The sequence below is a fragment of the Nipponia nippon genome, unplaced genomic scaffold, assembly GCF_047370975.1.
Source record: "Nipponia nippon isolate SJK-2023a ecotype South Korea unplaced genomic scaffold, ASM4737097v1 scaffold_3, whole genome shotgun sequence".
Classification (NCBI taxonomy): Eukaryota; Metazoa; Chordata; class Aves; order Pelecaniformes; family Threskiornithidae; genus Nipponia; species Nipponia nippon.
The window spans coordinates 35,340,039-35,412,127 of NW_028262347.1; the positions used below are offsets into that span (position 1 = coordinate 35,340,039).

The following is a 72,089-nucleotide window of genomic DNA, read 5'->3' on the forward strand; positions in this document are numbered from 1 at the left end:
GCCTAAAAACACATTGGGCAACACATACGGTTGTCCCCAGCACATTGCCAGTTTTCTGATGCTCTTCTTTCTCTGTTATCAGAGATAGATGTGGGAATCTGCCCTGGGAATGTGGACTTTGTGCTACAACACAAGTGGAGACCTCAGTGATTTTCCTAAGAAAATTATTTAACAGGTTATCCAGCAGAGGACCACCATAATCTGGTAGTTTGGGATTTGACCATCCAGACTGGATATCTCCCTGGAAGCTGCTGTATGTTCCTTTTCCTCTGAATCTGGGTTTTATTTCCACAGGAGGAAGGAGTGAGATGGGAGGAAAAGAAAGTGTGATACACACCCAAGCCAGAAAGCCAGCATGCACACCAAGATCAGCTGCTGCAGGTACAGCTAATATTGGGCAAGGGGATGTTCTGCAGATAACATCATGGTTTGTTTTCCATCAGGAGCCTCAGTTTTAGCACAGGACTTTACACATGATACGTGGTCCACGTGCCGGAGACTGCTGCTGTAGCAATCAATACAATATTTATGCAGTTATGAACTAGTTATGAAACTTGTTCTCAGCAGCTGGAGAGAGATCAAGTTTTGTATCTTTGTATTCTACCATGTTGTTCCACATCTTTTCAAAATAGACAATGATCCATGCCCTGCAAGTGCTTGAGGTGACTGGTAGTCCTATCTTCTTGTAAATCTTAATTGTAATGCACAATTTCCCCATGCAGACAGTATTTTCTGTGTTGTCTATTAGATGAGTGTATGTGTCTGTGTCCTGTCTGGGCAGCAAGAGAAGAGAAACTTCTCAAACAATTATTAAAAAGTGTAGAAAAAGACACATCTTAAGCTCCACTTCCTTGAAGACAGCACCACCTAACACTTCACTTGGTTGTGATTCCTGTCTCTGCCTGGGATTTACAATCAATAGTTTCCTGCTAATGCTCAGTGCCTTTAAAACACCTTTATAGGGGTTCTTTCTCATTCTAAAAAGATGTCAGGGTAGGACATCTTCTGTTTGACATAGTAAATAAGCCAAGTCAGGGCAAACATACCGGGGATGGTATAAAGCTGAATTCAGGTTTTCCATCTGCCCAAGTTTACACTTTTCTGCTGTACCCCACCAGACTGTATAGTAATCTTCAGGTGGCAGGAGGAGAAACATGTCTCCAACAGTACTGCCTATTGAAGGTGCTGCCCTTTGTATGGCAAAAATGTGAGTAAGAGGAATTCCTTTTACCAAATGGTAAAGAGGAGATTTGGGGCATTTCATTTCCCATTTTAATATAAACCAGGAATTTTATCGTAAAACATGACCTCTAATTAGGTAATGCAAAGTGGAATTTTCAGAGGGATTTAGGACCCATTGTCCCAGGATGTTCTAGGGCACTGATTTGTGCTATAAGGAAGGAGAAAGGAACTTGAACCAGGATTTCCCATTTCGATGCCATCCAGTGTGATCTTAGGGAGTGCATAGGGGCATCAAGTTTTCCCTTGGGGTATGGTTAAACTAAAGGATCAGGCTCTATTGGTAGGGGAGATGATAAAGAAATATCCCAAACTGGTTTCAGCATCACATAAGTGTTGTGCAACTCCATCCTGCCCAGGTTTTAGTGGTCTGAATGTACGCACTGTGAGGAACTTAAGATGACTGAAAATTCAGTAGCAGAAATTGATGTGCTGAAGAAACCTTACCTTGTAGGGGGGAAGAGAAGAAGAGGATCTGATACAGTTATTTGGGTCCCAAATCCTCTTTCAGTTGTTAGACCTCCAAAAAACCTCTCTCGCCATCATTGTTTTATGTGGAAGAGCCAACATGACTGATGACTGTTTATGTTTCCTCTGCTGCTAGGAATACGCATGTATCACACCCTTCAAATCACCAACATGCTGCTGCACTCACTGAATATAGATTGCAATCATTTCAATAATCAAACCACAGAACTATTAAATGACTTGAGAGATTCCAGCAGGAATATTGGAATTTTAATGCCTTAGGATAAAAAGCTCTCTTAAATAAGAAAGTAAAATAGCAATAGTTGTGCTCACAAGTGCAAGTTGTACAAGTCGAGAAGGCTGAGTGTAGAACAGTTTGAAAAGGAAAAAGCCAGACTTTGTTTTTATCCTAATTTACTTTCAAAGCTTGGACTTTTGGGCACACTGCATTGTGCCCAGTCTGATTTACTTTTATTATTTTTGTTGCTGTTTTCGCTATGCCAGTTTTTACATGGGTGCTTTTTTTCCTTTTTTTTTTTAATAATGCTTTTTGTATATTTCTTGTTCTTAAAGATTATTTAGAAAAAAATTACAGGCTACAAATGTAATCATGAGGCTGGCAGTCAGGTTATTCTGACTAGATATTCCTCCCTGTGTGTTTCTTTTCTAAATCAGGTTTAATGCTGGCTTTGTAGCACAGCCTATCAATCAAACAGAAAGTCAGAGTGTGCTTTTTGGTGTGATCACACACTCTTAACATCGTCTTTCTTTTTTTCTTTGGCATCAAGACCCCTTTGGTGGAAGCTATTCTGTAAAGCTATTTATTGCTTTGCTTTTCTTCCATTTATGTTCACAGATAAAAGAGCATTATGGGAAAAATCAGTGTTGCTCTAACCTTGTTTTGCTTCGTGTCGTGAATGGGACTGTAGTGTAAAGTCCAAAGAAGCACCGAAGAATCATAAAAGATTCACATCTGTCATGTTTTCACAAGGTGAATTTAACTGAGGAAAAACGATTTTGAAACCACAGAAGGGAAATATGTGTGTTGCATATGTTATTGGATACTCTCAGCTGGTGAGGGGAATGTGTGGCATACAGCTCTCTGCCTGAAAGCAATGTTTTTCATTCACTCTTTGTGTTTAACAAACTCGCCTTTCCAGAGGAAGAATTGCTGTGATTTCAACAAGCAGGGGTACAAAAAGTCAGACACTGGTCTGACAGCCAAAGAGGGCGTCCTGTTCTCCTTTATATCCCAGCTCTTCCATTCCCTCCGTGCTCCTGCACGGTACAGCCACTGCTCTCCATACAGAAGAGCGAGCTCAGCCTGAGAGATGCTGTTTCTGGGTTTTTTCCAGGTCCTGTTCTGTGGGCAAAATAGAAGAAATGGAGAAATTTAGGAAAGGCATTTTTCAGCCCCATGCAGCTTCATTCTTGCAGTTTTCACTCAACCCATGCCTATTTTACATAACATTCATTCTTGCTGCATGTCTCATTTAGCCTCTGGGCTAAATGGAGTGCATAATACTTCAAGCCAGTTGAAGATTGTTCCTTCATGCAATAAAACTGCATTTGCTTCATTTGCCCTGAATGATAAGCAGGAACTTCTGCAAATCAAACATCCTTTCTTTTTTCTGATACACAATGATTCATAACAACAATTTCATTTGGTATTATATTAAAAAATTTTAATTTCTCCAAATGGAAGTCCATTTCTATTCTCTCTTTCCCATTACTTGTATTTATGCTAACACTGTAAAGACAGTCCCACATGGGACCTTTGATCAAAAATGCATAAAAAATAAGGAAACAGGGTGAATCAGATGATTTCTTCCCAGTGCCATTTTTTGGCTCTTATGTTGCAGAATGTAAAAGCTCTGAAGAGCTATTTTGTTTTTGACTCTGCCTGCAAAAGAAGGGATGGAAATACAGACCCACGTCACTTGCTGCTAGTATGGAGGCAGTAAATCAACCCATTTTGCCTTTTCCCAGAAAGGACTAATCCTTCCTCTCCATTTAAAGTCTCCCTCATCTGAAGGCACTCCCATGCACCTCCAATTACACTAACTCCACATATTCCTGTTGAGCTGGCTCTTCCCTGCATCATTTTCCTTTCACTTTGTCCTCAGACATTTTTCTTTTTTCTTGAATGTGGTGTATTTTCAGGCAAGGTCAGAGGACGAGGTCGTGAGTCGGAGTTGGCGCAGCATCAGCAGACTCCCGGGAAGTGCTTCTCCTCCTGGCACGCTCTCGCCTGTGTAGCTCACAGCAAGGCACTCACCCCCTCACTGCTGCCACCGCTGAGCACCGATGCTCTTGCTGCTTGCAGGCTTTCTTTTAATTGCGCAGCGTCGACAGCTCTCCAAAAGGCTGTTAAACGGAGCTGCTCTCTCCCTGTCTGGCCGGCATGAGGAGATGTGCTGGGTTTGGCTCAGCTGGAAGCGGTTCTTTCCATGTCTTTTGAGGTATTTTCACAAAGCCTATGGCTTGTTCATTAGGAAAGTGTTACAGCTCGTAGGCACAGTTAATTAGCACTTATGAATAAAAGAAAAGTAGGAAGGAAAATTAGAGGAGTAGGAACAACAAAAATGAACTGGAAGAAAAACAATATAAGTCTATAAGAGCAAAGCATTCAAAAAATTAATAAAAAATACATTGATGCTCTAGGTTTTATAGTGATTTTTCATTCCCAGTCCGTCCAACGTAAAGCAAATACTATGAGGCGTGAAGCCCAGCTGAACCAGCACACACACAGATATGTCTGTCTGTCATATAGGTGCCTCTCTGGTGCCATACAGCCAGGAAACAGAAGAGTACTTCAATAGGGAGAACAGAGTAACTGTGTGTATGGGTGTCATCAATGCTATCGTGAAATTTTTAACAACCATCTGAACAAGAGCCACTAGTCTCATTTCACTTTCCTCCCTGTGGCTGCAACTCATTGTTAGATTTTTTTGCACAATTGTATTATGAAAAGCTTAAAAGCATGAACTGTGCTGCAGAAGTGACAGGTTGCCCTCTCGACAGCTAAATACAGGCACCAAAAATCTTCCTGGAAAAAAGCTGTAGTTTTTCAAAGAATCCATTGACTACAGGAGGATAAACGCATTCTGAGCCTTGCTGCTAGAAGGTAAGAAATTGGGTGTAGCATATAATTAAAAATTATACCATGGTATGAAAAATTCACAAATGGGCTGAATAAAGGCTAAGTACCACTTTGGGCATGACTGCCATTTTGGGCCTTTTGAGTGCTTGACTTTGCAATTCTACTCGTACTCTGTTAAGAAAGAGCGTTGTTTCCATGATTGTGTACAAGGATGACCCAGTAGGCTCAGGACAGACAGTGCATCCTATTTATCCGTTAATCAACACACACGCTTTACATCTTCTGAGAATGAATCAGTAATCAGAAGAAATCTGCATCAGCTGTTGTGGCATCTCAATGATTCTATGATAAATCAGGGCAGAAACAGCAAGGAGTTGTGGCAAACTTTGCTCTTCCTGTTGGAGCAGAAGGTTGTGGCTCTCTTCTAACTTTTTTTATTTCCTTGGACTTGCTGAATAGTGCCAGCGAGTCATTTCAGGGAAGAAAACCTGTCCATGAGCCAAGGGTTGGCCACTACTGTCTCTTCCTATCTATCTGTTTATGCTGGCGTTCACTCTCCCCGTGTGCTTAACTGTCTTGTGCTACTCTTTAATAGCAACAGTGATGTCCCAAGACATGTTAGCCTGGAAGACCTATTTCCAGTTTGTGCCCTAGCTGTCAGGGGTGATCATTTCCCCCCAGTATTGGATTTTATGGCAATTCTGTGCAGTTCCAAAATTTCTTGTCAAAACACACCTTGTTGGTAGGTTGTCAGATAAGGAGCAGAATTAAGGCTCTCATTTTTAGCATTAGGTTGAAGAGGAAAAAGAAACCATGATCCTGTATGACAAGTCAGATGATCCAGGACTGGGTGATAGGAAACAAACATCAGGCTGGGATTGAAATAATTGAAGAGCCAAAGGTTTTCTTTGCTAGCAGAAATAGTTCAGTGAAGATAAAGGCCTTGTGCTCTCTTTCCCTGCCAGCATTTCTTTGCCCCCAAGCTGGGTCAGGCTCAAAGCATGTCAAATAAATTAAACAAATCAAATAGAGTTTGTAGCTTTCCCTTCACAAAATTCACTTCATAAATAGTCTGTGGATATTCTTGAATCATTATGCCAGCTCTATAATCAGGAAGTGAAAAGGATATTTCATGCAAATTTAATCAAATACGATATTCAATGAGTGGCACTCTTAGCTATAACATGAGCCCAAAAGTTGCTCTGAGGTTTTTCCCTCCTAATTCTCAGTTTTCATCTGGCTCCTACGAGAACCTCCTGCCCCACTGAGAGGTTCAGCACACCTCCCTCTGCCCCGCCTCTCCTGCAGAGAGATGCCTTCCCCATCAGGAGAAAATATGTGTACGTTCTCCTGCCAATGAAGACAGTCTCACCTTTACACTTGGTCAACAGTCTTCCTAATTATCACTGAAAGCCTCGATACTCCACCTCCCATGTACAGCAGAGAATCCAGCTCCACCATTGCATTGCAATTTCACACGCTGACAATTTGTTTCTTAGACAGCAGTGACAGGACATGAGTGAGGGGTACAGGCACGGTGACATGACAGAAGCTTCACATCAGCTTGACACCCTGCCCCAGTCCTCGCTTTGGGAAAGTTTTGATCTTGTTTTATCTTTCTGAGTGCCAGCAGCCTAGGCAAGGAACTTGACCTGGAGAGACTTAAATTTGGGCTTGCACCTAAACAAACGCTTGAGGTCTGTATAAGGAAACTAATTTTATATTTTTTTAAAACCAAGCCCAGTGTCAAATTTGACGTGCTTAAGAAAGGTAAGTGTGTAGGGTGGTGAGAACAAGAGACATCAGGAAGAGGGGGAAAGGAAGCATCCCTCATCTATCATGCAAGTGCACACATGTGCACGGCCTGGGAAATAACCAGGAGGGATGAGCACTCCTGTGAGGTCACAGGGCTGTGGTGTCACTGCAGGACAGGAGAGCTGCTGTGACCACCTGCACGGGTGGATATCAGCTCTGCAAGTAAGACAGGCAGTGAAGAGAAGGAGGGGAGATGCCCTCTGTGTGAAGCAATAGCTCAGAGGTGCAGAGCATTTCCATGGGACGGGTGATGGGCTGGGTGTAGGCTCATGGGTCAGGATCAGGAGAGACTGGTGAGGGTGGCATCACAATGGGAGGGTGCCACCTCACCTGACCAGGGTGAGGGCAAACACAAAGACTTCTTTAAACAACTCAAGCCTCTGTATCACGGACCCTTGTTCTTTGGGACACTTTAACCTCCTTTCATCTGCTGGAAGGGTAACACAGCAGGGCACAAGTGTTGAAGAAGATTTCTGGAGGTGTCAGGGAGAACTTCTTTAGGGACATGGTTTAGAGGTAGACCAGGGAGTTAGGTTAACAGATTGGACTCAATGATCTCAGAGGTCCTTTCCAACCTTAACAGTTCTATGATTCTATACAGGTACTGGGTGGGCTAACCAGGGGCAACGCTCTCCAGCATCTGCTATTCAGCGACAAGGAAGAGCTGGCTGGGGTTGTGATAGTCAGTGGCAGCCACAGCTGTAGTGACCATGCAATAGTGGGGTCCAAGATCCTGTGGGGAAAGAGGAAGGAGCACAGCACAGACCCTGGACTCCAGGCGAGCAGACTGCCTCTTGTTCAGGGAATTGGCAGGTGAATCCCATGGGGCAGCTCTGAAAGATGCTCAGGAGAGCTGGCAAGCCTTGAAGGATAGCACCCTCCAAACACAGGTGAGGCCCACTTTGTTATTCTGGAAGACAGGTGGGTGTATCAGGAAATGGCTTGGCTAAGCAGGAGACTCATGGCAGAGGTCCAGTGGAGAAAGGCAGCATACAGGTGATGGAAGAAGGGACAGGCTAAAAAAGATGACTGATTATGGGAAAGAAAGTATTTATTGGAAATATTATTTCTCTTTTCTCCAGGGAAGAAAGTAATTACAAGAATCTAGAAAGAAACACAAAGTCGTCACATACCAGTCTATCTTCAGTCAGAATTATCTGAAAAATATTTCCTGAGGGAAATCAAGTTCTAAATGTCTCAAGTCATAGATGGCATATGGAAGCTCTTCTAATAATTTTTGTCCTGAGACACTGAGGTGGAATGCTTTCAATAAAAAAAACAAAAAAAACCACACACAAAAAACTAAACAACAACAAACTATCAACATTTGCAGATTAACTCTTTGAGAATGGTTTTATAGTTAGCACAGCAACACAGTCAATTTCTGTTGAGACACCTTCTGTCATGGTGTCTTCTCAATTTTCCACGACTTTCAAACTAATCAAACGTGCTTTGCTCCTTCATGAACCTAACAGTTGAAGGAGCAAAAGCCTGAGCAGAAGGATAAAACAGCACAGCTGTATCTTACCAATAAAGTTGAAAACAAAAAAAAATTCCAAATCTTGAACTTAGGGGATGACAAGTAATTTCTAGGAAGGAACTTGCCTGATGCACGGGGCTATGCACAGAAGTGGGGCAATTCTTAACACCAGACAATTTATTATAATCATGGGAGATTAACAATGGCAGGGCTTGGTCTCATCCCTCACTTCATTGCCTGGCTTCCCTTCTTTTCCCAAGCACTGATTAGTCCAAGTGTCCCTGTGGTCTACAGTAAAGCCGGACCTAGCACAGCTCCCATAGGCTGTATAATGCAGCTGTTTTTTCCTGAGATTCAGAGGCATATGGGCATCTAATTGTCACTTGTGTCTTTGGCAACCTCCCAACAGATGTTCATCAGTTTGGAAATAGCCATCTTGTTAAGTTTTGAAATTTGTCAGTGTGCAGTACTGTACCTCAGGAAATCCTGCACACACAGAGGTCAAATACATTGAGGCACCTGAAAATGTTGCTTTGGTCTATTGTTCTGATTTCATTCAAGCCATTCAAAATGTCCCCCTTGCTCCGACAAACACATAAGCTATATTCAGCCAGGAACTGGCAATGACAGAGAGCACAGGCAGGCTGAAAGATGGCAAGCATCAGCCTGAGTGGGGCAGGGAAGGAATGAAGATTAGAACAAGCTCTGTTTTATGCATTAGGCAACTGGGGATGATAAACAAACTTCCTTTATCAAGCTTTAAGATTTGAGAGTCTTAAGAGCCCTATATTGTTACCCCAGGTAGCTGAACAGGAACAAACAAGACCCCTAGTCAGTCTCTGAACACAGCAGCTGATCCCTATAATGTTATTTTGCATTGACATTACTGTAGCTGGAGAAAGAAGCCTTATGAAATTACTTGAGACTGGAGCTCTGGCAGCATGGTACAGTGGCTTCCTGTTTCTATCAGCACAGACCAGGTAGGAATAGAGCTGAAGGCTCTCTGGGTGTTTTATATGCAGCACGTGGGTATCCTGATCAAGCCAAATTTCTTCTTCGCTTCTGAACCAGCAGAGCTGTTCTGACAAAATCTGATAATGGGAACACTGACCACAGGAATCCGTCCTTAGTACAGCTGGCTTCACATAAACCCAGTACGTGACAGACAAAAGCATGAAAGGACAAAGACAAGGACACAATGTAATTCTGAGAAAGGGAAGCTAGCTGAAGTTACTAAAACAAACCTAGGGCTCAAAAGGGCTAGTTGGGTTTGTTCTGTTCCTAGCTTCTACAAATCTCATGTTAAAAATATTCATTAATGTTTAGATTTTACTGAAGTGGAGAGAAATGTTGAAAACACTGAATATTGAAATTGAGATTGAAATATTGAAAGTCTAAAAGAATACACTGATTTTGAGTCCTTTGAAATGGAAATTCATGTCTCCTGTTCTTCACCCCCCAGTCACTGAGTTCCTGCATTATACTGGGAACGAGCTGGCACTCCCACTGATAAAACACATCCTCCTCTGCATCCCAGATGACGTGATGTGCCAGCTGATGGCCCCGTCTCTGTCACAGCCCAGAGAGATGTATCTCTCGTCCCTCTCAGCTGGGCAGCTGAGTCCTTCCTATTCCCTTTCAGGGAAAATCATCAAGTCAGGTCAGACCACCCACTGAAAGGGTTTTACTGCAAAAAGGGAAGTCTCTCCTCAGCCTCTCCAGGCATTCAGTCCCACATCTCCAACAGTGGAAAGACTATGCTACACATTGTCTATTTAGACTGCAACCCCCTGGAGGAAGGACTTCATGCCAGCATAAGCCAGTGACCCCAAGTCGCTGATACAAGTCCCTGTACAAGACCCACAGGGTGTCTGCCTCACCTGGGGCTCTGTGAAAGCCAGGAGGACAACCAGAAAGTGGAGCCCCAGGGACTTCCAAAACACACAACGCAGTTACAGTTTGAACAAAGCAGGCAAACAGTTAATCAAGCTGCAAAGCATCTGTTTTATCCAGATATCATCTTTGAAATTTAAGACAGAAATGAAGTAGGGGTTGTTCCTCAGCTCCTCAAAAAGGCTCCAGCCATGTAAGACCCTATTTGCTGTGGTCTGTACCCATTTTCAGGCAGCATCGAGTCACTCGCAGCAGTGTTTCAAGTGCAACTGAGAGTGGGACACAGGACAAGGGCTCTCTCAAGGTCAGAAGATCAAGCCAAAGCTTGACAGTTGCAAACCAGTGCAAGGAGTGAAACTACTTCTCTCTCTTAATTTTAAAGTCTAGGGATAATAAATATTTAAACAAAGATGATGTTCTGCTTAAGCTCAATTAATGCTTGCAGATTTTGGGGTGAGAGATGCCAGCTTTACCAATCAATCAGACAAGCTTGTCCACAGAAGAATAAAACATGAAGCAGAAGAAAATCTCGGAGATCTGGCAAATTCTTAGTATGTATTTCATGTCCTTTCTTTGTTACAGATTGTACAGAAAATATTCCCTAAAATGTTTTTTACCCATCTGTTGAAAACACCACACATTTTCACTTAAATACTGTATTTAATAAGACGTAATCCTGTAATAGTCTTGCTAATTTTCACAACCACCAGAATCCAATCACAAAATGCAAAGAAATCTTAACACCAAGGACAGAATTGGAGTCCTCAAGGCTCATGCACGATATGGTGTTACATACACGCTTCAGCGTACAGCAGTAGCTCATTACTTCTTATTTCAACAATCTGAACTTCAGACTATTTTAGAAAAAGTTGGCAGCATTTCCACTTCCCAAGACTCCAGAGCACACTTTTCTGAAGTCAGCAAAGTGTTCCTGATTTTTCCAAAAGTGATAGCAATTCATTATAAACCAAGTTCAAGCACCACTTGTCAAACTGAGTACTCAGCCTAGTGTAGCCAGAAAGACACCAGATTTAGACTTAAGGAGTCAGATACTATTCTTCCTTCACAATCACAGCCAGACAAATCAACCATTTAATCCTTCTCTGCTTTTTGGTGATATTTGTTCAGACTGCTGATTCTTTAGGTAGGAAGCTGCCTCTGAGTACATGCCCTTGCAACCTGAAGTACAAGCAGTCATTCCTGTAATACATACAAAAGCAAAAAATCTGGATTTGTTTGTTTTTTGGTTTTTGCTTTTGGGTTTTTTTGTTTGTTTGTTTGTTTTTGGGTTTTGGGGGTTTTTTTGTGGGTTTCCTCACTTAAGACTGTGATCTGCTGCTCATCTCTGTGGCAGACCTGTCCAAGTATGTAGCCACAAAACAGGACTTTAATAGTTTATACAGAACATTAATCTGTCCTATCTCATCAAGCATCAGGACAAGGAAAACTTTTGTATACTCAGTTACTGGATAACGTAATCAGTATTTGTGCCTAATGGTACATTTCTTGCTTTAAAACCCACGTAGACTTACTTGGTATGAAGGAACAAGGAATCAAATTTATCTTTTACCCTGTCACCTTAAACTTTATTACTGTAACAACTGCCAGAAGAGAAACTGGAAAGTCTGAAGTTTGAAGATGAAGTCTGGAAAGCAAACACTACTTTCTGCTACTATTAAGAAAGCAAAAGATTCCAGTGTATCCAACCACAACTGAACTCAGCAACCACTTGAATAGGAAGCAAGGAGAAAAAAGAAGAAAAAAAAAAAAAAAGGAATTCCCTTTGTTTCTATGCTGTACTTGCTTCAGTTTATAAAGCCAAACATTAGAGTGGAATATTCCTACAAAATGGAGCCTGAAGAATCAGAGATGTTGGAAGGACCATTCAGAAACAAAGAGTCTTGAGCAGAAATTTTTCAAAAACTAAAAGGAGCCTTCAAATGACACTTTTAGAGGCTGAGCTGCTTGCAACTAATGACAGGAGATGGAAGGCAGTGGAGAATACAGTGTTTTGAACCTGATGGAAAACAGAAAGGGCACAGCAAAAAGGAAGACTGAAATTCAGAGAGAGGGAATTGGCACATGGTGACAGATGTAATAAGAAAGATCTGATACAAATGGTTCATGTGAAATCGTACAAAGAAAAAGGAAGAGACAGATGTATAAAACCCACACAGCTTCACTGCTGCAATCAGGCTGAACTGCATACTTAAGAGATGTGACAACACTGAAAAATACAATTTCACCTTTTATTCCAAAAGTTTTATTTTCCCTAAGCCTAACCAGCAAAGCAGATAAGGTCAGATTAATTGCTAATGCAATTCCAGGTCATTTGGCAGACTTGCACCTGCCAATATTAAATGAAGACTAGATTCAAACTCAGGATGTGTTCCTGAGAGGTCAGGAACTTCCTGCTCTCTCAAGGATAATCAATAACAAGGGATCTTGCAGGGTAATTTTGTCCTCTGAATAACACAACTCTTAGAAATATACCTTAAGGAAGTTACTAAAGCGTCATGCAAAGGCAGCAGTGATACAATGCAGTTCAGAGCATCACTGGCTCTGTAAGATCCAAGAAAGAAAAATACAGTGTGATTGATGGCTGCTATGAAAGAAAAGCTACACAGTGAATCTTATCTGGGGAGAAGTGAAAGTCAACAGACGTGCAGCCCTATGCTTTTAGTAAAGCCCTTCTTGCTATTAATAGAAAAGCACTAATTTGCTCAAAGGAAAAAAAAACCAAACCACCCTAGTGGCAGAAGACTGGCACAGCCTCCTTGGCTTACAGTTGCCATCAGATGGGACATAGGCGGAGGAGAAAAGAGGATGTATATTTAATGCCCCAAATTCTTAGTTTTTAATACTGACAGTAGAGCAATCTCAAGCTGCCTAGACATCACAGCACCTAAATGCAACTTTGAAAGCTTTATGCACTTAGTCTTCTATTTCTTCCTCTGTTCTAACACTGCTCAGTAACGTTTCATGGGAGAAAAATCTAAGGGTGGAAAAGGGTACAGGAGATCTGGCAGTTCCCTTATTACTTATATAAGTAATAGAATCAAGGACAGATTATTTAAGAATTGACAGAAAGAAGAGAAGCAGCAAAAACTTCTTGACCAGAGTCAAGACCATTAATTTTTAATTCTGAAAAATATTTTGGAACAAGTACTCAAACTATACTCATTTATGCTTTCCACAGTAACTGACACAAGTTGGCCAAAACCAAGTTATGTTAAAATCCTTTCTTCCACAGTAGTGTAATGAAAAAGCAGTAGGTGAAGTATCTTTATCTTGACATCTGACTATCACAGGACATTCTTATAAGCAAGACAAACACAGCTCAGATGAAATTATTGCAGTATGAATGCAGAGCTAGCTAGAGTTCTCAGAAAGGAAAAAAAAATAAAATCACAGCCTACTGTCAAAACAGAAAGCTGTAAGGATGTTCTGCAGATGTATGTCCTAGGATTAGTTCCATTGATAATCTAACAACCTACGTGTTGAAATCAATAGACAATATGGAATTTGAGTGTATCCCAGATCTATTGGAGGACAACATACAAATTAAAAAATGATCTTGGCTAGTTAAAAAGTTGTCTAGAAAAATAAAACCTTTAATTCTGAAAAGTAAAGGCATCATTCAAAACTCAAGTCTGAATCAGTCACTGCAGCAAACATGAACTCAGATTTTTGACACCCTGAATGCCATAACATAGCAAAGGGCTATAAAGTATTCCACGCCGTTTAATTGCCTCACACTATTTACCTTAGATTTTTTCCCCCTGACACAATAGCGGTAGAACCATTGAGAAGGTGTTGGATTAAAAAAAAAAAAATTCCCCTTCTTTCCCCAAAAAGAATTCCTGAGTTACTTCAGATCTATGAATCTTCTCCATGTTTCATTAAACTCTTCTATTCAGAGATTTGGCAATGTTAACACTTTAGAAGGGAAAAACACTGCCATCTCCTGGAACAAGTGAAGCTTGCAGTTCTCTGAATGCCTGTGTTCTCTTCTCCATCTTGCATTGTTTTCTATGCACTGAAAAGTAACCTCAGGGACGTAGCAAGTCATCATCAGATGTTGCATTTAGAAATACCAGCAAAAGGCTACGGTAGCATACCACTTGCAAATCTTGGTGGCCTACGTTCAGTAGCAACATGAATCAGGTCCACCCACCCACCCCACTAAATTCTACAAGCTCGAACAGCTTCCTTTCAATCAGCCCTCCTTACCACATACAAATCCTGAACAGAAATCTCTGTAGAAGCAGGAGTGGGACCAGAACCCAAATATAGCAGCTTATTCTCATTAAAAGCATAGCAGACTGGATGAAGCAGAGTTGTAGGTGCCTCCTGGCCTACAGTTTTCAAATCCTTCTGCTATCATCTTACCTTTACTGCCAAGGATCCATATTACAATCACCTGTTTTCATCCAACAGCCTTCAATAAGCAGCTTCTGAGAATGTACCAAACGCTCTGTTAGTATAACCTAGTCAGGCATACACCTCTGTTCTACACTGAACAACTCGTAACAGTCCATAAGATGGTACACCGTATCTACAAAGGTGTATAAAATTATTTTGGTAACTACTCCCCCCCAACTTCTATTAGTTACAGCAGTATCCCTGATACGTTATCAGAAGTGCTTTACAACAAGGGGAAGAAATAGCCAGTTATCGAGTAACTTGGGACACACCTAGTAATAACAGTTCATATTGAAAGTAAGCTGCAAGCAGTGTTATATAAAGGCTCTTCCATTTCCCCAATAACACTGGCTATTCTCCTAGCGCTCAGTTCCAGGGCTAATTGGAAGGTACCTGAGGGATCTAGTGCTCCATTCATGTCAGTTGCTGCCCAGCCCAAGGATGTAGCTCAGTTACTTTTTTTTTTTTTAACTGGATTATATCTGAACTAGGACACTCCGCAGCTGCAAATATTTTAAAATTAGTTTTCTAATACTGACTACATAGGAAAAGGTATGAATGTTATCTTCTATTAATCCATCTTGGAAGTTTGAAGTCTTTTTGAATGCTATAGCTGTTTAATCATTCATCTGAAAAAAGGAACAACTACCAAAACAAAAGCATTAATGTCAGAAGGCTTCCATAGTCAGAGAAGAATCAGTAAAGCACAAGGGTTGAATCAGGATGAAAGGAAACTGACAGAGTATTAGTATCAGCAGGATGAAAGATAGTGGTCAAGCCTAGAGAGACAGCCAAATTTCTAGATGCCACTACCTGGATACTACTCTTAAATCTTACAGTATGCTTGACAAGTGCTGTTATTTCCTTCTTCTGGTCACGTGAACAGTATGAATAGTTTATTATGCCTAATGCTATTTCTTAGCTCATCTAAGAATTTCAGGTGATTTCATGCCTTTGTCTTGTTTGTACTGGAAAAGTATTCTGCTTGGCTTCCTGAGGCTTCTTAAGGGCTTTACCTGGTTAAGGAACAACTGACCCAAGAGATAAGTTTCATCAGATTATTTTAAAAGTACTCTCCAAAGAAGACAAAAAGTATTTTTCCCTATACTTTTAGTTTAATTCTACAGTATTTGGCTTTCTTCTACTCTGTAATTACAGCTGAGGTTCACAAGAGTATCTCAGTTATCAATGCTAAAACTCACTTTTGGGTAAATTCAAGTAAAAGAACTCTGGAATTTTTTGGCCAGCATACCTCAGGTTCGCTTTGCACATTACATGTTCTGATGTGGTGTATCCTTAGAGAAGAATGATTTATGCACCTTAATAAAAAAAAAAAATCCTTAAAAATTATTATCCTCAATTCAACATTGTTTATTTTCTAAAATAAAAAACATGCACATTTGTAATATACACCATTTGATTCTTACCAAAGACATATTTATAAATATTTTTTTTTCCTTTTAATAAAGATCTCTATCTACAGTCCAAATCCTTAATGCCAATCTGCCCAATTGGTTTTTAAGCAGATTCCACTGAAGACAATGTAGATCTGTATTGTTTCAGGTGCTGGAAAGCAAAGGTACCTGCAGAACTAGATAATTATCTCTTCAGGCACTTGCCATTTGGCTAAACCAAGTTTAAGAGTTTCATTACTTATACAAAAGCAACAAAATTCCAGTCTTTATGGGCTTCTTCAGCTGATTTCCATATGAAAGAAATGCAGAAACAGAAATTTACACGTCAGTCATCTCACTAAGAGAAAATGCTGTATTTCTTCTCTAATTCTTCAACAGAAATATCTTTCAATCCCATGTGGTTCACATGATTGAACAATACCTGTGTAACTGTAAAAGAAAATCCCAACATAAACTGTTATTTTTGTGATTCACACTCAAAGTAAATTAGTCCAACTCGTTCCTCAGTTGAGAGTAAGGGTTGGATTATATAGCTGAAATACAAGTAAATTTTTAGAACTACTGAGAGGATGGGAAAAAGTGGCAAAGGGAAGCTCTCACTTTGTTTTGATGCCCAGGAGCTGCCTAACAACATTTCCTCAAACAGGTATATAATTCTGACAACATGAACAGACAGCTTTTATTTTGTTTACTATCTTGGCACTATGCCATTAAATGCAGAAGATAAAAGTTAATGCCAGATGGCAGATAAAGCTTATATCAGGTTAAAGGCGTGAATGCAATTCATAAGTGGAATTTACTTGCACTTCAGTAAGTCAAACAAGGAATTTTATTTTAAGGAGATTCACATACCAAAATTTTGAAAATATAATGGTTATTAGTGAAACTCACTGTAGATAGTAAATTTGATACTATTTGATCCCAGGGAAATGTTCTGCTTGTAAGTGTCTCACTGTTACATAGTGTGTCTGGTGTGCTAAATAAAGAAAATGTCTGAGACAAAAAACACTTATATAAACCATGAACTCAAGCCGAGGTCAAGTGCAAACTGATCTAAGCGATGCCTCAAGAACAGGACAGAGATGAACAGGCTGAGTGCTTTAGAGACATTTGCATTCTTTTTGCCAACAGTAAAGTCAGGATTGCCAAGCAATGGTCGTAAATTGCAGAAAATGTGTAATTTGGATACCTTGCATGTCAGATATAAGATTTCATACAAATTCATAGATTTGTAACATTACCAGCTGCAAACTGAAATGCTAGTGAAGCTTACTTTATCAGACTAAAATGCAGTGATATTACTGATAAAAACAAAAGGATTTAGCTGTAGTTTTCAAGCCTTCACAATTAATAAGGAATCAAAAGACTAAGAACAATTATGTGGCATTCTTATTAACTTCTAAAACAATCAAAAAGCTAGACAACTAACTAACCTTAACTGATTATTAGATGGAATAAACAACAATAGCACTAAATTTTACGTATTTCTTGCTAGATTCTACAGTATCACAAATGAAGTTTAAAAAGATGCTACTGAACTACTTACTTTTTTTCTCTGAGCCTGACATAAACATTACCGCCATATCAAATCTTTTTAATTCAGACAGCCTCTGGAGGATTTCAAGGATGAGCGATGGCTCCTCTTTCCTGAAAAAGATTATTAGAAATATAAAAATAACTACTGTTGATTAGAAAGATTCAGTAGCTGCAAGCAATATGAAAGACTTCAGGAACAAGAAATTAAAGGACAAATGGAACTCCCTTCTCTGTCTGTCTCATATTCCCTGCCTTTCTCATCTTTCCTGCTCATTCTTCCACCCACGAAGCAAAAAGTCAACATGCAGAAATCTTTATGCAAGTATCCTTCTGATACAGAGCAAGAGTGAAGAAACATAACGACCTAGACTGATGCACACTGACTACAGTTCATGTACAGAATAGCTATTGTATGATTTAATGCTTACACCTTGCCATTTTTATGCATTATTGGCGTGTGTGACGGGAAGTAGCACCTGTGGTCACAGAAAGCTCAGCAAAAAGCACCACATTACAGTTGCCACCATTTTCATCCATACAGAAAATTCCTAGATTGTGTTCGTTTTACATTCTTCTGGTCAACAGTAAACAGGCACTGTCTTTGTTACAAAAACTAACAACAAATAGTATTTTTCCTTCATAACTTGCCCTGTCTCCCTCCAGAAGAAATATCTTTTACCTTACTGCAAACAATTTCAACTTGCTAGCCTTTATATGCCATACCACCAAATGTAGGACCATATCTCTTAAGATGTCATATTTCACCAATATGATGGATATTTTCTTTTAAAGAAACCAAGGGAAAGGCTAACATTCATTTAAGTTTGCTTTTCTCCATAAAAAAACCACCCTAAAAACATTCTGAGTGTGTGCTCTCAGGCAGAGTAATTCAGAGAAGCAGCACACTGCCTCTGACTGGCAAAATGAGCTTTAAGACTCAAATGGTAGCATGGATAGAAATTTCAAAAATAATTGTCAGGACCTGTCTTATCCGAACTTCTAGCTCCAATACACATTTCCTACAGGCTACTGTAAAATGCTAGCAGATAATTAAAAATAAAAGTCAGAGTGCATCACAATAAACATTGCACAAAAAATGAAACCCTTTGTATTTCTCAGCTTTAGAAAGTTAATATAGAAAGCTAATATCCTGCAATTATATGTGATAACACAATACACAAGTAATATGAACAAAAATTTTTTCATACAGTCTAATATTCAGTTTCCGATGCTATTTAGCAGAACTGAATTCAACAACATACAATAAAGGCTATTTATTTCTCTACCTCTTTTCTATCTGATTTTTCAAGATATGTTTAATTTCTTAAAGAACAATGGAATCATTCCAGCTATTGCATCATACTCATGGAATGCTGCATGCTGGAAATAATTTTGTAAGCCCAAGGATGGGGCTAGGGAGAAAAAACAAAACAAAACAAACAAACAACAGAGTAGGAATAAGCAATGTAAAACAAAAGGAGGAGTTAAACTTACTCAATGTAGAAATCATGTAGAATTTTCAGTATCTGGTTAAACAAGTCTGGATCTAAGGATTTCTGGAACAGTTTCGGATAAAGTGAAGGCTCTATTTGCTTTGGAAAAATTAAAAAAGTGTTATTTTTAGGAAAAAAAATACAGTTGAGTCATGAGAATTAGAAATGAGTTTTTAGGATGTCTTGGACAACGCTGAAATGCATGAAAGCAAAAAAACCACCCCAAAAAACAAATCACATGCCCTATTTGATGTTGAGCATTAATTTTGGGGTGTTTTGTTTTTTGTGATAATTGCTAACTGTTTTAAAAGCATTCTAAGCAATTTTTGTTGCAAAATAAACAGAAGTACACATTAAGTAGACTGACAAGTTTCAAGAATTTCTTCAGTTTAAAGAGATAAGAATGCTGCTATGCCTAATTACCCTAGAAGCATTCATTTGAAAAATTAGAATTTAACACTGTTACTAATGTATTTAAGTGTTTACAGAATCAGCACCTATGTTTGACAGAAGAGGCCAATTATGCAGAGACTGCACTCAAAGTGAGGTAAGTGAAAAGTCAGGCACAAGAGGCCAAATACTCAAATCCGGATCAAACTACTTAGTATCACGTTAAGGCAATTAAAGAAAGGGACTATTGTACACAGTTAAGACACAACGTAGCTACCCTCTCCACCTAAGTTTGTACTGCTTCAATGTCAGTTGAAGAAACTGTCCAAACATTGTCAATCAATATTATGTTTCATACCTTCAGGTACAAGTACATATTTTCCGGACAGTCTTTCAACTTCCTGAAGTCAGACTCAAGCTGGAAAGAATTTGCAGGAATGGCGGGGACTGGAGAAGCAGATCCAAATGACTTTTTGATTTCTTTTTCTCTCTGTTTGCTCACAGGCAAAGATGGATGCAACACTGATGAGATTTCTTTTACACTAGCAGGAAGCCTGCAGAGAGATTTTGAAACACACAATCAAGAAAACATTTAAGGAAATCCCACACTGAGACCTAACTGGCAATCCTTTAATTCCTTAAAAATCTAAAATACTATCAAGATTTTTAAAAATAATGCATTTTAGTTCAAGTAGGTATCTAAAAAAACCCCTTCAAATTATGGAAGCTTTACACTTGATTCACCTTTTCTAAAAAACAAACAAAAAAAACCCACCAAAAAAACCCATCTGCAAATACTTACAAATATACTCAGTCTTTCTCTATTTTGTTTCTGGAAATAACTGCATTTTATGGTACAGATTTCTACTGTACAGAGCTGCAAAAAAAATATTCTATTTTCCGCAATTTCATGATGCAAAACAATAACCATGTCAAATGAACAAACAGTTTTCAACACTGATTACAGTGGAGCTATTTTTTGTCCTATAATTTGTCAGTTAAGTCCGTTTATTTTTCAGAAGTTATAAAATAACTAAGAAATACACTTTTTTTCTTCAACACTTCACACTAAATCCATCTGACTGAGCTGGAAAAGGTGGGTGTAGGATGGTGTTCCTCACAGAAATTCTTCAATCAGAATTCCATATCAAGTATTTACTATTAACACAATGAGATGGTGTCGATGCATACAGAGCTTCCCTAAGCAGACAACAAGTAGAGTTCTAACACTTAGCAGGGATAGTAGCTTCTATACTTCAGCATAGTCTCAGCCAGCTAGACTTGAGTTTGCCTCGCTAACACAGTGGAACTTGGGAACTCTGAGCAAGCCTGAAGCTATCAGCTGCCTGCTCAGCAGCAGAAAAAGCGATGACGTTCTCATCTGCTCCTTTTCTCTCACACAACTGGTGTGCAAAGAATGTTTGAACTTCGCTCAGCATCTTCTCTAAAACATTACAAATAAAAATCACAGCTAGGGAAGATGAAGTGCACAAGGAAGAGAGTATGGCATACAGGAAAATATTATTAATTTCTTTACATTTGCAATGTAAGAACAAGACTAGTTTTCCATCTGACACTAAATAGATCATACTTGACTCAACCACTACATGATCAAAGAGGCAGACGTGTAAGAACTGAAGTTTCTTTCAATATTTTCTTTTTAATTCAAATTCTCCAGAATATGTTTGATATCTCATCACATGTAGAAACATGAAAATTAAGATTACATTTCAACTGCATTTACCTTTTAAAAAGAGTTTTTATACTTACTGTAATGGTGAGTTATCACTGATTTCTTCTATTTTCAAGTGCTTTGCTTTTGGAATGTCCATTGTAGTCAACTGATCATCCTGATCTAGATTCTCTGTTGTTTCAACACTCATTGAATTCCTCCAGTTATTGACTAAAGAAGCAGTGCTGGGCAAATCACTAGTTGGTGTGTCATCATCAATTTCTTCAATGGCTATTCTTCGCAAAGGCTTCTAAACAGAACGCATACCTCATGTCATCTGTGTAGCCTTAACATCACTGTATATACAGGCCCCAGGTAAATAGCTGTGTTCAATTTTAAATAACCTCATGATAACCAGTTTCATCTGTGGTGGTGCACATGGAAGATACTTTCAATAAAGATAAATGGCAAAAAAGGAAAATTCATGACATTCTATGGGAAGCCTTATATGATCATTTTATTGCTTCACCCTCATAAACCAGTGTATCCTTTCTCTAGAGGATCTCAGAATCTGCAGTCTGTTTTCCCAGTAACAATAAAAAAAAAGTTTTATTTTTTTTCCCCTACTAAGGTTGGACGGGCAATGACTACCGTATATTTTGACCGATGACCTGGTCGAGCTTTGTAATTTAGCTAAACAAGTTAACCATCCAGCAACATAGGCCTTGACCCTCAACTTAAAATTTTGAGATGATAAATATTGGTAACTCAGCCCTGCTGGTTAGCAAGTTACATACGTCATAAGGTAATTAATTCCACCACTAGAGGACATGCTAACCAAAATGCTTCAGCTTGTTTAATCTCTGCATGATCACTGTTATTTTTGACCATCACCTAGCACCACCTTCACAGGTCTTACAAGGAAGAACCACTGGGGGGGCGGGGGGGGAAGAAAAAAAAAATTCATCACCTTTTATTTTTGAATTTCATTTGCTGAACATGAACATAGTGTATACTGCTCTAGAAATACAGGTGAAAATACACACGATTAAACACTCAACAATTTAGACTTCTAGAAATGGCAGATTTCTCTGTCCAACTCTAACACAACACATCATAAGTCTTCACAGCAGTTTGTAACTCATTAATCTGACTATAACCACTGATAATTCATAGTCCAAAACTATCGCTTCTTGAAAACCAATACCCAGCTATGCTACAGTTTATATGGATAAAAATGCAGGCTCAAGGCTCTTGCAGTAGACCTAGGTGACAGCGGCATATGACATGGGTAGGCAACATGTACTGCTACCACTACAGCTGCTATAAAAACTGTAAACAGCAGATGAAAAAGGGAAGTTTACCCAGAGCTTTCTCAAGCCTGCAATCAAATGTGGACACTCAACTGCCTCCCCTTTACTCTCAACTGCAATATTAACTATGGACCCACGTGAGGGTTGTGGGGTTGTCTCCCTATTTAATTTTATAGATATACGCATACACCATGTTTCCTGTGTGTGGTACTGTAGGCTGAATGCTTACACCATGGCTACTGTTACACACACACAGAAATGCTGAAGTTATGTTCCTGAAAAATATCAAACGAGTGAATCTGTAAATTTTGGGCTTTCCACAGGCAGGATGTATCTACCACAAGTTAGTCTACATAAATAACCAAGAAGCGGATTTTAACTTCAAGCTCTATTTTCCCCATCATTATAGAAAGCAATTCACAAAAAAACAACTTACTGTTGATTTCAGGTGTAATGGATTATCAATCAGTTTCACTATATTTTTTATTTCCGTTTCTTTTATCAATACTGCGGGATATTCTTGATGAGTCCACTGTTCTTTCTCAGCTAATTCCTGAAAAAAAATCGTAAATTGTCCAAAAGATGAAAAGTTTGAGAAATAATTGTAAGACATGTTAAAAATTACATAATAAAGAATGAAAACATTCTATTACTATAGGCTTACAAAAAAAAAAAAATCACAATTATACATACATTCCTTATTTTAGTGAGTTCATTTATTGCTTGTTTATTTCCAGGTTCCAACTTCAGAACAGCTTCAAAATCTGAGTGAAAAACAACATACAAAACCTGTAGACATTACAAGTTACAAAGTAACTGGCAAATTTTTAAACCTTCTGTTTTCCTTTCACAGCTCTAAAATAATTAAAGGCAGGTAAGTCATCATAATGCTTTTATTATGACCTAGTTTTAAACACATTTTTCAAACTATTTCTTGTTACTTATCATAAGCAACAATAGCTGTAATTTCACACAAAACTGTCTTCGCATCACATGGATACCAACACAAAAAGTTTTATACATATTCAATGAAACACAACAAAACCTCACCATTCTTAACTTTTGCACTGATAACCTCAATTAGTCAGCAATTGATTTAATTGCTATTAGAAGAGAAAAAAATCAGGAAGTCCTTACACTCATCTCTTACCTATCACACTTAGGCCAATTCAAAGTCCTACCTTGCATAGCTTCTTTTAGCTTTCCAAGAGCAACTCTGGCAGCTCCTCTTCTGGCAAAGGCTTTAGAATAAGAGGCATCCAAGAGCAGGGCTTGTGTACAGTCATTTTCTGCCTCTTCAAACCTCAGGAAGAGAGTAGTACTAAATTAATAATCAGTTTCAAAAGAGGCAGTTTCAACTGAAAAGACAGAGCTACCCAAAACAACACAGACAGACCTTAATTACCTATATACATATAAATACACACCACTGAGCTAAAACATAAAATAAAAGTAAACATATAAAATATGATTTCTCAGCACCTTGAGATTTCAGCCAAATCTTTTGGTATCTCATGATACACTGCTAACTCTCTTTTTATCATCACAGAGAACATCACTTCCTCTGTGAAAATAAATGCTTAAAGCCTGTTAGACCAGAGTCCACTTTAAACATTAAATAGCCTTAAAATGAAAATCAGCATCATAGCTTTGGACTTCTGAAAAACAGAAATACCATTACAAACAAACAAACAAAGTGCAAGAAAGGAGAAGCAAGCATATACGAGAACAAATTTCTCTACATTTGAATTTCTGTGACTTGTCCTTAACTATTTCAGAATGAGAAGTCAGTATATCCTTGCATTAAAGTCATTTGCTTCATTGTAAGATCAAATTTCCTCATCCTAGTTGTATTTAGTTGTATTAGATCATGATTCCACTATGTGCATATTAGGCACTGAGGTCAGATTGACAGGCCTGTAGTTGCCCAGATTATTAAAGTATTTTCATTCATTCCTCTTCTCCTCCTTCAATCTATCATTAAATTTATGGAAACAGTATTTTTTTTTTGCAGTTCTTATCAGTTCTACAAGTTTATAAGAATACCAATAAGCTTCCGTTGCATTGGGTCCTCTTTGAAATGTAAAGCCCCGTGATACACTGATTTATCATACAGAATCAATTTTCTGGCTTGGTCATTCAATTAAAGTATCACTTCCTCTGATTCTCTGAGAACATTATTTGCATTATGATGTCCTCTACAGCTTCAGTACTAAATTACAAATGTTGTGTCAGAAATACTACCCATGCAACCTAGTTTACAATATCATAATTTGAGATGAATTTATTGTCTCTACAGGTTCCCAGCCACATCATGTTAGAACAGATGACTCTCTGCTTCCCATGCTACCAGTTTAAAAGGCTTAAACTACCATACCATCAGGGAGTCAAAAAAAAAAAAAAAAAATCAGACTTCCAAAATGGTCATATGGAATTTCTCTCATTTGCTAGAAAGCATACATTTCCTACTGTTACTGGATTATCTGAATAAAGCTTAATTAAACTAACTATGCATACATGTCTCCCCTAGTGGAGTCACAGAAAAATATTTTAAAAGACGACAATTTCCAGAAAAAGCTCCTATCCAACTCCTTTGAAGTCAGAAGTTATAATCCACTTCTTTTTATAATGCAACATTTAGTAACTAAGTGGGTTTTATAGTCAAAAAAGACATAAAGCTTTGGGCAGGTCCTCTGAGAAAGGTAAGTATCTAGAATTTTACACACATGAAAGAATGAAAATAAAAACTTTAGAAACTATAAGTTCATACTGATGCTATTTTATTCTCTCAGAACTTCTTTCCCATGAAATGCATTGTGTTGTTTTCTCTCCCTTACTGTTTTCAATATGATTTATTCTATACTGAATGCTAGAAAAAATGAGGAGTGACAGTAACCGAGCTTGAGTGAAAATCTACTGGATGATTCTTCTGTCTAATTCACAACAGAGAAAGAAACAGTATAGCACATGCAATACTACTTACTTTTCAATCTTTAGATAGGCCATGGCTCTGTTAGCCGGCAGAAGCGCATTGGTGCCATCTGCTGCCATACCACGGGTATAACATTCTATTGCAGCCTCATACTTTCCTTCTTTGAAATAACCATTACCCTGTAATATTTAGGTTAGAAAAAAACAGCGTTGAGAAAGACCTAGTGCAGTAAGTTTTTTCTTATCCCTTTTAGTAGAGAGGGTCACAATATCAAGAAGATGGATCACAAAGAATACCCACATCAGAGCAGACACTTATGGCATATTTCTTCATATCTAAGCTTGGAGGCAGACCACAAAAAAAAAATCTTAATTTTTTCTAATACTTCAAGGATAAAAAAAAATTGCTACATGCATAGTTTAAATGCAGACTTATAAGTCTATAACTTGTGATTTTTCTTTACTCTTGACGTGCAGGATAAGCCACCCCGTACCTCCTGAATTTAAACACAAGCTAAACCTTTACAATTACCCTTTCAAGATGACTTTCTGTGCTGCACAAATCTGTCTTTATCCTGCTACATCCATGAAACTGTTATCCTCAAATATTACTTGGGCCCAAACGTTGCTGTTATTTTCTAATTAATGCTCCATAAAACAAAATTACATTACTTTTTTTGTTTGTTTCCAAGAGACTAAAATTACCTTTTGCTTCTCAGTACTAACATAAAGCCATATGTTATCTTCTCCGCTACTACTCTACTCACTGGCCAAAAAGCAAAGGCCACAGTTCAGACTTGACAGGATCCGTGTCGCCAGGATCAGGCCCACAGTGAGTCAACTCTGCTGCCAATAAAGTATTGCACTAGACTGAAATGTCTTTCCTGTGACCTCTTCAAACTTTTGTTCCTATTACTTACTTAATGTATGCTTTCATTCTTTTCCTACTAATTACCTCCTACAACCAGTATAGGAACCCTGAATATTGATAAAAAGTCAGAAGTTAAATAGCTAGGTAGGAGAACAGAAAGCAAATTACGTTTTAGTTGATAATGTTATTTCTTAATTGCAATAGTGGGGAGAGGGAGAAATCAATAAGCCAACTGTGAGTCAAGACCATGTATCCAGAAATACATTTTTATTGTCATTGTTGCCTGCACTCCCTGAAGTCCTTTTTATAACTACTTTCCACCATGTAATCAGAGGTTTGGAAACACAAGAAATAGTCCGCAACTCTACTTGGACAAGCAGGGATCAAGTTGCATATCATACTGGAGAAATGGGATCTTTGTAAAACACAGTTCGAGTTTTACTTATCTTGCTACATATTTGAAATCTATCACGTACAATTTGGGCTGTAAATGCTACCTTGTATAATTATTCCTCCAGAAGAGTCCAAACACTGTCCCCCTTCCCTCCCTAGAGGGGCCAAAATGGGAAACAATTAAGGTTATATCAAGGACATTGTATTTATGAAGTTCAAGACAGTATCAAATTTCATTTACATATTTGCATAGGTAATAGCACAACACAACACTTTTCTTTGCTAGTTCTCTCCTGTTCCATCAGAATCTGTGACTTACCAGATCTTTTTCTGTAATAGCCTTCTGCTTGAGCTGCTGGTCTTCAATGCACTTCTTCTCTTCATCTGTTAATTCTGGTCTGACTCTATCTTCAAACTCCTTCTGTTCTGAACTTTCTTTTGATGACAAAGCCTGCAAAGATGTAATTTTTTCCTCAGTAAGTATTTCCCCCACTTACACATTTTCGTAACATAAATTACGATAAACTCTAAACTTTTAAGATGCAAAAACCTGCCAAGCATTTTAACAGAAGTGCCTGTGTTGTAAGTCAAATGCAAATGGAAGAGATCATCCTAAACTGTTTTCGAAAATGTGTTTCTATGAGGGACTGAGTCAGGATATTACTTGGTAAATAAAAGGTATGTAATTTCTGAAGCACAAGGTAAAATGACCCATGGAACCTGTCTACATACATTCCAATTCACAAATCATTTATTTCTTCAATTACTGGAGACTTTGGGTCTTCATTCTGAAAACAAATTTTTCAAGCACTTTCAAAACTACAGTTGAAGAGGTATAAGCGTATTCACACAGTTACAACAGGTGAGCTTATATTTACTAAGGGCATCATAATCAACATTCTCTCCCTGTCATGAAATGGATCAGACTTGCAGTAGAGTATTACGTTCTGCTAGGCTTAAACCTACTTTCTGGTTTGGCAGATGACAGCAATCAGTGGGACTAGAAGCAGGCTAGAAGTTCAGCTTTACAGCCAAGAAAACACACAGGTTCTCTCATACATTGTGCTACCCTGTACCAAAATACTAAGCATGACTAAAACATTAACACAGGAGGCAGAAAAAACATCTGAGGGAAGATTTTTTAAAAAAACAGATGTTGGTGCACACATCCAGTCTTAGTCTGCCAATCCACTATTACACTGATGTTTGCATACACGCTAGTTAATCCAGAAGAAACTCACTTACAGATTTTCACCTCAGTGAATTTCAAATGACAGAAAAAGCACATGAGATTTTACTGAATTCAGTTCTTGTTATAAGTTGATACAAATATAAATTGAACTAGGTGTATTAATTTATCTTCGGGCCTATTAATCTTATTACCTGATCAATTTTCTTCAGTTCATTTTTTGCTTCAAAGTTGTTTGCATCCAGCTCTAAAACTTTTTCATAATCTGTCAGAAGACCAGAAAACAATGTTTCAGGTAGGAACTACAGGCTAGTAACCAGAGTATAAAAAATAAGAGCATTCTTTTGAGATAAACCTTTTTTGCAGTTACCTAAGAAGCCAAAGATATTTCAAGGAACACATCATCCTAAGACATTTAAAGCTGAATTGTTCTAGAACTACTAATACCTACAGCAATCATTTGGACTTGCTGCTTGAATTTTACCTTGCTAGATTAATATGCAATATGGTATTTCATTTCTTTGTTTACAGGAAATTAAAATTAAATTCCTACAACAAATAAGCAAATCACACAAGCTTGAATCAAGCAGACAGACAAACATCTTGTATGTATTTTAAGGAAAGAATTTTAAAAAGACCCACCTTCTTTTGCACCTTGAAGATTTTTCAAAGCAAAGCGAGCAGCCCCTCTTCTGGCATAAGCCTTTGTGTAATTTTTATCTAAAGCAAGTGCTAAATTGCAGTCAGATTCTGCAACAGAAAACCTATCAAAAATATGAATGAGTTAGTTTGGACAGATGTAGGTAACAAAACCCAAAACTTAGCGATTTAGCTTACTCTGCAGCTTTACAGGTTCTCTCTAAAGCAAAAATCTTACATGCTTCAGAAGGGGCATAGAACAAGTATTTAAACATCTCTCAATTCAGAATACATCAAAACAGGAAAGGAAAACAGAGGTCAACAATCTTTGCTGCAACAGAAAGAATAACCTACTCCCCTGGACCCTTTCTTCCCCCAAAAGAAATTAAAGCCTTAGAAATAGAGCTCACTGAATCTGAAAGGCAAATTAGTAAACTTTCTCCTTCTTTCTTTTTTTGAAGTCTTACACTGTAATGCAGAAGATGGTGAACTTCTAGCATGAAAGTATAGGAAAAAAAAAAGAGATAAGAGACACCACCAGATTCCTTATCCTGGCAATTCCTATTTTACTTTGAAACTGCAAAGCAGGTTGCAACAGCAGTCCTACATAGACTGTATCACAGCATGATAAATAAAATAATCAAGACTTAAAACCAGACAAGAAAATCTGAAAGTAGCATTTCAAAGAAGAAAATAATACAGATTTAACAATACAAGTCCTACTTTTTCATTCTATAAAAAGCCGATGCTCTGTTTGTGGGCAATACTGGATTGTATGGATCAGAATGCATCCCTCTAGTGTAGCATTTTATAGCTTCATCAAAGTTCCCTTGTTTAAAGTAGTTATTACCCTGTGAATAGGAAAAAAAATTCTTTTTAGCCAATTACTATACATTGACAGACACATTATTCACTTTTGGTGAAAAAATTCAACGTTTCTATTTTAGAATGCTCAAACATTTTTGTTTAACATTTCTCACAAAGTACTGCTTTACTGTGAAATATTTCTTTTAACTAAAACATTCTAAGTATCCCATATTAAATACTTCTCATGATTTATGCAATAACATGGTTTTATTATATACTGATTTTCAATATCTGTAGGTCATTTCCAGAAACCTAGAACAAGCTGCTTAAATTGCCACAGAGAATTAATGAAGTTTTTCTGAGTTTTTAGTAACTAGATTTGGCATCTTTGCTTTCCAAGGTAAATATTTTCAGTTTTGCCTCCTCTGGGACGTAACTTTTATCTTGTGTGCCCTCAACTGCTTCACTGCAGCCAAGATGATAATGGTCAAAGACATCTCAATTTCTCAGTGTAAACTGCAAACTATACATCAAGGAATTTCCACAGCAGCAGGGAAAGAATACAGATGTCACCCATGCAGACAATAAAAAAAAAAAAAAAAAACAACAACAAAACCAAAAAACTAAGAAACTCTGCTGAAGAAAAGTATGGACTGACAGATGGTGTTAGGTGATTGTTTGTAAACAAAGATGTTTCTCAGAACCACAGAAGTTGTTACACAACTTAGCCTATTTCACATGGCAATGAAGCATGAGATGGGTCTCGCTGTATTCTACTTGCAAAATATGATAGAACTGAACTGGTACCAACTTGCCATTACCAAGGCAAGGAAGACATACAAGTTCACCCCTCATTCCCAGATGTACTGGCCTCATAAAGGGACTAATCTTAAATTCTTAGGGATTTAGTTTGGGGCATTCAGACCTTGTGTTCAGATAAACACCAGTTTGGTCCATATGGCAGTTCTATACAGCAATCCAACTTCTCAAAGCAAAAAAACAATAAATGATTCATCATAAGCATACATTAAGCAGAGTCTGGCAGGCTTTGCTGCAATCAGTGATGAGAAGAAAAAGAAATGCAGTGAGAATTTTGTATTTTGGAATAACGGGCAGGAAAACAGACATAAAACATTCCAAACAGGCAATTCTTTCACCACAAGTGTGGTCTCAGTGGACAATCTTTTAAAAGAAACTACAAATGCTCCTACGTCTAAATTGCTACTTTGCAAATAACAAACATTTATAATGCTATAACCTTTTCCTTCTCTGCAAGAGCCTTTTCTGCATCTATACGAATTCCATCTTCTTCAGAGTCTGATTCTGGAGATACGGAATCATGAGTACTATCTTCTTTATCAAGTTCTTCAAGTATTTTATCCTGAAATCAGACAAAATAAAGTATTACCTTCATTATAATTTAACAATGCAAAATAATACAAGTAAGACTTTAGGAGAATTAGTAGTGTGTTTTTAAAAATCTCTACTTCTTAAGTCCTCTTTACAAAGGAATATTCCACACTTCAAAAGTGAGAGATCTATCCCCTAATACTGCCATCTGTATTTAGTCTTATGATCTACTAGAATTATGACCTAATAATAGACCTATCGTTAAACCATTTTTTTTTTTCCTTAAAGTCAAATTCAATCTGCTGGATGAGAGCACAATCAATAGAAAACTCAAATATTTCTCAATATTCCAAATTTTAAACACATAACGTTTCTGGGCAAAAGCTACTTTTTATGTTCATACAGTACCCACCACAGTAAGATTCTGACTTGTGGACTGAACTCTCAGCACTATAACAAAATCTTATTTAAAGCAATCAACTGGGGAAAGACTCAGTTAACAAGCAAATATTCTGACTCACCACATCAAGTTTTCCCCATGCTTCATAATCGTAAGACTTGATCTTGTTTTTCTTGTTTTCCTCAGTGGTTATCTTTGAAGGGACTTTACTTTTGCTTTTCTTCTTTTTCTTAAAAGCCTTGTTTCGAATTGGTGGCAAATTCTAAATTGAAATAAGTAATTTATTATAAAACAGATGTGTGAAAGTCACTTGCATTGAAGAATCTATAGTACCTACATCTAGATATAGTATCTATGTACTGGCTAGTTTTATTTTTGAAATCCGTCCAGCAAGCTGTTCTTGGGAACTCTACAAAACCACTAAGGACAGCAAGTATAAATCTTTCAATACATAATAACAGCAAATATTACATGTATGATACAAAGTTAAGTTTTAGAAGACAACTCTCTGTGGAGTCTCACTGAAGAATAACTTCCATACATTAAAAGTCAGCAATAAATCAGTAATACCGATACTGCAGACAGAAATATTCTCCTAGATCTACCTGGAACTAATTAAAAATGTACTGGCCCCATCACCTCCAGATGCTACTGCCCCACAGCTCTGTTGGTGGAACGGTTTACAGAATAATCTTTGGTCTGCTTCAGATGAGGAATAAGTCAGCTGGGTTAGCTCATACATTCTATTCAGATATTTTAAGTCAACACATGTAATTTTGCTGAAGCAAAAAGCAATTATTATAAACACTATCACATTATGAACAGCTGAGTTAATATTGACACTGGACTTGTGATTTTTACCTCTTCTGGGACACCGCTCTGTTTCCGTAGTTCAGAATCCACTTCTTTAATATCTTTTTCCCAGCTCTCCAATTCTCTCATAAAATCCTGCAGCTCTTCAGCATTTTGCTTCATTTGCAGCTGTAGTTCTAGTGCTTTATTAGGTGCACTCATTGTAATCTGCCAAATTTCAAGGAAAAAACTTTCTAAAGAGAAGTTGAAAGTATGTACTGAAGGAAGCTAGCTATTTCAAAACGAAGAAGTTTGACTTACACGCGAGACAGGCTTCCCAATAGCACAGTAGGAACATTAAATAATAACAGACTAAAAAGAAACACAATTTACATGTCTTTGAAAAAATGAAGGGAAGCCACGTCATTCAGATAAAACCAAGTGTATCATAACAAACAACAAGTCATGCTTTCCTAACTAAGTGTAAGGCAAAGGGCCCAACAAGTCAATGAAAATCCTGAAAGCACAGTGATCTTAGTTTAAAGCAATGTTTCCCAGATGACAGAATGTAGAAAAAACTTTACCACATCGACGTTTAAGTTTTAACTAAAAAAAAAAAACAATTAAGATACACATGCTGCCTTATATTTGAACAGAAACAAGACATCTGACAAACCAACCCCCGAAAGCACTTTTGGCCCCTACAAGTAAGTACGCTCAAATATGCACACATTTTTAGTACAGGAACGAGTAAACACATGAGGCATTTTATTATGAAGTCTATTGAATTACAAGTCCAGAATATTCTTTGAATGTGCTCTTTGTACACATCTGTAGCCCTCCAAGTCCCTAAAATACTGTTTAATAATTATTAATACTTAATAGTCTTCATAAATTTTGTTGTCTTAATTTTAGTGTCTTAAGTGAAAAACATTTTATTATCACAGAAATATCACGCCATGAGTAAAAAGTAACCATAAAAAAATTCTTGGTTACAATTGAGAAAAAAACCCACATATTTGTACAGTCCGTAGCACAAAAAGTTGAAAGGATGAAGCAAACATATTTTGAAAACAATCATGATTGAATAATTCATGATGAACTAAATACAAACTTGGACAAAGGTGGCTACGAATGGTTGATAACTGTAACCTCTTGACTGAAAACTTCAGGATCAGGTACAATCCTCACATAAGGATACATAAGCTATTTATAGAAATAGTACACACAAAAATTTTAAGGGAGAAAAAGGACTATATTTTTTTATTTAACATCCAGTAAGGCAATAACCTAATAGTGTAGAAATATAAAAATTTATGGTCCAAATGTAGCTAATGACTTCCACAATACAATGTGGTGTCCATAATTATGGACAAGAGTCTCATAAAAGATGGAAAAAACACACTGCATGATTACTAGTGAACTAATGCTACCAAAGCAGAAGTGTTATTCATCCTCACAAGCAAGCAGCTGTGTAGATGCCCTGATGTGCTTCTTCCTAGTTACCTCCTATACACAGGTGGTAACATGCTGACCCTTAGCAATATATTTTTCCTAAAATCTTCTAAATACTTGGTCTATTTGAAACTAAATGGAAATAAACTTTAGGTAAAGCCAAAAAATGGGTATTTTTCATCATATTTCCAATTAAGGTGTTTTTTATACTTCCCCCCCTGCTGCTGTTGCCCCATACTGAACTGTCTCTGCAACATTCAGCCAGTTAATTTCATGAAACCTGGGCACGGCCACACCAAATATTTCATACATACTAGTACACCCTGGCCAATGGTAGCTAGAACAAGATGCTTCAAAAGAGGTAAGAAACTACATTGTTATCTGTTGAACTTTTCTTGTTATCACTGACTAAAATAATATTCTTATACACGTGAAAATGTAATATTAATATCTAGCTGTGTGTTTTCTAGCATTCTAAAGCATCTTGCACCAGCACGTAACGTAAGCCTGCTCCTGTTACCCTCTAGCCTAACAGCGTGTGCTGCATACAGCTGAGCAGCGACCTTAATCCAGGCGCTGACAGCAGACTCCTTTGCAGCACGGCTCTTACACCCTGTGAGGCGGTTTTATTTGAGCCCCAACGCCAGGGCCTTCCTTTGTTTTACCCAGCACCCGAGGGCTGCCTTGTCTCAGCCGCTCCACGGGGGAGCCGCCGCATGACCCCAGAGGCCTGCCCGGCAGCCGACGGAGCAGGCTAGCACCCAGCGGCACCGCGGGCCAGGCCCGCCCCGGGAGCGAGCCCCACGCCAGCCCCGAGGCCGCGCCGCAGGGCGCCCACGCTGACGCCGTAGAGGCCCCGCAAGCACGGCCGGACCGTTTAAGTTTCGACACCCGCCTCTTCGCCGCCTCGGAGTTACAAACGAGGCCCTTCGGGGTGGGCTCCCACTCGCCTCCCCACCCCGCGCGGCCAGGCCGCCTGTGGGCCACGGGAGGCGGCACCGGGCCGGCTGCGCAGCGGGCCGGGTACAGCACCGCACACCCGACCCGACCCGACCCGACCCGTCCCGTCCCGTCCCGTCCCGGTCTCACCTGCGCCGGGTCCCGCCTCTTTCTGCCGCCGCCGCCGGACGCCCTCCCCGCGCGGCCGAGCCTCCTCCCAGGATGCAGTGCGGCCCCGCGGCCCCGCAGCGGGACGGGCCCCGCGCCCCGGCGGCCCCGCGGCAGCAGGGGGAGAAGCAGCGGCAGGGGCAGAGGCAGACTGCGCATGCGCCCGCGCACCGCCGCGCTTCCCCTCACGGCCCGCGGTCCGCTGCCCTCCGCGCAGCCTGGCCACGCCCCCTCAGCCTCACGTGGCAGGGAGCTGACCCGGTGATTGGCGCTGCCGCGCCTCTTCCGCTTTGCCCCGCCGCCGAGGACGGTGGCCGGCAGGCGGCGGGAGGGGCGGGGGTCGGCCATGGAGCAGGGGGAGGCTGCCTCGGCGGCCGACGCGAAGGCGGGGAAGGAGGAGGAGGATGACTTCGGCTATCGGCTCTTCCCGGACCGGAACAAGAAGCCGCAGAGCTTCTTGGTCCGCAGCCTTTTCACCTTCCACAACAGGTGCCAGCTGATGCTGAGGATGACACTGGAGACGAGTAAGCGCTTCCCCGTGCCCCCGGCCCTGGCCCTGGCGCAGCGGAGGGCGCCCCGGGTGGAACCGGGGTCGTCCGTGCCCCGCGCTGGTACGGCCTGCCGCGGCTTGCGGTGGTGACCTTGGGCCGCGGGGTCTCGGGGCGGGAGCTGCTCACTTCGGCTGCCGCTGTCCCCCCCGGGGCGGCTGGACGGGGCCCGAGCAGCTGGCGGGATGGGGCTGCTGCTTGATGAACTCGCTGATTTTGGTTAAGACAAAGAAAATACGATTTCAGAAATGGCTGTGTGCTTTTTTTTCCTGTCAGAAGGTCCTCTACTTTTTTCTCTTGAAAATTTGAGAGGATTTGTGGATTTCTCGTTCATTTGTGCCCTTTTCGCTATGTAATGTTGACTGTGAATGTTACTGAAAAAGATGGTCACTATAGGCTGCTCTATGTCTACTACTAACAATGTTGGAAGTGACTTGATTTCTGAATTGTGTGTATATATATATATTTATGTATGTATATATTTGTATATATCATGAATCTATATCACTTTACATAGCTTGAGCTGTAACAGGTGCCAGTTGCATTGCATTAGGATTAAATACTGCAAAGTATGAATTTGCATGTGTAGTGCTATTCCTTTTTTTTTTTTTTCCTTGACTGTCTTTATATTTTGATTATAGATGACTTTCAAAACTTTTGTCTAGCAAAATTGATTGCAGCAATGTTTTTCTAGATCCATATGCTCAACTTCTTCTTGAGGCTATGAAGCAGTCTGGTTGGTATGTAAACCAATTCATCTTGTTCTGTGTAGTAACGTTAACTGGTCTTTTTCAAATTCTTCCCTATAACTTTGTTTGTTTGGGCCTTTCAGCACTGTCTTCAATGACCGGCACTTTTCTTGTGAAAACTGTGATGGCTGTGTCAGTGGAGGTTTTGATTCTGCCACATCTCAGGTAGGCACTGGACATTGTCCTCTTTCAAAGGACTACAATTTTTTTTTTAGTGTTTTTTACTAGGATTAAAACTACTAATGCTGATATCTGAGTTAAAGTCATGAAAACAAGAGAAATGAAAGATGTTCCAAGGTATAGGAACTAGTACACTGCAGAATGATGAGGCCGTTAATGTTGAAAAACACTGATCTAAAGAGTCTAAATGCTGTAGGTGGTGTATGCTGGGTGTCTGAGAAGTAAGGGAGATGTTGAAACTTGGTGAAAAGACTTATCTATATTTTTTTTCTCTACAGATTGTTCTGTGTCAGAACAACATTCGCCACCAATCCCATATGAACCGAGTGGTCACACATGAATTGATTCATGCTTTTGATCACTGCCGTGCACATGTTGACTGGTTTAAAAATGTTAAACACTTAGCGTGTTCAGAGGTAAGTTAAAATGCTTCTAACGTTGTCATTATATTAATTACTGCTGGTTATTAGGGATGTTTCATGTTTAAATAGGCATGCTGTTACGCAGACTTCATTTGGTTTAATCCTGTTCATACAATTTGTCCTTTCTGTCAAGTCAACCTAAACAGTTTCATTCAGAAAACTAAATTCAGAACTTAGTTTTCACAAATATTAATAAGTCAGCGTCATACTAAGTAGAATGTGATCACTGTGTGACTGTAACAAGAAGTGGTTATTAACAAATGAGAGTAGTTAGAGATGAAAACACATTCATATATTAATCAAATGTTTGTAGGGTTCTTTTTCTCCCCTGCAAATCTTGATATGTTGGGTAGTTATCACAGTAGTATGGTAATGTTATTTTTGTTTAGATTTTTTTTGGTTAACAAAAAAATGTCTTTTCCTATAACACATTTTTTGATTAATTGTGATGTTACTAATAGTACACTTTAGTTATGACTCCATGTCCTTTTCAGAGGACATAGGAATTTGCTGCTTGAAAGGCCTTAAAAATTGATGTATTAGGAGGTGAAATTAAACTGAGCACAGGATAGTAAAGGTTCCTCTTGTGTACACAACTCATGTATTCACATGCTTTTATTTGCTTTCTGATGTAATCCATATCATTTGACCACAGGAAAACTTGCCCTTGTGATTAATATTATGAAAATACATTCTTGTGACTGTGTGAATTAGGTGGCTTTTTAACTGTTTTTTTTTTTAAATATATAAAATGATATAAAAATGTTATAGTGGCTTTGCTGGGTTTTTTGTTTTGTTGTGGCTTGTTGGTTTGTTTGTTTTTAATGAGAACATATTTGATTCCAGACTTAAGATGTGCACAGGTTTCATCTATAGACAGTATGTGAGAGAACCAAAATGATGAGTTTGGTATAGAATAAATCAGATTTCATAAAAATGAATTTTAATTCATTAATTGAATTCATATTTGCTGTGGAAGACACTCACAGTCGCGTATTATCTTTATCTTTTTAAGATAAAACTTAATGAAATAACCTTGTGTGGCTTCAGTAAAGCCATTCTCTGTAACTTTGGGAGGTTGACCTTGGCTGGCTTCCAGGCACCCACCAAGCCATTCTCTGACTCCCCCTCCTCATAAGATTAAAAAGCTCATGGATCAAGATAAGGACGCAGAGATCACTCACCAGTTACCAACATGGGCAAAATACGCTCGACTTGGGGAATGTTAATTTAATTTATTGCCTATTAATGGCAGAGTAGGGTAGTGAGAAATAAAACTAAAAATACCTTCCCCCCAACCTTCCCTTCTTCCCAGGCTCAACTTCGCTCCTTCATTCCTGACTCTCTATCTCCTGCCCCCCAGAGCAGCACAGGGGGACAGGGAATGGGGGCTGTGGTCAGTTCGTAACACTGTCTCTGCTGCTCCTTCCTCCTCACGCTGTTCCCCTACTCCAGTGTGAGGTCCCTCCCACGGGATACAGTCCTTCATGAACTGCTCCAACATGGATCTTTCCCATAGGTCCTTTTCCACAGCGTACAGTCTTTCAGGAATGGACTGCACCAGCACCACTCCCCCCTGGGTCACAGTTCCTGCCAGAAAACCTGTTCCTGTGTGGGCTCTCCAAGGGCTGCAGCTTCTTTCAGAGCACGTCCATCTGTTTTGGCATGGGGTCTTCCTCGCACTATAGTGTGGCTATCTCCTCCACTGCGTCCCTCCACAGGCTGCAGGGAAACAACCTGTGTCACCATGGTCTTCTCCACAGGTGGCAGGGGAATCTCTGCTCTGGTGCCTGGAGCACCCCCTCCCCCTCCTTCTTCACTGATCTTGGTGTCTGTGGGACTGTTTCTTTCACGTTTTTCTCACTTCTCTCTCTCACAGCTGCCATGTAGTGTTTCTTGTGCTTGCTTAAATGTGTCATCACAGAGGTACTACTAGCACCGCTGATGGGCTCAGCTTTGACCAGTGGCAGGTCTGTTTTAGAGCCAGCTGAAACTGGCTCTGTCTGACATGGGGGCAAGCCCCTTCTCTCTCCGTCTCACAGAAGCCACCCCGGCAGGCCCCTGCTGCCAACATCTTGCCATGTAAACCCAATATGATAATTCAGAATTATTAACTATCATCTACAATTTTTTTGTCTAAGCATTTACATGGTTCAGAATAAAGCATGTAAGCCTCAAACATAAAATTAGAGAACATCTATAAAACGAGATTGTGCTTGTTCTTGCTCTTGTTGAGATTATTTGTTTGCTTCAAGTCTTTTGATGCTTATTTTATTATACAGTGTTTACAATTTTTATTGCCAGCTTTTTAATTCTTTATATTTAATATTTTCCATGCATTTATTCTTACTCTGGTACTTAATTATAGGAAATCTAGTTTTAGTTATATTTCCTAACTGAGGAAGTAGGGTGTGGTACAGTTGGCAGACAAAAGAAATTGCAATATACAGGACAGGACAGTTAACAAGCTAAAATATATATACTCATTTAAATGTGGCTTTTCCTAAAGCAGGTGGGTTACTGCTCTTCTGGATATTGCAGCTGTAGTCTTTGAAAGGTGTCTGCCTTTCTTCCTGACTCTTGTATCAGCTTCTGATATAGACTGGGTAGAACATTACTTTCCATGTTCTTTTAGCAGTTTGTACATATACATATATACGCATACATATACATATGATCTCTTCTGCTCATTCATTTAAGCTTTGGAAATACGTGAGACTTAGTCCCTGGAGAAACTTACAGGTTCTGTAGTAATATTTGCAGTTCATTGAGGCTAAGAGGGTGGCTATAAAGTGTAATATGTACTTAATAAGTAGAAGTGGCCCTGGAAATATTCTCTACCAGCAGTCACCAGAAAGATACTGAAGCAAAAAAATTGCTACGGCTTTTTTGACTTTCTATTTCCATGTTTCTCTGATTGTGTGGCTTTTTTTTTTTTTTTTTCTCAATAGATACGAGCTGCTAATCTCAGTGGAGACTGTACACTGATGAATGAAATAGCTAGGTTTAAATTTGGATTAAAAGGACACCATCAGGTAAAGACTGTAGATATTAAAGTCTACTGATTTGTTATGAACTGTCTTTACCTACTTGAGCTCGGCCTTCATAGCTGAAGACATCAGAGGAAGAAGCAGATGCCATGGACTTGCTGCTTTCTCTTAATTAACCTTTAGTAACCTTTAATGATTCATGAGAAATTTGTTTTCCACCTTCTTATTTTTGTTGGGAGTGAAATTCCTGAATACTTAGTCATATCGTAGAGTGTTACCACTGACAATTGATGGTTAGTAAGAACCAAACAAAAACCAGGATTTGCAGGAAATGTAGTGGGAATACTTTACCCACTAAAAAGTCTTTGAAAACTGTAGGAAGGAGAATGACAAGGGTTCTAAATAACCATGTGTGTTACATCTTACAGGAATTAATTTCTTTTTAATAGTAATGAAGACTATGGGTTGAGTCCCAAGTAGTTGCTCATGTTAAAGTGGCAATTAGCTTGTAGCTGGGGATGTTTACATCTTTTTTTTTTTTTTTTTTATCTTTTAGTAGACAAATTGTGTAAGCAAAAGTTGCCATAAAGAGAGGTATTAAAATGAAGGCCAGTAGAGGAGTCATTCCTTTATGTTTTATAGCATTTGAAATCGAAAAGTACTAACTGGTATTTATGTCTATTTCTTTCTGACATATTTTCTCTTGTGTCCAAGTCAAGTTGTAAAATACTTGATACCTACAACAAATGCCAAATTGTATTTTAATTCCTGTTCTAAGGAATGTCTTTTATTTACCTGATAGTTCATTTGCACATGGAAAACTTAAACATACAGTTAACACAGGGTGGAACAAAAATGTACTTTAATGCTTATTACAGGCATTGTTTGACTCTTCTGTGATGCAAAATTATTGCGTACATAGTAGGAGTTAATACTTGACAAAATCTGGAAAAAATTATTTGTACTAATAATGACAGATTTTTCTTTATCTAATTCCCACTTTAGACTTGTGTACGAGACAGAGCAATTCGCTCCATTCTGGCTGTTAGAAAAGTTAGCAAAGAAACGGCAGAAAAAGCTGTGGATGAAGTTTTTGATGCCTGCTTCAATGATCTGGAACCTTTTGGAAGAATCCCGCACAGCAAAGCAGATGCAAAACGTGCTTATAGAGACTTTCAGAACAGAGATCGCTATAATGCTAATTTGTGAAGGAAAAAAAATTGAAAAATTATGTTAATACCTGATTGTTCTGTAACATCTAGAGTTACAGTCCATGCACACAGTGCTGGTGGAGAGGACAATTCTATCAAATGTATCAATTAATTTTGTAAACTTTTTCCAGGAGCCAACTTCCATGGAAGTAAACAAAGTAAATGAACAAGATTAAAACCCATGTTTCCTCACCTGTTATTCCAGCAAGATAATTTAGTACACCAAATGACTTGTCAAATAATGTTCTGCACATTCCAATGCACATTTAATTCTGCTTAGTCTGACTAGGACTTGGTTTCTAAAAGTTTTGTTGTTACTGAATAAATATTTTCATACAATCTTTAAATTTCCACCATCTTTGATACACAGTCATCACTCCATTCTAGAAGATGGGCACCTGAACTACAGCTCTTGGGTCTAGATTTAATAACTATGGCTAAACCCAAAATTTAGTAAACTGCTACATCTGTTTTTGAGCACCTCCTGAAATTCTTGGAATTCCAGCTCATGTAATGTTAACTTTACAAGTATGTTAAACCCTTTGGCTTTTTAGGAATTTGACTGACAATTCTGCTTACCAGATCAGACCTACAAGCTGGATAAGCATTGGTGAGAGTCTGTCCACCAGGTTGAGCTTTGCTCAAAATGTTGGTGTGGCTTATGGTCTTTGTCCTATACTTATTAGGTGGGTAAGTCCATCTGAGGAAAGCCAGAAGCTGCTAGCTTCATCGTCAGTCTGAGAGGAGCTGTCTCATTCTTGCGTTATGTCCAAATACAAGGTATTATAATCATTGTCATGGATACAAGAGAGCCACGTTTTCTTCTCTTTCTTGAAATTAAAGGTGCGATTCAACCACTGGTACGGTTCACTGATGTAATGAAGATGTGGGTCCCCAGTCAGAGGTTTGTAGGCAATGCTGCCGTAACAGTTCCTGGATCCAGACTTAAGTGGGAAATTTAGTTCCACAAAAGATAAAATGGTGCCTTGATTGTTACAGTTTCATATGAAGTGCAAAAGCTTTTAAACAGGCTTTTAACTTCATAGGATGTCAAGGTCTGAGGAGTGGTGGTGGTGTCAGTTTTCCTGTGTGAAGTTGTTCACAACTGCAGAAGCATAGAATTGCTGAGGCTGGAAGGGTCCTCTGGAGGCACTACTGTTTCAACCACTGCACAGAGCAGGGTCAATTAAAGCATATTGCTGAGGAGCATGTCTAGTTGGGTTTTTAATATCTCCAAGTGCGGAGGCTCTACAGCCTCTCAGGATAACCTGTTGCAGCATTTGATCACCCTTGCAGGTTTGTTTGGGTTTTTTTCCTCCTTGTGTGTAAAATGGAGTTTCCTGTATTTCACTTTGTGCCAATTTCCTCTTGTCCTTTCCTTGGGCAACACTGAGAAGACTCTGGCTCAGTCTCCTCTACTTCCACCCTTGCCCTATCAGGTATTTATGCACATTGATATGATCTCCCTGAACTTTCTCTTCTCTAGGCTGAAGACTCCCAGATCTTGGTCTCTCTTTCTAGGTCAGATGTTCTGATCCATTTATCATGTTCATGGCAGTTTGCTGGACTCAGTCTACTATGTCCATGTCTCTCTTGTACTGGGAAGCCCAGAACTGGACTCGGCACTCCAGATGTCTCACCAGTGCTGAGCAGAGTGGAAGATCACCTCCCTCAACCTGCTGGCAATGCTCTTTCTAATGCAGCTCAGGAGGCTGTTGGCCTTGTTTGCTGCAAGGCTGTGGTTCTTGCATACAAATTGGTGTCTACCAGCACTGCCAAGGGTTTTTCTGCAAAGCCGCTTTCCAGCTAGCTGATCAGTCCATGTGGTGTGCTGGTACCTGTGGTTATTCCTCCCCAGGTACAGGAGTTGGTGTATCCCTTTGAACTTGGATCGGGTTCCTCTCTGCCATCCCGAGGCCTGTCTGAACGGCAGCACAAACCTCTGGTGTATCAACCACTCCCCTCAGTGTTGTACTGTCTGTAAACTTGCCGAAGTTGCACTACTCCTATCTTCCAGGTTGTTAATGAAGAGGTTAAACAGTATTGACACTGATACCAATACCTGGGGCACATCACTAATGTCTGGCCTTATTGTGTGTAAGCCCCAGGCATGGTTAAAGAATGAACATGAACTTGGGAATGCCTCAGCTAGATAGATACCTGCACTCCAGAGATTTAAAGTTTCAAAATATCTATGTGAATCGTTCTGTTCACTTACACTAAGTGTCAGAAAACCATTCCAGGCATGTTTAATTTATTGCTGTAGGTGTAATGAGAGGTCAAGTACCTGGAACTTGGATCCTAAGCACAAGAATCTGCCAATCATGTTTTGTTCACATTGAATTCAGTCAGGCAAAAAAACGTTCTGCTCTGCTACTTGTTGAGTTAAAACTATCTGGAAATAGCAGTAGAATGCCACCTGCTACCTGGACAGGCTTAGACAGCGTGTAAGGTCACCATGCAAACCAAGTTTGAACCCAGAGCTCAGGCTTAATCACTTGGAATAATAGCTGCATATGTACAGGCATTTTATTTGTTCTCTGTTTATTGTAAAATGCAAAAGCAGTCCTGGGAGACCTGCACATCCAGGTCCTGCAGCCCAGGTTCTCACTCACCCGGTCCCAAGAGAGTGTTCTTATCACAGGGCAACAATTTTGTGGTTCTGCTCTTGCTTTCCTTGACTCTGTGCATTTTGCTTTCTTCAGTTCTCTTTCTCAACAAAGTTTGGAAAGAAAGCAAGAGAAACTGGATGAGAGTAGAAGTGATGAGTCCATAAATATATTGGGAGAGGGACTTTAAGTCATGGTACAAGGTTGAACAGTTATAAAAATGGTCATGGTTAATTTAAGTAGGAAATAAGAAGATGGTATATAAGCATCTGAAGAGTAAAGGTATTCTAAATAAGATAGAGAATATGGGATATGCATTGTTTATACTGAGGATGAAAAGTTTAGGGAAAAGGTTAATCCCAGAATGAGAAATATTAAGTTCTTTAGTGTTCCAAAAAGGATGAACAGAAACTAGATTGTTGTGTGTTTGCATTTATTCGCATTTTACTTCTGTTGTATTAATCCTTATTTCAGAATTTCTCCTGGTCATCAGTAAAGTTTGTAAAGGAAAGGGCTATCCTGCCTCTTTCGTCCTCTCCACCCCCAAAGGTGTGTAACTTTGGTTTCCAGTTCTTCACTGCCCTCCCCTACAGCACTGGGGAAGCTGCGGTGATAGGCAGAGTAAGGTTGAGTTAGGACAAGCTGTTGGATTTGAGATCTTAAACCCTTTTAGTGCCACCTTGGTGTATTTTACTCACATGATCAAGGTTAAACTAATCACCAAATTTGAGGTCACAAAGGAAATTTTCCTTGATTAATTTGATAGGGATGACTGGTATTTCTGTTGACCAGCTGGACACTATGTCGTGCTGTTCCGCCACTAATGCACAGCTTTATGTTTGCAGCTTGCTATTACTGCTCTGAACGAAGAGTCCTGCATGACAAGTCCAGTGCTGAGCTGAGTTGTGACAGTGGCAAGGCTGGGTGAGTCTGGTCCTCGGAAATGAGATCTGAAGCAGGCAATTATGCCTGTTTAGTACAAGCTGCCCTGCACACTGGGGTGTTAGTAGGGAGTTAGGCTTCCTGAGCCTGTAGTGACCACTGGGACAGAGTGGCCAGTGAGAAAGGCAGACCTGGAAGGATCAGCCATCTGAATCGCCTGAGAATTTAATGTTAAGTGATTGTCCTTGTTGCAGGGATGAAGCTCATTGGCATGAGCCTGAATGCTTTCTCTTCCCCACCTGTGGCACATTTGTCAGCAATGGGAAAGCTTTTATGACTTGAGTCCTTTATGCCCTGAACTGTTGCTTATGTTCTGATTCTCTCTGGTGGTGGAGGACTGGGCATGATGGTCAGTGTCGCCACCTCCTGTTCTGTGTCCCTGTATATTTTGTGACGACGAGATTGTCAGTGCATGAAGCTTTTTCAGGCAATACATAACTGAGATTTGGCTGCTGTGGGGCAGCAGACTCCCTGGTGAGACTTGAGCAGGAGTGAAGTGCCTGCCAGACTCGTAAGGCTGGAAGGGGAAGGTCCTCCCAAGTACCTCCAGAATTAGGCAGCCTCTGAGGGACTCTTGTCTGACTACAGCTTTGGACTCCTGCAATCCACCCGTTTACTTCACATGCCTACATCCTTTGGATCTGACTGTCATTCTGTAATGTCCTCCTAAGAAGTATTCAGTCATGTAATTAGTCTCCAGTCCAGTGGGCCTGCTTTTAAGGTGTCACTCAAGAACAAGCTGCATGAAGAAGGTCATAGCAAGGACAGCCGCTTCCCCTGTCCCCTGAGCAGAGACAGCAGTGTGTCACCATTTCCTGCACAGCAGCAAACACTTTGAAAAGATTCAAATGTAAGCACTGTCCTCACAAAGGACAAAGCAACACATCCAAACAGCGCCTGAGAGATCTGATCAAGCCTGAGTTGTCTGAGTTGTTCTGTTCATGTTGGACTACAGGTGGATTGCATTTATTCCCAGGTGTAGCATAGTGCATACCCACAGGTATCATTGCTTCTGGGGCTAAGCATTAATGCAGATCCCTTGGAAAGTCATCCTAGTTGTCTTGGAGGAAGTAATGTCTTGGCCAAGATTCCCCAAACCTGCACTTTCAATAGTTTTGCAGAATTTCAAATGGAGATTTCATAATCTTATTTTCTTGGGGTAATTCCATCAGTGACTGACACAACTGCGTGGCTGAATATCCAAACAGAAAAATATGGGTATAATACACTACATACCTATGGAGAAAATTACGGAGAAAATTACACATTGAATTCTAAGCTTCTCATCTTTGATGTAACCTAGATAGACCTTCTGGGTTTTCTAAAATCCCCTGAGGATCAGGGATGCCTTGGAACAGCATAATCTTGTGTGTTAATATTCCCTTAACCTTTACTGCTTTTCAAATCCCCATTTTAGTCAGTATGATTTAAGTTTTTTATAATACTTCTCACACATATTCTGGCAGATAATTCCTTCCCTTCATTACAGCTTATTAACCAAAGTTCTACTTTAATGAGTGTGTGTGTTTGTGTGGTTTGTGTTTATATTGCATTTTAACCGACATATTGTTTGAATATATACAGTTGTATGCTATCTGCATGTCCTGGTTTCAGCTGGGATAGAGTTAATTTTCTTCTTAGTAGCTGGTATAGCGCTGTGGTTTGGATTTAGTACGAGAATAATGTTGATAACACACTGATATTTTAGTTGTTGCTAAGTAGTGTTTATACGAGCCAAGGACTTTTCAGCTTCCTGTGCTCTGCCAGGTGCACAAGAAGCTGGGAGGGGGCACAGCCAGGACAGCTGACCCAGACTGGCCACAGGGCTATTCCATACCGTATGGCCTCATGCTCAGTACATGAAGCTGGGAGAAGAAGGAAGGGGGGGGCTGTTCGAAGTGATGGTGTTTGTCTTCCCAAGTAACTGTTACACATGATGGCGCCCTGCTTTCCTGGAGATGGCTGAACACCTGCCTGCCGATGGGTAGTAGTGAATGAATTCCTTGTTTCGCTTTGCTTGCACGTGCAGCTTTTGCTTTACCTATTAAACTGTCTTTATTTCAACCCACGAGTTTTCTCACTTTTACCCTTCTGATTCTCTCCCTCATCCCACTGTGGGGGAGTGAGCAAGTGGCTGTGTGGTGCTTAGTTGCTGGCTGGCGTTAAACCACAACACTGGGATAAGCTTTGTCAAGTCTATTTAGAAATGAAAATATAGCAATAAAGCCTAGAATATACAAGCATACAAGCTGCTGCATCTTTTCTTTAGCATTGTTGATAGATGAACACCATCAAATTCTGGGAAAGAAAGTATTCCAGAGACATCTGAAGGAGACATTTGTAATAAAGAGTACACTGAGCTATACAAAGACATAATTATTTACAAAAAAAAAAAAAAATGTATGAAATAAAATTGCATAACCAGGAAATGTCAACTTGAGCAACAGATACATTCCAGTTACACCAAGTCAAGTTGTAATGGCAGAATATATGCACTGCAGGTCACCAGAAAGCAATCAGAAGAGTCCCATGGTTTTTTTCTCATTCCCTAAGAAAAGGAGGGACACAGTAATTACATGAAACTTTGAACACACTGTTTATCAATTCAAGAAATCATTTCATTGCTTTAGGTGCAATTTTAAGCTGCATCATTTTTTCTCATCAAAACGGAGGTTAAAAAAATGAGTAAAAGCTCGTTGCAAATATGAAAAATATGTGAATCGATTAAGCAGCAGAGGGAGCTGAAGGACCGTGGAAGAGCGTGCTGCTGCGGAAAGCCACCTGCAGATCATACACAGCTGTTCCTCAGTGAGCAGTTCAGTTTTGGTTTAAATCTATGTTTTAATCAAATTTGCATAACTCTAATGTTAAAATAGGTTAAAAATGAAACATATTTCAATCGCACTATTCTGCTTCTGCAGAATATTTGTTTCCTTTAGAAGACCACCTCCAAACATTTATGGAAATACTTTTGCCATCTGTGCTGTTTTTGGAGTGTGAGTGTGTTTGCAGGGGCAGTTAGATAAATGCTGGGGTGCATGTGGCAGACCAAAACGTCAAGCTGTAAAAACCCATTATCAGTAATCAGAATCATGCAAATAACATTAGCTCAATTCCTTATTCTTCATGCCTCAATTTTCTCTTATATCTGAAAGATTTTGAAGTTTTGACAAAATCAAAAAGAAGGAAAAGAAGAGCATCATTGTCTAAATAGTAAAAAGAGATAATTTTACAAAGAAGAGTAATTTAATAAAGAGTCTTTAGATGCTTTCTTTTTCCCAGGGAAGAAGTGCTAGGCATGACATACCTCACTGAATAGTTCCTTGACATAAGTATTTTTAAAGTTTGTAGTACCTAGCTCTCAGTTGCATGGATGTGTGCCAGTTACCACAGGAGCCTTCATGTGTTGATTGTAGTTTTTCAAAACTGTTTTAGAGAACAGTAGCAATTAAAGTGACAACAACAAAAATCATCAGTAAGCTGAAAAATCCAATTCTGATACAATGAAAAGTTCAGAAGTTTTCAGGGTATGTGCAGGGAGTCTTTCCTCTTGCTAGAACTGAAGAGTTCAGCACCAAGAGGTTATTATCCACCAGAATTCCACCAAAATTCACTAACAAGCATTCCTCTTCTAGCTTGCTTGTAAGCCTGATCAAAAAGAAAACTAGAAGACAAAGATTTACATCAACTTTTTATTCAATAGGTTTTTTTTGTTGTAGCTCCTTAATGGGACATGAGAAATTCCTTCAGAGCTTGGGAGAGAGTGAAACCATTACTTTCACTTTCCTTGAAAGGAAGATGGAAGGAAGAAAAAGGAGAAGGGCATCCACAAAAGACTCTATGTGCTAGTGGGTAAGGAACCAATGTATGAAGGGAGATCTTGGTTTCAGCTCCTGCTCTACTGAATGCTAAGCAAAAAGTACTGAAGCACTTGCTGGATTTACACCCATGCTTCCCGCTCACAGGCATCAGCTGGGGAAAAGGCTGTAAACAAAGCAGGGCTGGGTGAGACGCTGGGCAGAGCGATGGCTGCAGAAGGAGCAGGAAGCTTTTGGTACCCAGTAACTTTGGTTAGTTTCCTTCCCTCCTTCCCAGTGCAAAGTGAAGCAGCCTCAGAGACACCTTTCCCTCTCCCCAAAATGCTTCACAGTTGGATGGTTTTCCTTCAACTCCATTTTCATCCTGCTGTTTTCTCCTTGTTTGATGGAGTTTCTTCTCAATGAACACATTGAGCTTGTCCCTCTTTCCTCCTCAACTTCCTTCCATGCATGTGTGTGTGAAAGCAAAGGATGCCCTTTCTTCCTTTCATTACTAGTTACCTCCTTCTCCTCCCACTGTGCATCTCCAATGCACACAAGGGAGATGGAAATGAATTATATCTGGGGAACTGATCTGCTATGTTACATGTGTGAGAATAAGGGGTATTTCATCCTAGTGTCCTCTTTCAGTTTCCACCTCCTAATCCCACAGCAGTGGATTTTACTCTGATTGCTTCAATATTGTCTGGTGGGAGCAAGCTGGGAGTATCCAGGAGCAGACTGTGAATGAGGAGATGAATCCCCTTCCCCCGGTGCTATTTTTACAGAGCTTCCTTCTCACCTCTGGTCATATGCCCGTGAATAAACCTAGGCATGTGTATGCATCTTGACTGTGTCTCCCCAACTCGTCCCACACCCCAGCTCCTGCAACTGTCCTCCTCTGTTCCTCAGCTGCCCTTATGCTCCCTGCATCCATGCTGAACTGTTGGTGGTGCCAGCTGATGGTCCACCAGGCTTTAGTCTCTTGATTTGACACTTTACTGGAATCCATTTGGGAAACCATTTGAGAATATGTTTCTTTGCCATAGAAACAATGGCAGGGAATGGGGATTACCAGTCAAACCCTGTGCTGATACCTAGTTGAACTTCTGGCAGGACTGAATATTCATTCAATGGGATCTGAGAAGCATTCCTGGGTATCACAGAATATATATTACCCTCAGGTTTTACGCCTGCTGCCTTAGATCTGGTACGAGGAGTAGGAGACTAATTACCTGTAGGACTGGGAATACAAGAAAAGAAGGTCACAGGTACACATTTCCATCTTGATGCCTTTTTCTGACTGCTGGGTAAAAGCAGACTTAAAAAGCCAGCTCTAACATAACAGCCCTCTTCTTCTGCTCTTTGGATGCCTCCAGTAGAGGGAATTTGTCTGCCAGCCACTAGCTGAAGAGGACTGGATATTATTTCAACTCTTTTTGGTTCCCATACACTTTTGCTTATTCCATGCAAAAAAAAGATACCAAGGGTGTCCCCTTCCTTCTTTTCAGTGTACCAATAGTCTGATAGGACATTCCTCAAGAAGTGGGAAATTTAGGTTCAAATCCCCTCAGACTTTTGCTTAGAAAGGAAAAAATTCTCTGTATTTCAGACACAGGGGCTGAGGAAGCCTTCCTGGGTTCAGTCAATGAATCCTGGGTAGCTGAGTCCTTGATGCAGTTAGGTTTTTAGAAATCTTACTGGTCACAGTTCTTTTTGATTGCCTATCTTGGGTAGAAAATGGGCTTTTCTGAAGACATTTTCTAGAAATCCACTAACCCCTCCCAGAGAGGCTGGGCATGTAACTTTTACACTGCATATATCACCATGAAGTAAGGCATCTACTGCATGTGCAGCGCTACAGTCTTAAAGTGTGTGTCTTAACCTGGAAAAAAAAGTAAATGTCAACACTTCCTTTAACATTTCTTTTAGATTTGACTTCAGGAGGTATTATGAGTTTAGGTTGCTTTTGTCTTGCCATGCTGGCCTTTATAGATGCTTTTTGAGACACATAACTGTCACCTTTCATGACGTGTTTAACATAAGCAACCCAACTCCAATCCAAATGCTGACATAAAAGGCAGCAGATGTTGTTCCAGAAGTTGGGTGTCTGAGGACAGATGGTCCGCGGTTGTCCAAGGATGACTGAGGCATCTGTGGGTGAACTTTAGGAAAACACTAGAGTAATAGACTTTCCTATTCAAAATCACCCTTCCCTGTGGTGACCCTCCCTCTTGCTTCTTCAAGACTCTTGGACATGCTCCTTATCTCCTGAGAGTCTCATCAGACTGCTGCCTGCTCTCTCCATCCCCACGCACCTTCAGCAGCCTTGGATGCAGCAACTATCAGTCGTCAGGCACATTTGCCTCCATCTGAGAAACTCTTAAACTAGTGCTTAGGGTAGACCTCCTTCTTGTACAATCTTCACTGCAGTACTGGAGTCGTCTATAGAAATAGGCATCTCTACAGTTAGGTTAATAACTGTGTAGAAGTTTTTGAGATTTAGGTTTTGTCTAAATTTCTTCTGATATGTTTTAGTCCTTCCTTTTTTTTTTTTTTTAAACAGAACCCTTGTCCTCTTCAGCTGTAGCCTCATAAAGCAAATTCTCAAGGAAAGGGTGAGAGAAAAGATTTTGAGGGGAATTACCTATTTCTGTCCTTGTAAACTGTGCCAGTGAAAAATACCAACCCCTCTCACTGCTTCTGTTTCTCTCCTTCAAGAATTCTGCTTTCAAGATGTGAACGTCAGGCTCTCAGGGACACAGACTCTTTTATACAGCTCTGGAAGTTCCGACCAGTAAAGCACTTAAGCACTTACTTACATTTAATCATGTCATTTTTACAGACTTACCAATTGTTGTCTTGTGAACCACAGTACTTAGCACCTTGAAGAACTGTGCTCTCAGTGCATCAAGTGCACTTGGACTTGCTCAATGAGTTATTGGATGTATGGTCCTCTCAAAACACAAAAGGAAGGTCATTAAATCGATGTGCCACACTTCCTAAGCAGTATGTTAACTTCAGTGGTCTCTTTGCATTTCCATTTGAAGTGTTATTGTCTGCCTGCTGAGACTCTTCCTACTTTATAGTAGTCATATCTTGTCCTAAAATGAACTAGACTTTACTGTGCATTGTTAAAAATCTTTCACAACAGAGGCTGCTGAAATTCAGTCATGAATGGTAAGATTCATGTGTGTAATTTGTCAAGTTTTTAAAGCATTTAGGCGTCCTTTGGCATGAAAGCCACTCTACAAATGTAAGATCATTATGACTGTGACTTGTGTCCTTGGAGAGAGAAAAACATGACTGCTCTAACAAATCTTAGCAGCATCCTCATCCCATTAATCCTTAGGTTTTGTTCATTCAAGTCACAAACTTCTGAGCAGAAGTGGAAATAATAGGATACTGATAGCAAATTGTTTTTTCCACATCATGACTATAAATAAGTTACCTAAGCCAACTTTTCTAATCCAATTTCAGTATAAAAGTTTACATCTAAGTTCAATGGAAGGAATGATGCAGACATCATGCAGAGAAAGAGTGACTATTTTTCCTTAATGCTGTTCTTTGATTGATGCTTAGATCCCATATCTTAAAAATAACAAATATTTCACACAGATTCAGAGTTACAAAGAAGGCAGATACATAAAATTTAGATTGTAACACCTACATCAAGGGGGGAAAAAATCACTAATAGGACAAGAGCCATGCTAATAGTAAGGCAATGTATCTGTAGAAATTCTTTTGTCTTCTGTACAAGTTTTTGCTTCTGGTATATTCATACCACTTCTTATATTCTCCTTTCTTTTATTTTTTTTCCATAAAATTAATATTTACAATGCTATGTTTGTAAAGATATAACTTTATGAAGCAAGAGAGACTTTAGGTGAGGTGATTAGGAGAAGATTAGGTCAGCTACTGAAAGAACTGAAGTAACAAAATGTGCTTTAGGTGACAAGTCACACAAGTTCAGGCACTGCAACATGCACATGAAACACATGGAGAAAACTTTGATGAGCATTCCAGAAGCCAAAGTTTGTTTGCACAAAGCATTTCTTGAAGAATTTCAAGCAGAAAACATTTGTCTTAAACACTGCTGTCTGTTTGCCAAAGCACATCTTTTATCACTTGTGAATGTAGAACACTTTTTACTTACATTCAAGTATTGATGGAGTGCTGTAGTATCTGGTCTTGCAATGAAATGCTCACAGTGAGACCCTGCTTATTGCCATGGACCAAAGATATGGTGGAACTTCCGGAGCTGCTCACCACATTTGTTGTCAGTCTTGTCTTCTGTCATGGATAGAGTGAGAGAGAAGCAAAAATATACTTTATTGATATAAACCAGTCAGTTAACAAGGTTCAATGGTATATGCCACAGTGGTTTAACAAGATTTGATAACAAGGTACACTTGATTATTTATTGCATAGAGGACAGGGTCAGACAAAAACCGTTAGGGAGACCTTCCCTTTGAGTCATGAGATTCAGAAAGGACCCCCTTGCTTTCTAAACTCTTTCCTCAGAGAGGAGTCTAGGTGCAGCTGGATCCAATCCTAGTCCCACACTTGGACAATGGTTCATGTATAAAGGATTATATATGTTCAATCAATCCTTTATATTACTTAGCTAAGATTTCAAAGTTTAGCATGCTATTAGTCGCTTACCGAGGATCTATTGCAGCAAGGAATCTCTCAACCTCGAGGAGTAACCTTGAGAGGTGTCCCTACTCAAGAGGAGATCCTGGCATGCAGTGTGCTGCCATGCAGGAGAGCTCAAAGAGCTCTTCGGCTGCTCACTGTTTATGGGGATAAGATGATTGACTCATGGTCATATTTACATGCTGACTGCAGATGTTAGTTTCTTCCAAATTTGGCTTGAGTTGGACATTGATCAGCATGGTGGTTAGGTGGATGAATTGCCATGAATTAGCCCTTGGCTATTGTGTTGCTATCTGTCTCCGCCAAATCCGCTTTGAGCTGGATGCATCCATCATGACCAGATGCCTCCATCATGACCAGCACTAGTGGTTATCACTTGAGCAGGGTTACGGGAAAAGGTCAGGTGGGGGAATGGGGGGGAGCACACCGCCACATCCTCTCCCTGTTATTTTACATTCCTTCCATAAAGGGAATAAAGGGTGACACGGATTTGATTCTTCACCTGAATATTTTCCTATTTGTAGCTGTTTGTGAGACTGAGGTAAATAGATTAGCTGGGGATTTGGCCTAGAATATGATATAATGTGTAACTACTGTCAGAATTCCCTTTTGAAAAGCATATTACATATTTGTTGATGTGTAGTAGAGTTTATAACACAGATGAACTTTGCCTGGAAATCTATTTTCCTTCTCTTTAAGACAACTACATATTTCAAATGCACAATTTTTCCTTTTTCTTTATTAATCCTACAATTGAATGGTTAAAAATTCACAGCTGTTAAATTTCTCCCGACTCCTACACATTAGTCAGATCAAAGCATTTAGCATGATGAAACCCAAATTGAGAACCAAAACTTCATGGACTAATGAAAAATATACCTTATGTTTGTATATTTTCTAAAATCAAAATTATACAGCAGTGATGTATCTAATTGAATGTCACAATATCAGTAATTGTTCTGTCTATGAAGGAAATTTGTTCCAAAGTCAAAGTGTCACCTTGCTGTCAAATAATCCCATAGATTACCATAAACAGAGCTAGCGAAATTGTACTGTGACTGAAAAGATATGTGATGTGAATCCTAGTCATTACCAAAGACATGACTTCCATTGTAATTATCTGCCTATCACAATAGTTTCCTTCTACCAGCTCTTACCTGCTGCCACACAAACTCATTAACATTTTTGTCGATGCAGTACCATTTGTACAGTTAACCTTTGTGCAAAGTGGGTCATTTCTTCATTATGATGGATTCTGTAATACCACAACAACTTGCATTGAGGATTAATATTTCTCTTTTCTTCATTTATGGTTAAATTAGAAATTAGTCTAACACCTGGGTTCCATTATACTGAGTTGCCTTGTCATCTGTGGAAAATGCAATTTGGTTTACAGGTAGCTTCAGTGTTTTCCATCTAAGAAGGGATTACTGCTGTTGCTCAAAGCTACTTTTAAAGGCAGATAAATCCTTGCATATTTCAACTGTTTTTTGATGAAAAATATTTTTTTTTTAAAGTAAATTAAAGGTTTATGGTTTTCACTTTTAGACATCAAACTTTAGAAACTGCAAAATTCTTATTATCTCTAGATTTTATAACAAAAACATTACGATCACTTTTCTAGATGACGCTAGGCTAAGGATTGGTTTTATATTAATATTTGAAATTCATAGTAGCAATCTTAAGTTTTTACTTCATTTTTATGGTCTGCAAGCATAGCCTCTTCTTACATTTGTTGGACCATTGTAAATATGAACTATTTCTGCAATACCTATAGAACACTTTCCATAAGTAGTTACTTGATCCTTGTAAATTTAGATTAGAATTATTACTGCCTGACAGTTTTAAGATTAAAAGTAAATACATTTTTTAAATTCACCACTGCTGAGAAATATAAAGAGAGGGTTAGTGCTAGCCGGAGGAAACTATTATGTTTCAGGCGTTGGGTGGGTCTGTAGAGCTTGTTGCAGTTAGTTTAGATGATAAATCTGACATTTCATCTAGCCATTTCGTGAAGATTATTAGTTATCTGGTATTTGAATTAACTTTATACTTCTCACAGTCATGTGGTTTGTGAAACTGAAGGTGAACATGCTGCTAATTCTACATTTATGAGTTCTCTCCCTCGCATGTAACAAATACTGAGCTGCTTTCTTGCTGATCATGTCTCTTCCTCTCCTGAGAGCTCAGACTCTTTGCCACCCCCTGTTCTTCCCACTATCCCATTCCTAAAACCTGCTTAATCCCTTTTTCTGTCCCATTTCTGCCTCGCATCAGTTCCTTTTTAATTCTTTCCTAAGGTTGCCTGCAGTATCTGTCTTCACTTTAGTGTGCAGATTTCTAGTCCCAGTTGATGCACGGCAGGGAGGCAAGCCTCTCACTGACTGCATATTGGAGATAGAAGAGGACTCTAGGCAGCAACAGGGTGTGTTAGGTCAGGATGCATTTTGCACACTGACTACAAGAGCTCTGTTAAAATCCAGAGTGTGGAAGTTTGCCATACGATAATTCAGCAGGGGAATTTGATACAATGCAGAGTGATCTGAGGCAACTGCGATGACAGAAAACGAAAATAAGCTCTGGTGGGTTTTCATGAGATATGGTTATAGTTACAAAACATGCACTTAACTCTGTGACCTTGTAGACCTGCAATACAGTATTGACATTGCTAGTATCTGGCCACAGGCTTTGAACTGAATTTGCAAGGCCCAGGACAGAGGTGTGTCAGGCTTGCCCTGTCTGAACTGGTTTTTTTTTACTTGGGTTGGCTTTAACAGCAATGTTCCTAACGACTAGGTGGTTGTCACTAATTTGTTCTACTTTCCTTTATCTTTGCAGAGTACGATCATAGTTTTATTGAGATAACAATAATAAGCAGTTGTTCTATGTAGAATGAGGTATTTAAGACTGCCATAAAGACGTAGTGTACAGAAACGCCGGCCTGGTAGGATAGCAGCAGCATTGAGAAGTGGAGACAGGATGCGGCACAGAGAAGGGCAGACATGGGATGGTAAGAGATGGGCACAGGCTGGCACTGGAGAACCCAGGGCTATAAACAACTCACCAGTGGTCAGCTAAAGAAAGGAAGGCCTGGAGCTGGACATAACTGCTTTTAGGGATAACAAAGGGAACAAATAAACAGTATCTAACATAGGTAAAAGGCACTGTGTATAGTAAATTTGGGTGTAACATGGAGCTTCAGATCGGTGGAGAAAGAATAAAGCATAAAAATGTGTTAGCAAATATATAAAAATGTCCCCAAGTATGTCATAGAGTGAGGAAGATCGTAGAGCGAGGAAGAAGACAACACCAACATGAACATCATATTCCTCCTGGTGAAGGACTCCAGATACTGACACTTATCATAAAACCCACCACTGCCACCAGGCTGAAACCACTGACCTCAGGACCTGCAGGAGCAGGGAGAGGGTGTGTATAACACTAGGAAAAGGGGTAGAAACTAAGTGTATAAAAATGTTAACATTTTTTATTCTTATTCTTATTCTTCTTATTATTGCAGACTTTTCCCAATAGAAAAGTAGTCTTTCTGTTTCTGCAATAATTAGATCTAAACCCAATAATGTTTCTTGGATTACACTGTTATGGTTTTGAGCAAATTCTTGGCTTTGTATATGTGTTTTCCATTTGCTTGTAGACAAAATTCTGAGCATGGCAACACTAATTACTGGAAATGGAAAAAGATCATAGGCAGAATTCAAGGAACTAAAGAGGTTTTGTCCCCTTATTCCTGTAGCTTGCTTAACTTTCAGAAGTCCTTCCACAGACCAACTTCAAGTGGAGGACAGAGACTTTTTGCATGGGCTGGTCCATTTGCTGAGGCACACTACGTTTTCATTAACCTGTACTGTATTGATCAGCCATAACCTATGGGGCCATACATCCTCATTCAAAACCATACTCACATGAGCACCTGAAACCCAAGGAAATCACCTGGATTTAGGTATGTGTTTTCTTAAAATCGGGCCTATTGTCTTACACAAGTTATTCATGCTCCTAGGAAAGGAGCATTTTGTCTTTCGTGTAATAGGGTGAATGCCAAAAAGTGTGTGGTTGCTCTCGGCCAGAAAATGACCATAGACCAACACAACTACTGGCAATTTTTCAATATGGGCCTTAGTGTATCTTTGAAATGCTATATAATGGATGCATTCACTTTGGTATTTTGAAATAAATGAGACAGAAACAGAAGAAGGAATATTTTATGTGCTATGTGTATATGAAAACAAGAAATGTATCCTATTTCTTGCACAACAAAGTTCCTAGTATGGAAGGCTTTCAAGATCTTCCTGAGCATTTGCACCTAGGGTGGGAAGTAGACATTCAGTGCCTGGAAAATTCAGCCTTAGGAGTACAGTAGTAACTTTTCACAGTGAAATGAAACAAAAATACTCATAATTACAGGTGAAAAGAAATCTCAGTTGCTTCTGATTAAGGGAAAAAAAGTAAAGTAGATTAATCAAGAGAAAGACATAAAAACATTTTATTGCATAGACAGTTTGAAACAGTATAATTATGGGTGCAAGGGTTAAACCAGATAGCATACATTTTAAGTAGGTGCTACAGCAACATGTCAAATATGTCCATATTTGCATATAGTTTATTTTAAAAACATGCCAGCACTGCCTCATATATTCAGAGCCTGGCAAGTGGAAGTCAAAGAGGTCACCTGTACAGCTGGCGCAGGTAATGGAATTCCCATCAGTCAGATTTAGAAACTCTGAAGAAATGTGCTGAACACAACACTCCATCTGTTTGTAACCTATTGAGACAAACATGCACTTTGCATGCTTTAAAAAAACAGATACTATATCTTTTAGTATGTTACCATATTTTGTGTGTGCTCTAATACATTTCAATACATGTCATTTACTTGGCGAACATATTAATATGCACATAAATACCTAAATCGTGTATACTAGTGTGTTATGGGGTTTGCTGTCCCAGTTCTGCTTCTGATAAAGTAAACAGGAAGCATCATAATGATCTTAATGGTTAATCTAACAAAACAAATACTGAAAAATATTTTATGGCCATACTGTGCCAGGTGGTTGTTACTAAGACCTAAGAGTGAACACTAAATATAATGATAAAATCAATCTGAAAAGGTGAAACAGTAAGCATGGAGAGCGTAAGACAAATACTTGTGAGAGACATAATAGGCCAAATTCTTCTCTTAGACAGCCATGAAGAGCTTCAGCTAGATGCTGTGTAGTAATTTTGGTACAGAACAGAATTGGTGGCGGTGTTTCTAGTATCTACTTTAACTACTTTTTTAGTCTATAGTGAGAACCACAGTAGCTTGAGACAATGACTGAATACAAGATTTTGTATTATGCAGTAATTACTGTGCTGCAGCTTCGTAGTGTGTCCTGCCTGTAACTTTACAGCGATCCTATCCAGGTTGCCTCAGGAGCAGATGAGGGAATACGCACCTGCTAATGTTACTGCTTTTGGCAGTAGCTGATTGCTTTTGTGTCTCACCTCCTGCTCTCCTACCAGATTTAGCCATTTTCTCTGGGATTTCTGGGTGCCCAGCAGTCCACTCAAAACAATAGCAGGACAAATGACAGCTGTCTATGTTCAGGTCATCTATATTTTGCATGCTTGGTTAGCCCAATCGACTGCCCTTGGGTACGCACTTGCATTGTGAACGTGTTGACCACTGCGTAGGTGTTGCAGAGCCCGTCTGCTCACACATTGTGGATCTGCTAAAACTGTCCTTAACTAGACTTGTTAGACATGTGCTGATTAGCTGCACAGAGCACCCATACAGCACTCAGGATGTCCCAGCACATCCATGCTTTAACTTGTGTAACAAATCAGAGAGGAAGTGGACAGATTCATGCCATAACGATATGGTGCAACTTAGTCCCCTTTTCTACTGCAGTCTTTTCCCTGGCTGATGTGTTGAATAGTGAGATATTGCAGGTAACATCAGATTTTATTGCGATACACTTATTTGAGAGATATTTATGGGTCTATATGGACAAGAGGAGGGCTGTGCCATCAGGTCTGCAAGATGCACACACTGAACTTTGAACCCTGAGTTTTCAGGAGGTGCGTTGTCTGGTGTGGCTGAACTGAGAGCTTGGGCGTTTTAAGGAGGCTGCTGGAGGAACTGGGTCTGTGACTGGACTCTGAGGTACAGCTGGCAACCTCTGTTCTGTGGTAGTGAATGCCTCTAAAATATTGAATGAGCAGTCCCATCCAGTGTGATTGACTAAGGAAATATGGCTTATGGGTCTATGCTGCTAATGTGACCATCAATCCATCCTATCTATTTCCCATATTCCCAAAAAGTGCAGGAGAGAGAGAGAACTGAGAACACCAGAAGTGGCTGGAAATAAATTTGGATGGGTGACAGAAAAGTGGAGGTATTGCACTGAAGGCTTGAAGGTGCTGTAGTGGTGCTGATGGTAGAAGATGAAGAAGCTGAGAGTATTGTGATGAAGGGAGAACAGACTAAAAGGTTCATGGAAAATGTGGGGAGATGTAGATCTGTTGTCGTGTATTGTAAAGGACATGACAAATTCTTTGTAAATCAGGCTTCATCTACTGTGTGCTTTGTATTAGTTATTTTCTTGCTTTACAGACCTTTCAGCTTTACTGTTTATGCATATGACGTCTTAATTAAATGAATGTTTGGTATCATGTGGATATACAAAGTGGCTAGGACTTCAGTCCTTGTCAGTAGTATCTTCTGATCATGCTTTGTTCATTTAATAACTGGATGAGTAAATTTCTTGTCACCATTGAGTTAAAAACTCCCACCAATTTTTCTTTCTTCATGGCATCGAGAAAGTTATGGATAAAAGAAATACTCTCAAGGCCAAACACTTGCAATTTGTGTTTGTTCATGCATATTATATCTCTTCTTTTAAGAGTATCTTTTTAAGACTATCTGAAAGATTTGCCAGTAATTTACTGGTGAGATAAAAAGCATAAATGAAGAAGATTGTTAATAATTCAGTATTACCTGCCATGTACAGCGGTTTAAGACATTAAGGTGGAGTATGAATAATTTAGATATGAACCATGTTACTTGATCCCAAAAGTCTTAGCTCAACACACATAACAGCACAGCTTGTGTTGTGTTTAGCCTGGACTGTTTAGCCCATTTCTGACACAAAATTTACATCTGTTTTTGTACCCTTAATAAAAGTGGATGATAAGTGTTACTTCATTAAATTTATTAGATAAGTTAGAAAGTGCTTCTGAGATCTTCCTTACCTGAGAGTGCCTCTCAGAGATGATCCACTGGGCACTCACTGACTGTAATTGTTTCCTCTTTCTTTTCTTAAAGCAGAATTGTGTCACAAGAAAGATCAATAAAAACAATCTTCTCATATACTGATAGGCACAGTATATATTTCACCCTCCAAAAATTGGTTCTTGGGAGGCAGAATGCTTTAGTAACCAAGGGATGAGGATGTGGGCTCCAGCTGCACTGCTACCATCGCCTGGCTCTGCAGATGGGGGAAAGGTGATGGCATCCTCTCAGCCTCTATTTCCCCAGCAAAGGGAGAGCATAATGATGCATAACTACCTTTCAAACTGTAGATGAAATGTGCTGTGAAAGTGTTCATTATTAGTAAAAAGAAAACCATACCTTTAAAAGTGGGTCTTCTTTCCTAAACCTGAAGTTTAATTAGTGAAAGAAAGAAACGTGATTTTTACCATTGTCTATGATTTCTTGGAGAGTTGCTATGGGCATATTACTTTATTTGGAAAATTTTTGAAGAAATAAGACAGGTTTTATATAATTGATGTAATATGGCAAAACATTCCTAATATTCAGCTAAAAAATCTGTAAATCCCAGTTTATAAAAACTGGTTATGAGGAAAATACATCCCAAGATATTTTAAAACCCACTCTTGCCATGAAAAATTCATTTAACAGCACTACTGAGTTATTGTGTGATAAATAGGTAAGCGGACTTGGAGAGAGGAAATGTTTTTATTTATGTTACAAGAGGAATTTGTTTATAGACAAATGAATATATGTGTATATATGTGTATATAAATACACTTATGTATGTATGTTGCAATTCGCAACATAATCAAAGAGCAAGCTGATCCTTTTCTGCTACCAGGCAAGCATTTTGGGGGTCTTAGGCTCAGTCATTCACATGAGATGTGGAACCTTTGTAAAGACAGCTTCACTGAGTGTGAGATTTCAACAACAGTGTGATAACAAAATGCTTCCAGCTGAGGTGTCTTTAGGGACAAAAGTGAAGTGATAAACACATGCTCACCATTTTCAAAAACCTTTACTATTACTATTAGGAATATGCTAATATTCCTACTTCATGCAAATATTGGATAACTAGTGAATCTCAACTCTATATTCATTGTTTTGATGGCATGTCAAGTTTATTGTCATCTTATCCTCTCTTAGGTCCAAGAAATATTATACAAAACTCAGGGGTGTCAGTTGAGCACAGTAACACAGAAGAAAGTTACTCATGTGCTTCATTAAGTGTAGAATGATGAACTAAAATTTTTTGAATGTCATAGAAGAGATTAGGGAAGGAGAACAATACTAGTCTCATATTCAATTCATTATTGACTTATTAACATACACGCTAATTGAAAAGGGTACTACTTGTAATAACTCTGTAGATCAGATATATCTTAGTTAGAAAAGTCAAAGGTGAAGAGATGACCTTGTTCAAGTTAGAAACAAAAATTCTCAAGGACTTTAGTGAAGCCCAATAATTCACTTTAAATAGGAATAACAGTATACCAATTTCATGTTAGAAAACAATCACAGTTCTCATATGTTAGAGTAATATGTAAGATAGATAGATAGCAAAAAAAGTAATTTAAGATACATATCCAACAGTCATACTTACTTCACATTTTCTCACTAAATTGATTTTTATATCCTCTATAAATCCATACCTTAATCTGAGGATAATTAATGTCTTCAATACCTTTCACTCTCAGTGTGAAAAACTCATCTAAGATACCATTTACAAACTGTGTTCATACTATACCTTCAAATATTTTCCTTAGTAAAAAAAAAATTAAAACAATTAGATAATTCTCTTGGGGGAGAGAGGGAATATAATTCACATTTAGATGAAATGTCTTGTTACTGGCATTGCCTTACGTGTGTTTTTAGGCAGTGTTTTTGGCACTCCTCTGGTATGAAAGAGATAGTCGTATGCAAGACTTTATTTCAGAGTTTCAAATCAATAGCACAATGTCACCATTTTTTAAACTTTCCTTTACTATATTATATGTACCTTTTATTTTATATGCAGGCATGTGCATGCACATGCATACGCTCTCTCGTCCTCCCACACACAGATATATAAGTACACATAGCCACATAAGGTCTTTATAATATTGAATTAGGAGCTGGACTGAAGCTTTAATTTGTAATACTAACGCTGTAAGATTTTGAGCAAGTGCTTTTGAATTTTGTAATTTTGATATGAAACAGAAGTTTTTGTTGATAGTTTTAATAGGAAAAAAAAAGGATACTGTTTCTGTGTCTGCTATGCAGGACTGGTCTGAGTAAATTGTTAACATATTATAAGCATCTGACTGAATACTCGGTGAAGTTGACACCACCTCCTTGAAATCTGAATATATCCAGGCAATATGCCTAGAACATTTGCCTTGGCTCCATCCCAGTTGTCATACACTACATCTAACTTCTTGATGTTAATTTTGTCTTTGGAGGGGAGTAATATGGGGAAATCGGCCAAATGCTCTTCAGGACTTTGCTACTTTTCTTGGATTTGACTTCCTACTGCATGGAGAGAAAAAAAGAAATTATCAACCACCAACACCCCTTATCCATGGTAATAAAATGAATTATATTAGCTACAAACTATTTCCATAATTTTATTCCATTCTTCCCTTTATGATCAGAGCACCAAAATACTTAACATCGTTGACGTAATTCTTAGCCACCTAATTTATTCACACTGGAATAAATAGCTAAATTAGAAATACTAAGGTGGATAATATTGTATTGATTAGAAATTGGATGGGATGGAGCTCAACCATCAATTATAGTAGAGGCATTAAAAAAAAAAGAAGTTTTAGTGTTTGGTTTTTTTTGTTCTGGCGAACAAACAGGCTTTGTGATACATACTAGCCTGATCTGCCACTGATATAAGAAAGCAAATGTAAAAGGTCTACATTCCAGGTAGTGGTGACTTTTGCTTTTGGATCTTAAAACCTCTGTTATGTGCAGAGGTGACACATAACTTGCACACCTATTTATAATCCTTTAATCCTCAGATATTTCTCTCATCCTAGGAAATGAATGTTAGCTCAACCTCTAGTCTATACTTGCTTAAATATTGTTTAGTTGACCTTTCTTTCACACATTACTTATCTGAAGATTCTTCCAAATGTATGTTCTTGACAAGGAGTTGCAACAGATACACTCATAATGGCCAGATATCTTTTCATTTTCCACATAAAATGCAAAAATCAACAAGCATTGAGGCAGAACTGCTCTTTTTTCTTCTGTGTGATATTTCAAGGTCAGAAAAAGTCATGTTAATGGAGCAATTTAGCACATAATAAATAGCGCATTGCTACTCCATGTGTTATATTTCTTTTACTATCTGGATTTCAGTTTGTTGTATTTTCAATCCCACCTTTCCATGAATAGTAATGTTCAGGTTTTTAAAATGAAGTAAGATGACTGTATAGCTATGTTTTTCACTTCAATACTACCAATCATGTAAAGTATAATGGTACGCTTCTGATACTGTTTTTTTTTCATTTTTTGTTATAATATGTGAAAACAGAATATATCAAGGCATCTTTTCAAACATTGAAGAAAATGTATGTATTGACAATATTTTCAGATGTACAAATTTTGTGAGGCAGTTACACAGCATTTGATGGCAAAAATGTTGCTGACTGAAACACAGAGGACTAAACTTTGCAACCCTTACATAAGACTTTTATTTAAATTCGTAGGCTTTCTCTTGAGAAAATTCAGTTAATATTTGGCCATAGAACTGAGCTGAAGGATGGCACCCTTTGGCATTTCATTACTTGCCAAGTTAGCTAATTGCAGATGTGGTCTAAGTCCTATGTACAAATAGTGGTAAGAACTGCTTATTCTTTAGGACATATCTCCTAAAAGTGATAACTCTGCAATTAGTTAACCTGTGAATGTCAAGCAGGACCTGTTCTGCAAAGGTGAGTGCCTTCTCCCTGCTTAAAGAACTGCTGTTACTCTCTCACTAGACACTTTATCAGTTGCCAGAGAAGCTCAAAAGTTCAGCATTGACAATAACAGTGTCATCATGTCACTGTTTGCATGGTAACTCATAGGTTAGATTATTCGCCCAACACTGACAGCCTACCCCCCAAAGATCACAAAATCATGGAATCATAGAGTGGTTAGAGGTTGGAAGGGACCTCTGGAGGAATCTGGTCCAACCCCCCTGCTCAAGCAGGGCCACCTACTTCCAGTTGCCCAGGACCATGTCCAGATGGCTTTTGAATATCTCCAAGGATGGAGGCTCCACAAACTTTCTGGGCAACCTGTGCCAGTGCTCAGTCACCCTTACAGCAAAAAAGTGTTCCCTGATGTTCAGATGGAACCTCCTGTGTTTCCGTTTGTGCCCATTGCCTCTGGTCTTGTCACTAGGCACCACTGAAAAGAACTTGGCTCTGCCCTCTTTGCTCCCTCCACTCAGGTGTTTATATACATTAATAAGATCCCCCGTGAGCCTCTTCTTCTCCAGGCTGAACAGTCCCAGCTCTCTCAACCTTTCCTCAAATGTGAGGCGCTCCAGTCCCTTACTTATCCTTGTGAACCTTCGTTGAACTCTCTCCAGTATGTCCCCATCTCTCTTGTACTAAGGAGCCCAGAACTGGATGCAGCACTCCAGATGTGGCCTTACCAGCACTGAATAAAGGTGGAGGATCACCTACCTTGACCTGCTGGCAAGGTAATGCAGCTAAGGATACCATTAGCCTCCTTTGCCACAAGGGCTCATTGATGGCTCATGTTCAGCTTGGTGTCTACCAGGGGCCCCCAGTCCCTTTTCTGCCAAGCTGCTTTCCAGCTGAATGGCCCCCAGCAATATTGGTGCAGGCATTGTTTTTCCCCAGGTGCAGGACTTTGTACTTCTCCCTGTTGAATTTCATGAGGTTTCTGTCAGCCCATTTCTCTAACCTGCTGAGGTCCCTCTGGATGGCAAGATGACTCTCTGGCATACCAGCCACTCTTCCCAGTTTGGTGTTGTCTGCAAATTTGCTGAGAGTACACTCTGCCTCATCATGTTAAACAGGAGTGGACCCAGTATTGACCACTGGGGTACACTGCTAGTGACTGGCCTCCAACTAGACTTTGCACTTTGTCAGTGGGCCTGGAAATGGTTTCCAGGATTAGCTGCTTCATCAAGCCCCATAATTATGTCTCAATAACAAAACCTGCTATATCCAAAGCAAAAATAGGCTTCATTCTGCCTCTTCAAGCTAAACTTCTGAGTAGTCACAAGTGAAAAAATAACAGACATAGAAACAGGTGAAAGAGGGCATATTTCTCAGTGAGTGGTTTACAAATTCACTAAAGGTAGAGCAGAACTGGGGTTCTGTTCCCTCTGTCTGGAAATGGGCTTAATTTTTTTCCTACGGTCTATTGTAAAAATCACTTCTCTTCCAGGAAGCCCGGTAGTGGCAGATTAAGGTGTGCTGAATTGCTCCATGGAGGTGATTAGCTTTAGATATCGATCATAAGGGAGCATTTGGAATGCTTATTTCCTGAGCTAGTTCCGTTGAGTTATATGCCTGAGTTAAGTGGGATGACTCTGGATTCAGGAATTTTGTTTGCAGTTTTGAAACCTTAGCAATCTGCTTCTGATGTGACAGCTTTCCCTGTTTTGAGTAGATAATTACTAACAGCATCTCTAAGGTGCTTTTGGTGAGTCTCATCAATTAGTTGCAAAGTTACATTTGTTGTTCTTTGTTCAGTTTTAGGAACCAAGTTTGTTCCCACTGACTTCAGAAAGTGTGGGGACAAGCCTCCAGTCCCCAGCACTGCTGATCTATGTCTGGATAATATCAAAGGAAAGGTGATGTACTTTGCATAGCAGATGTGTGAGAGATGGGCAAAGGGCAATGTGCTCTTGCAGGCCGAGATGCCTTGTGGATTCTGAGACTTTAATGGACTATAGACTACTCTCATCTGCACTGGACATACCAACTAACCCCTGCTTCTTCTCAGTGACTTCTGCTATCTTTCACTCTGTGTTTAGTAGATCTTGGTTCAGGACAGCAACACTCTGTCGCATCCATCTGTACAGCAGCTGATAGTCAGTTCCCAGAGGCTCTCCTAGTCAATTCAAGGATGGATACACTTCTTTTTCCTTTAGCAAATACACTGTGAGTAGTTTATGATGTTTGGACTTTTTTTTTCTCACATACTATGCAATTTTATACCTGGTGATTGCTCTGTCACATTCCAGAGTAATACTGAGGCTATCTACATAAAAAAAAATACTTGGTCCAAAATTTGAACTGCAAAATGAAAAGAAAAGTTACTCTTAACCACACTGACACATTACTTCCCATCTTGCCTGAGATTTGTTGCATTTACTATTGCAAAGACTTTCCAAAACACATTAGTTAAATGGAGCTGAAAATCATTCATGCATATTTTATGGAAAAAAAATTACAGATATATCTCCAGTTGTAAGTTATAAAGTATGTCTTTTCTTGGACTATTAAAATATTCTGCCCCATTTATAATAAGCTACATAATGAAACTGATGTGCAGTAATAATTTTACAATTCTTAATAGCATAAAACACTTTATCACAAAATGTATTTTGAGAAGTTTTATACATAAGTTCAAACACTTTTGTTCATTTCTGATAGCAAATACAGTAAGTGATATGCAGGTACTATCTAAAACTGGGAAAAAGCAGAGAGAAATTTAATGTTTTTTAACAGTCATGAAGTTTTTTGCCACATATGCAAAAATTAAGGAGGTTAAGTTAAAGACAGTTGGGTTGCCTGAAGTTGAGGGAAGCAAGACAGAATCATACAATGAAAACATGCTCAAAGTCTACCTAACAGAGACTTTTCAAATTACATGCATTCCCTAAGCTGTTAATAATTAAGAGAAAAGAAAATGGAGTTGGAAACTCATAATATCTTTCATGATGAAAAGTTATAAATCAGTGTTTTACACTATAAAAAGTAAGGTCTTAGCATAATGAAATAATAACATGGAAAATAAAACTTACATAAACAAGATATTTGTTAAATTCAATTTGAACTGAAAAACAGACTCCAGTAAGACATAGAATAAATAAAATAGGTAGACATTGCAAAACAGGTAGAATAACAAATGCTCTTCTAACCATCAACAAACTCCTGGTTTTAGATGTTGGCCAGCATTTCAAAGGACTTAAGTCCATGGAAAACCTCTTTGTATTGTAAGTCATATTTTTCAACTTCTGTAAAGCTGCAGAGATTTCTAAGACAAATGTTAAGATTAACATGAATGAAGTATGAGTGGAATTAAGAAAGTGTGTGCAAGCACCAGACGAAAAGCAGTGGCCTGTGTTGACACTGAGGCACTCTGACCCCAGGACACTGTTGCCAGCACCCCATTCCCAGCAGCAAGATTGAGGAAAGTGATGTTTATGTTGAGGTCACACAGCTTGCACTCTGATAAAATCCCACCAGAGATGTCTTGTCAACAGGAGTCCCTGCACCCTCACACTAGGAGGATGGTGACAAGGTTGCAGCATGTCCCATTTACTGTTTCTTTTTCCCTCTAGCCCAACACAAAAATTAACTATGGGCCAATACTTCAAACATATATTCCAAAAAAGGGAAAGCAGACAATGTGCTGCAACATGGTCTAAGATTTATGGACTAAGCAAAATTTTTAAGTAAGTGAGACCCCATCACAGCCAACAACTCCTAAAGCAAATGAAAGATCTGTCCAAACACTAGTTCTTCATTGCCAATCAAGAAGAGCCCCAGAAACGTCTTGACAGACATTGTCCCCCATTCTCTGTGGGCAAACCACCTGGGAGTACATGCATGGTGCTTGTGAGTTAGTAGTGGGTGTGAGTGTGTGAGTGAATAAAGCCTATGAGCGAATGAGTGAGTGCCTAAAATCAACTTGCTTAAAATTTTGGAAGTAAATAACACTTTTCTCTTCCTATGTAGTGGGCTCAGAAATATTACAGCTGAGTAGTATGGGCATGGATGGAAATCATGCATTCATAGGCACAATTCTGCTCAACTTTTAATCTGTGTGTGCTCCACATGAATCAGCTGAATTTACCAGGCTTTTGATCAGGATACATCTCTGTGCACATATTGTTTATTGAAAATACACATTTTTCCTCAAAAATTTAGTTTTTTACATCAAAAGGCATTTATGATGGTATTTTTACAAATTTGATTAATGAGTATGTATCAAAACCAGTGCTTTCTCCCTATGCAAGGAATTGGGGTCTCCCTTTATATTCTTTGCCTACTGAAAACCTCACAGAGTGAGTTGAGCAGTTCTGCTCCAGATCCAGAGTAGTTGCTTTCTTTGGGTTATTTAAAGTGAATACTGCTGGCTGACATCAAAGTTTTTGTCTCAATATATCAAGTTTCTCTTGCATAGGAGAAATAGCCTCTCTGAATGTTGTCTTTGAATGAGCCAAAGGAAAGGTTTGTTATCTGTACATCCTGAAGGAACACTTGAGGAGTTGCCCACTTATAACCAAAAGTTCAGTCCTGGGTTTTTAATATTTCCCCCAAAATAGATGCTATTCATGTAAATAATAATTAGAAAAAAAAAGTTGTTGTTTTTTTTTTTTTTAATATATTTATTTAGCTGGGGGAAACCAAAGCTGAGGCTCAATAAGAAGTTTAAGAGCAATAAGCATTGATAAAGTAGGTGTGTCCAATAAATATAAGGGAGCACTCTTTAGCTGAGAAAGGTATTCTAACACACTCTTCAAGGCAGGACATGAAATGTAACAAACCTTGGTTTTGTTGATATCTGCTGAATTAAGCCAATTTTTTCAAAGTAGCCTTCGCTAACCCACTGGTTACAATGCCTTGCTTTGCTGAGTCCCTCACGTTGCTGCATTGGAGCTGGACCCTTTTAAACCTTCTCATACTGTGTCCATAGAGCAGATGGTCCATGAAAGATCTGGTCTAGACATTACTTGCTAGATTCTGTTTCATTTTAATCCTGTGCTGACTAGCCTTCACAGATTTAACACTGAAATATCTGCATAGAAAATTGTCTATTAAAACAGGAGTTGAACAGAGTTTGGAAAATAAGATTTTTTTAATCATAAAAAGTTAAGCTGTGTCTTTGGCTTCTTTCCCAGCCTTGCTGGTTAATATGGCATGGAATTTTTATAGCCTGAGTTAAAAATAATTACTGGAATCCAGGAAATCATATGGTTTCAAGTCATATGTCTTACAAATCAAAGCCTAACTAATTCTGTTATTAAACAATTGTTATTGTCTAGTGACTAGCAAATGTATGTTTTGAAAACTAAAATGTGCTGTAAAATGAGCTTAAATTCCATTAATTGAATCAAACAATCAATGATAAACTAAAAACTGACTTTTTAGCTAGCTGCTGTGAACAGTACTCCAAAACTGGAATTACAAGCCAGCAAGTTTATAAGGCTGGCGATGGCTGCGTAAAAACAGCATTCAGGCAAAACCCTTTCCTCGGGACTAGTTTTGTTTTGAAACAAGAATTTCAAATAGATGTAAATAAGCTCCAAATACTGAAGATCACCTGTTAAGGCGTGATAGAAAAAGCTACAGCAAGAAGCAGTTTACAGTGCCTATCTACTGGTTTAGTATTTATTTTGTACATACACACTTCAGGAACCTTTGTCAACATTAGATGCTTCTCAGTGCCCACCCTTCTAAAAACAGACTTTACTAGTCCATCCTGACCACAATGAAGAGACCCCCCATGAGGACTTACCCAAACCTGTGTCTCTTTTATCAGGCAGGAGTTTGCATGCCTAGTTTCCTACAAATGATAAAAGATTTCCTAAGCCTATGGTTTGTGAACCTGAACCTTCATTTCAAAGGACGCTGACACACATATACACATAGAGAAAGGCAGCATGGCACATTATGACCAAACATTTTTGTACAAAAATGTTACGCTTAGAAAAACCCTGGCTCAGGCTTACCAGTCTGAAGAAACTGTTGAAAGACAGATCATTAACATGACAACTTAATATGATTCTTTTTTTTTTTAAATAAGATTTGGCTGACCTTCTATATGACTTTCTTCTTCTGCCCAGTTGTCTGGGCAGTTAATACATGCCTATGATAACTGGCTAGGAAAGACATATTAACTCCTTTCAATGCTGCCTTCAGAAATTCCATCTTTTATATTTTTCCTTATTATTAATTAGAGTGGTTGGTAAAGAAGCCAGGACTGTAGCTTAAGTTCTGATTGGAAATTCCCTTCCTTCTCCTCCAGGTATTATTAAGAAGTTTTTAAATGTTTGCTTTGGATAGGAAGACTGAGGGTGGAGGAGCTCTGATGTGGCACGGAAATGAAGCAGTCTGGTGAGCAGTGTCCTGTGTTGGACTGTTACCAGATGGGAAGAAATGAGGAAGGAGAAGGGTCTTTAGGAACACAAGCACTACACAGAGATTGTGGTACCCTATAGAAAAGAGAGATGCTTTCTGCAGAAAGATATATTGTACCTATGAATGAGGTGCTCTTTGCTGATCTTCCCTTAAGTTTCTCTTATCTATATAAATTTTTGTGTTTTCCAGAACTCTGCCTGAAATAGCAGCACTGCATGATTCCTGATTCTAACCCCTGCTGTAAAAACACAGTTCCTGAATACTTAACAATATACTACAATTTCTGATGAGTGGTGTTTAAGTTGAGAAGGAGAAAGATAAAAAAATATTACTGCCTGGATTGAAGGTCCCTTAGTGCCACCAGTCATTCTATGTCCTCAGGAAGAAACTTATCAGTCTGCAGGCCAATGCCCTGACTTCTTGCATATCAATTGGAAGTGCAGAATTTAGTGAAGTGGGGCATAGAAGTAGTTTTTTGGAGATGTGGCCATCATGTGGGACAGCTTTCTCAGCACTTCAGAGGCAATATAACCTCCATAAGTGTTCTCAACACTTGTCAGGTCACACTCATCCACATTTTTGTATATCACTTACTGTTTAGGCCCGAACTTGTTTTTTAAATGCAGAGTTGACACCTGCTTGGCAAGTGGTGCGCTGGTGGGATGATGAAGGTGTCTCACTGTGATGCCCCAGTCACCTGTAGGAGCCTTTGTCCTAGAATCACTCCCTTCTGTTAACCCAATAGGTGCCTGATCCCTTGGGATGAGGAATTAAAAATATCCCAAACTGTTTGCTGGTAAGATGTCTTAGCCAGGTGGAAAAAGGCATCTAGATAAATTAATTAAAATAATAAACTGTGCTTTCCTTCACAATCTCTGTCCACAGCCCCATTAGATCCAGATGAGTTCCGTGCATGAGCTGAGAGAGAAAACCTGCCAGGTGCAGCTGCTGCCTTTCCTTCTCTGCCTGCAAGACGTTTGTCTTCAACAAAGGAAGCTTGATGCTCCCTTCCTATATTCTCCAAACCAGCATGTTAAAGAACGTCTCTGATACAGCTGGGTATTAGGCCAGTAACTTCACGGGGAATAACCTGGTTGCTGTGTTGAGTGATTTACTGGGAGGCTCCACAGGGAGGTCACCATTCAGCTGCTCCTCTAGCAGAGTTCTCTGATTTCCTTCTTTGCCTCTGGGCAAGATAATATCTCACAGGCAAACTGAAGTGCAGAAAATATTTTATTCTTCACCCCAGGATAATATGCACATACATATATATAAATATGCCATCTTAGTGCCCAAACCATCTGTACAAGTGTCACCACAAGAGCTATTGGTGGCTTTTCTGCATGTCTCTTTACTTATTTACAGTCTGATTAAAGCATTAAACTCCAACTTGACTTCTAATTAGCAGAGCAGCAGTTACTCATTATTGCTTTGCTATGGCCTGCTATCTATTTAGTTCTAAGACAGCAAAGCTGTCTGTAGACCTACTGACTTGCCAAGGTATTTCAGCTCAACTTTAAGGAGCCTGCTCAAACTTAGCCCATCTTTGTTCAGCTTCAATTTACAAGCAGCATTGACACTGGGGAGTTTATAATGGGAAGACTTGATAGGAAGCAGAAGGAGACCACACACTGTTCCCAGTGGCATTTATAAGCTTTGATCTGGCACGATTTGTGTTGAGTGTTCATTGTATTAAGTCTGTCTCATTTCGTTTTAAATCATCTACTGAAACTATCACTCACATATGAAATTTACTTCTGTCACAGACTGGGCTTTGCTTAATCACATTTTAAACTTTGCACATTTAAACTAATCACATTTAAACTTTACTCATTTATTGTCTTTTTTTCATCATCTGATGCACTTACGGATTTTTTTTATTTTAAATCTATATTTTCCCCCCTTCAAGTTGGTTATTTGAAGAGCAGGACATCAGCAATGATGGAATAACTGGCTGATTGACAAATATCTCCACATCGACTCATCCATAAGTGAGGGGCTAAATAAAATCAAGGATTGCAAAAGAAATAGTGAATATATAACAAGAGTTTATTTGACAGGAAAAAGACCACATCCATTTGAAGCTCTACCATGTGGGATGTCTGCATGCTTCCAAATGACTTTTGCAACTTCTTATCTTTATAAATTACTAGAATGGACTATAAACAAGTCAGATAGATAGGCTAGCAACGCAATAATGAGAAG

The 72,089-nt window shown here is 39.1% G+C and overlaps 2 protein-coding genes across 7 annotated transcripts; one reads left to right on the top strand and one right to left on the bottom strand.

The window, feature by feature from the left end:
* Positions 1–3,370: 3,370 nt before the first annotated feature.
* On the bottom strand, positions 3,371–34,396 carry RPAP3 (RNA polymerase II associated protein 3). Of its 2 annotated transcripts, XR_015706348.1 has the most exons (19): positions 34,159–34,396; positions 31,684–31,842; positions 30,944–31,084; positions 30,331–30,453; positions 28,989–29,116; positions 28,269–28,390; positions 27,821–27,891; positions 26,757–26,888; positions 25,226–25,353; positions 23,424–23,545; positions 22,936–23,006; positions 22,679–22,795; positions 21,028–21,239; positions 19,616–19,811; positions 18,869–18,966; positions 17,385–17,485; positions 15,676–15,742; positions 14,391–14,455; positions 3,371–4,238 (listed from the first exon to the last, which is right to left on the bottom strand). XR_015706348.1 is itself a non-coding variant. In XM_087764779.1 (17 exons), exons 1-17 carry the CDS (start codon positions 34,333–34,335, stop codon positions 16,176–16,178), a joined length of 2,190 nt encoding a protein of 729 aa, XP_087620905.1. In that variant the 5' UTR covers positions 34,336–34,396; the 3' UTR covers positions 15,780–16,175. The 2 variants fall into 2 exon arrangements, 1 of the variants encoding a protein (XP_087620905.1); XM_087764779.1 differs by lacking the exons at positions 3,371–4,238; positions 14,391–14,455; positions 15,676–15,742 and adding an exon at positions 15,780–16,267.
* Positions 34,397–34,440: 44 nt separating this feature from the next.
* On the top strand, positions 34,441–40,615 carry ATP23 (ATP23 metallopeptidase and ATP synthase assembly factor homolog). 5 transcript variants are annotated; one of them, XM_087764780.1, is made up of 6 exons: positions 34,441–34,787; positions 35,419–35,464; positions 35,557–35,638; positions 35,932–36,069; positions 39,027–39,110; positions 40,071–40,615. In XM_087764780.1, exons 1-6 carry the CDS (start codon positions 34,523–34,525, stop codon positions 40,272–40,274), a joined length of 819 nt encoding a protein of 272 aa, XP_087620906.1. In that variant the 5' UTR covers positions 34,441–34,522; the 3' UTR covers positions 40,275–40,615. The 5 variants fall into 5 exon arrangements, with proteins under 5 accessions (XP_087620906.1, XP_087620907.1, XP_087620908.1 ...); XM_087764781.1 differs by having other exon boundaries at positions 34,445–34,700; XM_087764782.1 differs by having other exon boundaries at positions 34,566–34,700; positions 35,366–35,464.
* Positions 40,616–72,089: the final 31,474 nt, after the last annotated feature.

Coding starts and splice junctions, on each gene's coding strand:
- RPAP3 (XM_087764779.1), bottom strand. CDS start 34,335: ATGCGCAGTCTGCCTCTGCCCCTGCCGCTGCTTCTCCCCCTGCTGCCG. Junction 27,892..28,268: donor TCTTCAAGGTGCAAAAGAAG/GTGGGTCTTTTT, acceptor GTCTTCTGACAG/ATTATGAAAAAGTTTTAGAG. Junction 23,007..23,423: donor GCTAAAAGAAGCTATGCAAG/GTAGGACTTTGA, acceptor TTTTTCACTCAG/ATTTTGAAGCTGTTCTGAAG.
- ATP23 (XM_087764780.1), top strand. CDS start 34,523: ATGGAGCAGGGGGAGGCTGCCTCGGCGGCCGACGCGAAGGCGGGGAAG. Junction 34,788..35,418: donor GTCGTCCGTGCCCCGCGCTG/GTACGGCCTGCC, acceptor ATGTTTTTCTAG/ATCCATATGCTCAACTTCTT. Junction 35,639..35,931: donor TTGATTCTGCCACATCTCAG/GTAGGCACTGGA, acceptor TTTTCTCTACAG/ATTGTTCTGTGTCAGAACAA.